The sequence below is a fragment of the Ostrea edulis genome, chromosome 4 (genome assembly GCF_947568905.1).
Source record: "Ostrea edulis chromosome 4, xbOstEdul1.1, whole genome shotgun sequence".
NCBI classification, from domain to species: Eukaryota; Metazoa; Mollusca; class Bivalvia; order Ostreida; family Ostreidae; genus Ostrea; species Ostrea edulis.
Window position 1 is genome coordinate 16,561,026 of NC_079167.1, and position 72,089 is coordinate 16,633,114.

At 35.7% G+C, this 72,089-nt stretch overlaps 3 protein-coding genes and 1 long non-coding RNA gene across 8 annotated transcripts; 2 read left to right on the top strand and 2 right to left on the bottom strand.

Annotated features, from left to right (window-relative positions):
- Positions 1-2,398: 2,398 nt before the first annotated feature.
- Positions 2,399-5,783, top strand: LOC125668729 (scavenger receptor class F member 1-like). Of its 4 annotated transcripts, XM_048903105.2 has the most exons (5): positions 2,399-2,608; positions 2,714-2,778; positions 3,463-3,591; positions 4,369-4,405; positions 4,775-5,783. In XM_048903105.2, exons 3-5 carry the CDS (start codon positions 3,574-3,576, stop codon positions 5,587-5,589), a joined length of 870 nt encoding a protein of 289 aa, XP_048759062.2. In that variant the 5' UTR covers positions 2,399-2,608; positions 2,714-2,778; positions 3,463-3,573; the 3' UTR covers positions 5,590-5,783. The 4 variants fall into 4 exon arrangements, with proteins under 4 accessions (XP_048759062.2, XP_048759060.2, XP_056018064.1 ...); XM_048903103.2 differs by lacking the exon at positions 4,369-4,405 and having other exon boundaries at positions 2,402-2,608; XM_056162090.1 differs by having other exon boundaries at positions 2,412-2,608; positions 4,369-5,152.
- A 3,814-nt stretch (positions 5,784-9,597) lies between these two features.
- On the bottom strand, positions 9,598-46,687 carry LOC125668733 (uncharacterized). Its single transcript, XM_056162091.1, has 10 exons — positions 46,551-46,687; positions 35,053-35,275; positions 32,923-33,030; positions 31,084-31,192; positions 29,129-29,247; positions 28,726-28,782; positions 23,400-23,740; positions 17,701-17,891; positions 11,169-11,331; positions 9,598-10,936 (listed from the first exon to the last, which is right to left on the bottom strand). Exons 1-8 carry the CDS (start codon positions 46,611-46,613, stop codon positions 17,847-17,849), a joined length of 1,065 nt encoding a protein of 354 aa, XP_056018066.1. The 5' UTR covers positions 46,614-46,687; the 3' UTR covers positions 9,598-10,936; positions 11,169-11,331; positions 17,701-17,846.
- Positions 10,296-17,709, bottom strand: LOC125668877 (uncharacterized). The gene is made up of 3 exons (XM_048903312.2): positions 17,701-17,709; positions 11,169-11,331; positions 10,296-10,936 (listed from the first exon to the last, which is right to left on the bottom strand). The coding sequence occupies exons 1-3, from the start codon at positions 17,707-17,709 to the stop codon at positions 10,296-10,298; spliced, it is 813 nt and encodes a 270-aa protein (XP_048759269.2).
- Positions 46,688-60,726: 14,039 nt separating the features above from the next.
- LOC125668742 (uncharacterized) lies at positions 60,727-64,000 on the top strand. 2 transcript variants are annotated; one of them, XR_007367747.2, is made up of 4 exons: positions 60,727-60,867; positions 60,944-61,104; positions 61,909-62,015; positions 62,513-64,000. It is a non-coding gene; the product is annotated as an uncharacterized LOC125668742 (long non-coding RNA). The 2 variants fall into 2 exon arrangements; XR_007367745.2 differs by lacking the exon at positions 60,944-61,104 and having other exon boundaries at positions 60,738-60,867.
- Positions 64,001-72,089: the final 8,089 nt, after the last annotated feature.

A 72,089-nucleotide genomic window follows, 5' to 3' on the forward strand; every position in this document is an offset into this window, starting at 1 on the left:
CTGTCTGACCGATTATCCGGCCGTTCTTAACACACTGATTTTGACTACAGACTGCGGGTGTGACCGGTCGACAGGGAATGCTTACTCCTCCTAGGCATCTGACCCCACCTTTGGTATATCCAGGGATCCGTGTTTGCTCACCTCTCTATTATGTATTGCTTATAGGAGTTATGAGATTGATCACTATTCGTTATCTTTCCCTTTTTATACATAGACAATTCAGCGATCTTCAAATAATATACTAGATATTTAAGAATACTGTATAAACTTAATCATGATGTACATATGAACTAGCTAGACAAGCCATTAAATGTACATAGCTAATTCAATTATATAAAAGGAAAGGGTGAGGGCTTAATGTATATCTACTATTACTGTTTATGCGTTCAATGTATGTATGCTAAAGCAATACAAGCTGTAACTGACGGTATTTTTTCAACTATTTAATTATGCATCAATTAACTCTTATCGGTATAACTGATCTGAAGAAAAATTTAGCGAAATAACCAAGGGGATATTTTGAGAGCATACCTACAATGAGTGTTTCGTATAAACCGCCATTGTGTCGTATATACACGGACATGGGAACGATGATTGCCGAACATAATCGGGTTGCTGAGACCGACGTCATATACAAAGTTGGAAACTGACGTGAGTAACTACACGTTTCGTTTGTTTAAAATATTACATCGTTTCATGAATGATAAGAAGTACTATAAGTGTAAAAAAAAAAAAAAAAAAAAAAGTAAAAACATGCAAATGTACAACTCAAATGAAATGTTGATAGTGAATTTTCTATGGAATTGGCATGTTAAAAATCTGACAACTGCTCAGAGCCTCTCTTTCGCTTTTTTCCGAACTGGTGACCTCCGAGGTCAATGCACATCGGAGATTACGAGCAGGAATTACTGAAAGGATGACAATGATTCATGAAGCGACATTTTCTGCTGATTTAACATATTTATTGCTTCAGATTCACTCTGATTCTATTAAGTTGCATGCATTTAATCACAAATATGTTAAATATTTGTTTTTTTTATTTTTCAATATATTTATCGTCAGTTACAGCTTGTATTGCTTTAATTACAAATAGTTTTGATGCATTGTAATAATTAGTCTCTTGCATCGTCACGTGGTATCTTTAGCAATGCAGGAATTATTATGATTATTGACTCGCGTAGCATCAGGTCCGTCTTGCGGATTCACCGCTTCACTACCACCCTAGCTCATACGCCACTAAATATAGTTTGACTGGCAGTGTATGTTTGGGAGAAGAAAATCATTGCCGTGGACTTACAATTCTTAATAATGTCAATGGCACGCACACATTGTTTGTGATGTATTCAAATTTTATCCAAACAGAAATGTTGAAAGACTTATGAAGTCTATCGAAATAATGATATTTTTAATCGCGCATGAATATAAGGAGGGGTGGTTAGAACTTCGGTTAGATGAATAAGGACTTCAATGTATTGCATTTAACTTTACGTGAAAATAAATGATATGGCGATTCTTGAAAAAATATTCTAGCAGAATTCTGACGAAAATATATCTGAGTGAATTAACGAGTTCTATATTTGCTATGTTTAAATAAATAAACAACGAATGTTACATATGCACGTGGTACATTTTTGCGGGAATACTTAATGTAAACAGAACGAAGGAAGAGGCGATTAAGATATTTGAAGACTTCAAGAGAATAATTTGTATCGATACCTGCTACAAATTTTGTCCGAACTGTTACTGTTTTGGCTTTTGATATTTCGTATGTATCGATAAGTGATCATCTCATGCAGATGTGTTGGGTACCATGGATAGTGACCTTTGATCTTAAACTTATGTTCACCCAACATTTGAATCTTTTATGGGTAAATTACTCAAGCCGATGTATTTGTGACGTACGTTGAAATTCCATAGATATTTAGTTAAGCACAACACTCATGCATGTACATTTTGTTTTACCATGCTTTTAAGATTCACAAATAAAGCTTATAAGACGGTGCTGTATATATACAGCTGAAGGCTAACCCTCTGTAATTGTCTTTGCTTTCCTTTGTCATATGTGTCTGTGATTTGGGACTTTGTTCATCCTAATGCTCCTCTTTGGGCCTAAATTAGTTAGATATATCCCACACCCCTTGTTTGAAATCGTTGACGAGTCGACTCTGAAGCCCTTGAGGCCATTGATTTTAATTTTCTTCCCATCAAACAATATGACAAAGTTTTCCTGCTTTGCATTAGGATACACGGTGGTACTAATTCAGTTCTTGTTATCGTTACATATATGAAGTACTTATCCAACCTTCCATATTATTAAATCAAGCCAAACCAGTGTCATGATGGAATGCTATCTTGTAAATTGTACTTTAAACGCAATGTGTATGTACTTATGTGTAAGTGTAATAATCATGTCTGTTGCTCTCATTTGGAATAAAGAATCAATCTAACATAAAAAAAAAAATACACAAGGAAGTCACAGGAGAGGATATATATATGAAACAACTGTGACATGTACAGTGCATGAGAAAAAAATGAGACTTTACGGGATTCGTTGTTTTGTGATTTTTGAGTTATCGAGCCTCTTACAAGCAAAAGATACATGTGGCAGGTAAGTTAAAGTTATATACGGATAAATCTTTAATTATGATAATTATAAGATATATTAGTTTTGATTCCAATCAAAAGTTGACAGGTAAATTGATTACTTTCGCAGCATATCAGACGAAATACAATGCTGTGAAGGATACATGCTAAACATCTCTACTGGAAATTGTACAAGTAAGTTTACGTCCATATACATGTACGCTTCAATATGCATGTACCTGTAAGCCACGTCCAATAACCAGCATGGTGTTCCTTTGATACACCAGTAACCCACTTTTATGACAATCCGTTTTATTATTTATTTAAAAAGACATGAAAGGTGAAGATAACGAACAGTGATCAATCTCATAACTCCTATAAGGAATACAAAACAAAGAGTTTGGCAAATACGGATCCCTGGATATACCAGATGTGGGATCAGTTGCCTGGGAGGAGTAAGCATCCCCTGTCGACCGGTTACACATGCACCGTGACCCCTATGTCTTGATCAGGTAAACTGAGTAATCCTTTGTCAAAATCAGTGTGCCAAGAACGGCCTAACGAACGACATACACTTTGAGTGATATCTCTTAAGCGTAGAGAAATGTCTTTATCGATGTAAAATAGACATCTTTCAACGTTAAACAATCATCTCTTACAGACGTCTCTAGAATCTTCCTTCACATAGAAAGATATATCGTGAATTTTATTCAATATTCATTGCAAAAACTGATCAGAGGGGGAAGCAATCCATGTACAAGAACGGTCTATTGGAGAACCTCTGTGAATACTTGCAGTCTTTGAACGGTCTTGTTTTATAATTATTATTTAAAATCGTCCCATTATTATTGATACAAGCGTAATAATTCATACATTCAGAATGCAGACCTGGACTCTTTGGTACAAATTGTTCACAGATCTGTGAATATCCAACATTTGGCAAGGAATGCAGTGGCAACTGTTCCGGCTGTCCACGTGAACTGTGCCATCATGAGGCTGGATGTCGAGGTAAACTTTTACTTGCTATTGAAGTTAATTCACACCTGATGCCGAACGTTTGGCGATGGAACTGTCACTACCTGTTTTAACGACTTAGGTCTGTCGGGACTGGGATCGCAATCAAAGAAAATATATACAATTAGTCCTAATATTTTTGGAACTGATAAGAATATATATCACCAATGTATCCTACTTTTTTCATTCGTGGCAAGTGTCCTTAATCGGTGTAAACCATGTTTCTACATACTTTTACATTGACAGACTCAAAGAAACGTATTGGAATTCATTTAGGTAATTCAAATATCTAAAACGTAGTATTTCTATATAGACATGTTTAAGTCTTAAAACGTTTGTGCATTATGTAGCTATGTGTGCCTTATGTATATTAGGCTGATATACTAGTATTAATATCAATATATACCTTATTATTTTCACGGTGAAGAGGACGATCAAACATCTGAATAGGTCAGGTGAACACACTCATTTGTCATTGATCTTTTTGATAACGTTAGCCTGATTAAAACCACCTCTTCTCCTTACACTCGTCAGAAAAGTGTAAGGAGAAAAGGGAGGGGTGCGATTTTAAAAAGACTGTCATATCGTACGAACAGCTGATATTCATTATTCATTGCACAAACTTATCAGAGGGGAAGCAATCCATGTACAAGAACAGTCTATTGGAAAACCTCTGTGAATACTTGCAGTCTTTGGACGGTCTTGTTTTATAATTGTTATTCAAAATCGTCCCATTATTATTGATACAAGCGTAATAATTCATACATTCAGAATGTAGACCTGGGCACAAAGAATCTGAATAAGTCAGGTGAGCACACTCCTTTGTCATTTATCTTTTTGATAACGTTAGCCGGATTAAAACCACCCTCCTCCTTACACTAGTCAGAAAAGTATAAGGAGAAGAGGGGTGGGTGCTGGTTTTAATAAGACTGTCATAACTTACGAAGAGATGTTTGATATTTTAGCCATTCATTGCGTGTCTTACGATTGGGTAATTTCAGGTTAAGTCTTGAAATTTATATCATTTTTTGGCGGTTAATGTTCATTTAAGCATTAATAACAGTTTCCGTGCAGGGATTCCTCTATGAACTGTAGTCATTTGTGAACAGGATTCATTGTTTTTTAAATGAACCCTACAGAATGACGAAATTAACGTACATGTTAATACTTCTTCAAGGGTCAGTTCTGGGACCAGGACTTTATGCAATGTTTGCAAAACCGATTGGTGAAATCTGCCGCAGACATCATATCATGTATCATTGCTATGCTGACGATACCCAGGCATACTTAGTTTTTAAACCTACAGATACATGGAATGCTATCACATCGCGGCTACATGAATGCTTAGCAGATATAAAGTCTTGGATGAACGTCAACCTGCTGAAATTAAACGAAGAAAAAACTGAATTTATAGTGTTTACTTTGAAACATTCAAACGTTTCACCATCTTTTCAACTGTCTTTTGGAAATACCATTGTTTCCAACTCGGACTGTGTTCGAAACCTTGGTGCTTTCTTCGACAGTGTACTTTCTTTTAAAAATCATATTAGTTACATCTCTCGTTCTTGTTATTATCATCTACGGAATATTGCACGGATTCGTTCTTTCATCAATGATGACGCCTGCAAGACACTTGTATGTTCTCTTGTGTTATCACGCTTAGACTATGAAAATGCACTATTTAAAGGGCTACCCCAAACAGATCTGAGCAGGCTACAGAGAATCCAAAACTCAGCAGATCGACTTGTTGCCCGGGTCAGGAAGCATGACCATATATCACCGGTGCTTGTGTCCTTGCACTGGCTTCCAGTTAATTCCCGTGTTGAATACAAGAATTTACTACACATACAAGGCACTAAACGGATTGGCACCGGCCTATATCAGCGACCTCATCACTGTGTACGAACCAAAACGATCTCTGCGTTCATGCAATTCACGATTGCTAGAAAAACCCCGCGTTCGTACAAAGACCTATGGAGATCGAAGGTTTGATGTAACAGCTGCCACACTATAGAACAGTTTACCGATAGACATCCGTTCGTGTGGCACTGTCAAAAGTTTTAAGACAAACCTCAAAACATATCTTTTTAGGAAATCTCATAACCATATTTTGTAATATATTCTTTTTCAAAGTAAAGGCTGGTTTGTCGCATGAACTCGTAATGTTCAAATTGTTTAATTTTATTTACACGTTATATTTTATGCTCTGATTAATCTTATCATGTTTTACATTTTACATTGTTAAAGCGCTTAGAGTAATTACAATTATATAATGTGCTATATAAATGCCGCACATTATTATTATTATGTAAGGTCGTTTATGCTTCTGGTTGTACGTGTACCTTTGGAGGAAAGTCCATTGGTCGGACGAGAGTCGCTTTTTGCTACATGAGAAGTGAAGATAACGAAGGATAATCAATTCCATAAAGAATACAAAAGAGTAGTACAAACACGGACCCTTGAAAACACCACAAACGAAACCAGGTGCCTAAGAGAGGTAAGCACCCCTGTTGACATCACAGATGGACGAATGCGTGAATGGCGGCAACATAACACTGTATATATGCTGAACGAAATATTGTAGAGATCATTCCGTTTGATGGTGGATCAGATATGGTGTTCCTACGAGCGTAAGCTGGATCTTCTCGAAGTTACGAACAACTTTAATGCACAAAATTACCAAAGAGACATTCTGGTTGCAACAGCTGTGCCTCATTTTGACAATCATCCCCTTCGACCAAAGCCATTGTTAATGAATGACAATGTCGGACCACATCATGCTCGTGATGTGCGGTACTTTTTACGCTTCGTTCCTTTCTCCATCACCCGTGGGTCCATTCATTTCTACTCGCTTGTTCTCGAAGTCAGATCATGACAGACTAATGAAAAATCATATTTCCCTTTTATGTCAATACTTGTATTTCATATTGATGTAGTTAATGAATTATGACCCTAAATTACATGTTATCTATACATACTGGCGCTCAAAACAAGCTCTGAGCAGGTGCCCCTTTTTGCTTTGCTTTTCTTTCCTTTGGGCTAATCCACACCCCCTCACACCACCACAGTACCAAACATGGGAATTTAGACACTGTGCACAATCAAGAACCCTGTCTGCCCTTCTTAAAATCTTCCTTTCATATGGGGCCACCCACCTTCCCTCTCAGTTACAGACCTTTTGCTGGACCATGCATGTTTTCACAGGAATTTTTTCAGCAACTGACCACGTGTCTTAGTTTCGTATTTGCACCCATCTATATGCTAGGAATCATGGTGACACCTACTTGTTGTGTATCAACATTTTTATTCAGCATTCAGCTACATTTGACATGTATCCTAAAATTATTGTATACATTTTACACATGTAATATCACTTCAAATATGGGGTATTTCCATTTTTAAAAAAAGTTGACCGGGCCTTTAGTGCGAAACTGTACCCGGCTACCTTATCTTTTGCACATAGTGATTATGTCTCTCAACTGATTCGATACAGGAACATGTTTCGTGTATGGTCAGTTTCTTCACTAAACTTCTCAACAGCAACCAAGTTACCACATCGAATTGCTTCGGTAAATTCAAAAGTTTGCTCTGCAGTAGAAGCAATAATTTGTACATCATATACAATTATATCAGAAAGACCGCTATATTTCAAACATTTTAATTAGTTGTTTGATGTACTGAAGTTCAGCATAATTTTGTTGATAAAGAATATAAATTTTGATAACGTCAACAAAACAGAATCCACGAAACAGGAAGTATATGATTCGAACAAAATTGGATCATATAGGATATAAACAATTGCCAGTACCATAAATTTCACGGAACAAAATCCCAATATAACACGATAGAGAAAGGTTTTTCTTTCAAGGCCGTGCAGAAATGAAAATGTATGATACACTTCCGAACCATTCTACAGGAATTGCATGGCGTGACTGAAAAAACATATAGGTCAGATGTCAATCTATCCATTTCCTTGCAAAACCAACCCTAAAAAGATATACACAACCAGGAAGATAAAAAAAGAAATACCAATAAAGCGTGTAACAACATTGTCTTTGTAAGGCTCATTATTACAACTGTATTTTAAACGAACTCGGCATTAATTCCACTTTTGGTAATCGTACTTATACTCCAACTGCCCTTTTAAAAGACGAAATTCTTCAAAACCATGCTTCAGTTTTAGACACATTTACATGTAATATCCCAGTCAATGGGTCGAATGTATATGAGTTACCGTACCTACACTGCATTCCTAAACTACATAAAAACCCTTACAAAGATTAATGGATCCAGTAAGTGTTCTACCAAGCCCCTTGCTCCTCACGAAAATATTAACAGTTGTGATGGAGAAACTTCAAACTTACTGTGCGACTACATATGCCAGAAGTGGTGTTAATCAAATAAGGATTCTAAAAAAAACTTTAAAGAACTTTTAGTAAATTTGAAATCGCAAAACTTTTCCCAAATCAAAAACATCCAAGCTTTTCAACACTTTACACGACCATTCCTTACGCTAAAATGAAGACTAGACTTTTTGACATCGTATACAGTTGCTTCTTCAACAAAAATGGAAAACGGAAATATTCATATCTAGTGACCAGTCATCAAAAAAATTACTTTGTTAAACACCACTCTGATTCCATGCACAAGTACTCTGAAGTTGAAGTAAAAAATATGCTTCCTCATTGACAATATCTTTGTAGTCTTTGATGATCAGGTCTTCCAACAGTCTGTTGGAATTCCCATGGGCACGAATTGTGCTCCTTTGTTAGCTGACCTGTTTCTATATTCATATGGAGGAAAATTTATTCATAAACTTCTACTTGAGAAGAAAAATCTCTTGCTGTGGCCTTCAATATATCGACGACGTATTATCTATTAACAATAATAACTATCCATATATCTATTCGATATATCCCTGTGAGCTCGAAATAAAAGACACCACATAGTCGTCCACTTCTGCTTCATACTTAGATATTTTAGTGAAAGTAGACATTAACGGCAAACTGACAACTTAACTGTATGACAAACGGGATGATTTCAGCTTCCCCATCGTCAACTTCCCATATTTATGTAGCAATATTCCATTATCACCTGCATATGGTATGTATATCTCTCAACTGATTCGATACGCAAGAGCTTGTTCTGTGTATAGTCAGTTTTTAAATCGAGGTAAGCTACTGACAAACAAGTTGATGGTACAGGGGTTTCAACAGTCTCGATTGAAGTCAGGATGCTATCTGACGTGTTTCATACCGATTGTTAGGCCGTTCTTGGAACAACTGATTTTGAGTAGGGATAACTCAGTTTGCCTGATTGGGATATAGGGCTCACGGCGGGTGTGACCGGTCGACAGAGTATGCTTACTCCTCCTAGGCACCTGGTTCCACCTCTCGTGTGTCCAGAGGTCCGTGTTTGCCCAACTATCTATTTTGTATTGCTTATAGGAGTTATAATAATAATAATAATAAATTATGTTATTTAGACAGGATAGCACAATTAGTACAAATGACTAGTTTACATTGTGGTCCTGTATAAAACATATTCACAGACAGATAAATGAGAGAATATAAAAATAGATAACATAATATAAAATATATACATAAAATATACACACGATATATGAGATTGATCACTGTTCGTTATCTTCACCTTTCATACCAGAGAAAGAAATACCAAACCAGAAAGATATAGCATAGAAATAAATACCAAAACCAAAAGGATATACCAGAGAAAGAAATACCAAAATCAAAAGCATTTGATTTCGTTTTGTTTAAAGCCGCTTTGGCGATATTTCAGCCATATTTCGGCTTATAAAGCTGCATGGAGCATCTGTTTGGGGAATTGGATTCTCTGTCGCGGCCCTTTATGAGCCTAATCTTTTTCGAACATCACATATACATTTTACCCAAAAGAAGAAGGATCTTCCATAGAAAGAAATACCATATCAGAAAAAAAGAAATACTGTTAAATACCCTTAGCAATGACCAACAAACCAAAATAATCTACATCATATATATTTTAGTTCTTGCATTCACTCATACATCACACAAATCAAAATACTTATTCAAGACAAAACATTATTTAATGTTTTAAATCACGCCTACTGAAAACTAATAATAATTATGCGATAAATTATATTTACATTACAATAAGAGATTCATGCATGAAAGAAAATTAAGAGATACTCTGATCAAAGGAAGGAACACATAATAACTCAACATGTTTATATCTTATCTACCATGGAAATAACAATAGTAGCTGATATCGATATGAAGTAGTAGTCCCGTGGGGTTTCGGGATAGAAAAAGTTCTCAGTACCCATTGCTTGTCGTAAGAAGCTACTAAATGGGATGGTGCTTCGGATGAGACCGAGAAATCTAAGGTCCCGTGTCACAGCAGGTGTGGCACTATGAAGAAGGTCAAAGGTCATAAGCGTCGACTATAGGCCTAAATTTTACAGTCCTTCACTGGCCATGGTGACGTCTCCAAATAAATGAAAAATTTTCAAGCTGGACGTTAAACAATATGCAACCAACCCCAATCAACCATTTTTGCATCTAAAATGAGAGGTAAACAAGCATGGATTGCCAATTTGCTGATACTTGAGGCCTCGACCCCTGTACCAACATTAGGTATTCACTTTTACGTCCTTTTATCATATGACCTTCGAATAAAACACACGGGTTGCGAAAATCTCAAGATTTCTTGTTTAATTGGCCCAAGATTGACAATTTGTATGGCACATTCTCTTGTGCAGGACATAATGTTGCTCCCATTACCACAATTCTATCTGGCTGTTGTGGTAAAATCACGGGAACATCTCGAAAATATTCTTTAACTATGTCCCGAATCTTGTCATTGTTCGCATATCCTCCAATAAGACAAACACTTCGAACTCCTATCATGCGGTCATTGGTACATGTAGCTGAGAGGAATATATTAGTAATCTGGAAAATACCTTCCAAGATATTTTTTATGATTTCCGAATCGATAGAAAGGGTCTTTGTTTTCGGAGATATCACGATTCCAGAAGATGATTGCTGTGGTCGATAATGAGCAGTAGTCATCAGCTTCTGCGGTAATTCAATTTGTATACTTTTGGTTTCATCCGTGTTTTTCTTCAGTTTTTCTAAGCTAGCTAACAACTCACTATGAAGTTTTCTGTAGTCCCTCTTCACGTCATTTAATGTCAGAAATTTGAATTGGTGTGGAAACAAGGCGAAGACCCTCTTCTCTGGATTTTTATCATCCCACATCAGAAGATGTTCAAATACATTTTTAGTAATAGTTCTCGATCCTTCAGCATATATCTCGAGAATATCACACTGAATGGCAGCTATAAAAGAAAGATTTATATAATGGGTCCGTGTTTGCCCTATTCTTAATTTTGTATTCTTTATAGGAGATAACATATTGACCACTCTTCGTTAACTTCACATTTTCTTTTGATATATATGATTTGATGCGTTGTTTTTTTTAAAATCTGATTTTAGTTAGATAGCAATATAATTCCCGGGATTTTTATGATATTATAGATTTTATAAAAAAAAATATATATGCATTCTTACCATGCCCAATTTTCAGAATCATGAACTTCTCATTGTTTCCAAATGTAAAGCTTGTTGGAGAAGCCTCAGTATAATAAGCTGTTGGCGATTGTTCAATCTTCATATACTGCAGCACGCAGTCAGACTCCATAACAAACCTGACCTGGTCTTCTTCTATACCAGTCTGAAATTGTAAATATAATATTCAGATATTTGAAAAACATCTGCCTATTATATTCGATCATACATTTGCGAATATTATAAAGTATCTATGATGGAAAAATATCTCTACAAGCAAAATATCTGAACATGCATGCATGCACATATACATTTTACATTACATACTTAATAGATATTTTATTGAAAGTAGATATTAACGGCAAACTAACAACTCAACTTTAAGACAAACGGGATGATTTCTGCTTCTCCATCGTCAACTTTCCATATTATATAGCAACATTCCATTATCAACTGCATATTGTGTTTATATCTCTCAACTGATTCGATACGCAAGAGCTTGTTCTGCGTATAGTCAATTTTTAAATAGAGGCAAGCTACTGATAAACAAGTTGCAACAGTCTCGTTTAAAGTCAGCATTTTGCAAATTCTATGGTCGTTATAGCGATCTAGTTTGCCAATACAACCTATCATTAGGTCAAATGCTGTCTGACGTGTTTCATAACGATTGTTAGGCCGTTCTTGGCACACTCATTTTGACTACGGATAACTCCGTTTACCTGACCAAGATATAGGGCTCACGGTGGGTGTGACTGATCGACAGGGAATGCTTACTCCTCCTAGGCACCCGATCCCACCTCTGGTGTGTCCAGGGTTCCGTGTTTGCTCAACTCTCTATTTTGTATTCCTTATAGGGGTTATGAGATTGATCACTGTTCGTTATCTTCACCTTTCATAAGTCTGCTCAGGCCATGTAGTGAAGCATAATGTAGACAGAAATATATCATCTAAAAGGTGATCAAGTGCTGATATGCAGTGTAGAAAAATCACACAAAAAATCAAACCTTCATCTACGTTTCTTTTCCCCAATGTTAATGGAAAATGGATCACAAATAATAAATTTTGAGCCGTAACCATTGGATAAAAAGATCTATTGAATTCAATACTAAGTATTCAACAATGACTCTCATCAGATGGACTGGGGTTTCTTTGGTGACATCAACGAAACATAATTTCGTGTTCATCGTGTGGGGATCCGGATTAGAATAGATCCTCAGTAACCCCTTGCTTGTCGTAAGAGGCGACTAAATGGAGCGGTCCTTCGGATAAGACCACAAAAACCGAGGTCCCGTGTCACATCCAGCAGGTGTGGTACGATAAAGATAAAGATTCCTCCCTGCTAAATGGCCATAAGCGTCGAACATAGGCCTAAGTTTTGCAGTCCTTCACCGGCAGTGGTGACGTCTCCATATGAGTGAAATATTCTTGAGAGGGACGTTAAACAATATTCAATCAATTATTCAAGAAGTAAAGATTTACTTCATTAAAGTACACAAAGTTCAAAACAAAACTTCACAACTCAGTAGCGTGAATAACTCTTCACAATCTGACACTTTAAGGCATCTGCGACGCATGATAGAGATTTCTGTTATCAATCGCCATTAACCACCAACTATTGGTAGTTCAAGTTTATGTCCAATATTTAACGGTCGTTTGCGCATCCCGACTACAGCCCGACTGAAGCCAAGTTCATATTATATGCATTCGATTGAAGAGAAGGATTTAAAGGCCTATTCAAACAATATTATGGGTAAAGACATTTCTTGTGGTACGTTTCACTTTTTTGCTCAACTGAGCCAATGTCTCAAGTGAGCTTTTCTGATCGAAATTTGTCCATTTTATGTTGTAGTTGTCGTAATCTTTTCACAATTTCATCTTCTCCAGAACCATTTCATATCAATTTCAGGCAAATTTGGTACATATTATGCTTGGGTAAAGGGGTTCCAAGTTTGTTCTAATAAAAGACTACCTCTCTTTCCAAGGGGGTATAATCAAGAAAAAAGCAAATAATGTGGGGTTATCTAAAAATGGTCCATATTCAGAAATGGGTAAAAAATAAATAGATATTGTGATGGAATGGGCCCTGCTTCGTGCATTACAGGGGATGCTTACTCCTCCTAGGCACCTGATCCCACCTCTGGTGTGTCCAGGGGTCCGTGTTTGCCCAACTATCCATTTGTAATGCTTGTAGGAGTTATGAGATTGATCATTGTTCGTTATCTTCACATTTCATTTGCTACGTTCAAGATCCATAATAGGCCAACAAAGCCCGAATTCAAACTTGACAAAAAGTTCGTGTATAAAATTTCGATTCAAGAGCCGCAAGGATCGATAGTAAAAAAAACCTTGTCAGATCCCTGAAATTGGTAAGTTCAAAGTCCATAACTTTAAACATAGTTGAACAAAACTCTAATCTGGGTATAAGTTGATGTATACTGTGGAATCGTTTTAATTCGCGGGGACCAATGTTCGTGGGTAAGCAAACTTTTGCTGTTTCGTGGGGACGTAATTTCGTGGGTAAGCGATACGATATCACTAAGAGAGATAACTCTATTTGGTTTACAAAATGTTCGACGACACGTAAATTCGTGGGTAAGAGTGACCCACGGAATCCACGAGCATCAATCCCCCACGGACAATGATGATTCCACAGTATATTTTCAATTCAATAGCTTCAGGGAAAGTACCAAAAAAATCAGGAAAAGCAGTTCCATGGATGGATGGATGCACACACAGAGATCAGCACTGTAGATAGGCGGGGCCTTATAATCTTACAGTGAAAGTTTCCTAACATGGTGAAGATCCATGTTTGTCCAAATCATGGCCCCCAAAAGTAGGGTGGGGCCACAATAGGGGATTGAAGTTTTACATGGGGATATGAAAGAAAACAATATTCTCAAGAACAGCAGAGCAGTGATTAGTCATACTCCAAATGCATCCCCAGGTAGTGTAGATTCAAGTTTGATCAATGCAACCGGAGATAGGGTGGGGTCACATCTGGCGAAGAAACATTGATATGGGATTATATAGGGGAAAACTCTTAAAGATCTTCTTTTCCCCAGAGCAACAAGGCCATCATTAGTCATATCAATGAGCAATCATCATTTATGGTGGGACCACACTAAGGGATCAAAGTTTTACATTGGAATATACAGTAAAAAGTCATCAATGTTTTCTCCTCATTAACAACTAGACCATGATTAATGATTGTAATAGGCTAACGTCTTAGGGTAGTGTACATTTATTTTTTCAAATCATGGTCCCGGGGGAGCGTATGGATGGGCCTCAATAGGTAATTAAAGGTACATAAGAATATCTATGAAAAAATCTTTTAACTTCTTATTTTCAGGGCCAGGATTAGTCACATCATTATGCAATTATTCCCTCAGGAATGGCAAATTCAAGTTATTCAAATCAATTGAGACACAATACGGATTTGAAGTTTTATATGGAAAAATATGGTGAATTTGAATATCGTCTTCTCAGGAACCACACGCTTATGAGTAGCATGCAATCATCTTCAAGTTTGTTTGAATCATGGTCCATTATGCATAAAAAATATCTTTAAAAATCTCATCAAGAAACCACTGGACATGATTAGTCATATTGGTATCAAGTATTCCAATGCAGTGCACATCGAGCGAAAATAGGAATTTAAAAGTTTTACAAGAATATATGTACGAAATTTCAAAAACTATTTTCAAGAGTAGCAGGGCCACATTAAACCATATTGTATATGCAGACATCCCGAGGTGGTGTGGATTCAACCTTTTTTCTTCAAGTTGTGGACTTTGGGATCAGGGTGGGGCTAAACTCGGGGATCAAATTTTACATAGCATGAATGTAGGGGGATATAGAATTAATCTTTGCCAGAACATCATGTTAGCATTATAGATACTGAAACATCCCTATATTGCGTGAATTCAAATTTAGTTAGGTCATGAACCCATGGGGCTAGATTTAGCGCGGGGGGGGGGGGGGTCACGGGGATAAAGAGTGTAAAAATGTTTTTAAAATCTTTGGAAGAACAGCAGAACCAAAGTGACAAATGGGGGAGTGGCTCATGGACCTATTGTTGCATCTTGATTTGCGTTCTTTTCGATAATTTTTCGATCATGTAGAGACGTCACCAGTTTGAGGTGGACTACTACAAATTTTGACGTACGCATGGGGGGCTTATGACTATAGCAGTGAAGATTCTTTATCGTGCCCATGCCTGCCTTTACACAGGACCGCCGGTTTAAGGTGTAATACGAAAGATCCACGACTCTCATTTGAAAGGCCGAATGCTTGGCGAAGGAGCAGTTGCTACCTATGCTAGCGTCTTAGATTTGACACATGATACGAGCGGGACTTCTGGTAACGAAATAAACGCCCTAACCACTGGACCACCGCTATAATGGACCATTCATGTAGTCAAAATCGCCAAGCACGTTGAATCTAGGTCTGCTGATTAGCCTGATGATGCTGAATCATTTCAATTTGCTTGTGTGGAAGCTGAGTATTTCAACTGAATTTGATAAAGTCAATTTACCAGAATGGGATCACATGTTCTCTTCAATACTTGTGCAAAAGTGACCACAACAGAAACAAGAAATCTGTTTTGCAATTATATCAAACGAATACAAAGGTTTTTTTCTGGGGGTGGTAACTCGGGTCTCCACTTTAGAGTGGTACCTCTGCAATTGGAACATCTCTCCTAAATATCCCAGCTTACAGCATCCCTGATGCGCCTTCCCGTATTTTGCTGGTCAGCAATGAAGAATTTTTATTCTTTGAAAAATCTTTGAAAAATCATCAAAACATTTCAAAGTGACTTTTACAAGTTCTCACTTTATTGCACCCTTAATTACGCCTGGTTATTTAAACATCAAAGGTTCCAGTCAAAAATGGTAATGTTTTTCGTCATAAAAAAAAATTAAAACGTGTGATATTATCTTTTATGTTCTTTACATCTTTTAAAATATGTTCTTTCTGATATGAAATCTGAATCCCCACTTTCAATTTACAATCAAATAATTGATAAAAAACCCACAAAACAACTAGTTCTAATTGTAACGGGGACCGTTACAAATGTTCCCCAAACCTCCCCCAATTAAAAAGTGATGTCCTTGTGAATCTATAGCAAAAAATCATTTTATTTTAGCCTTTAATTACATGTAGTACGTTCAATATGGTCATTTCAGTACCAAGAAATGAAAGAAAGCGTTGCACGTGCATACATGCGCACGCGTGTATGATTCCGAATTTTTGTTGATGTCGTTCAACAGGCATTTGTATCATATACCCACAGTATGAATTTCATAACGTTTCCACCAAATATAAGGAAGTTATAGCGATTTTAAAATCGTCCAATCAGAAATCAGCACATGTGCATGCACGTGCTGAGCAGTAATTCTAACCACAGCAATTTGTAAGGAGTACCAAGATACATCTAAACCCCTAATATGAATAGAATTTGATGAAAAACAAAAACGTTATCGTCCTTTAAAAATTGAACATTTAAAAAACGTTGCACGCGCATGCACGTGTGCGTTGGCATTTTTTGTTACACCAACATATAGATACACATATTGTCTACGTATGCTGTGAATATCATCTCATTCGCTTCATAAATAAGATAGTTACAAACGTTTTAGCATTATCCAATCAAAATGAAGCGAACGTGCATGCGCGTGCAAATTGGTAATTTTGACCATGTAAATCAGTTAAGGGTCTCAATATCTACCTATGATATGAATTTCAAGCCATTTCTATGAACAACAAAAAAGTTAGACTGATTCCAAAGTTAGCGTACAAATTTTGTAATGCGCGTGCACGCGCATGCGTGCGCGTGCTGGCAAAATAACTATTATTTTTCATATGTACAAATGATATACTATCATCCTATTTAGGTTTTATATCGCTTCCTTCAATATTCTGATTTTCCATTTTTTGTACCAAAATTGCAATGCACGTGCGCGCGCGTGCATGCACGTGCAAACAAAATGACTATCACTATGCACATCTACAAACGCTATACTATCATCCTGGAAAGTTTCATATCGATCCCTTTTGTAGTTTCTGAGAACACTACCGGACAAAAAAGTACCGGAAAAAAAGAATAATAATAATAATAATAAGAAACAGAGTAAAAACAATATGTTCCCAAACTTTGTTTGGGGAACATAATTATAGCCATTTCACACATAAACAAGAGTGTTTCAAGAAACAAATGACACCTACAATCATGGTATATGTATCTTTTTACAAAATCAAGTTCTAGACTGTAAGAGACAGACAGACATACCGACGGACACAGGAAAAGAAAAGGTTATTCCGTTACTATTCTCCAAAGGCAATGTGTATTAGATCAGGTAAAGTCATTCATTTCTTCTTTTGAATATCAAAAACCCCATTCACTTCCAGAAGCAAAGTTGACTTTACAGAATGAATACAATAATATGTTAAGTTCGTATTTAAAAAATTATGAAATGAAGAGAAAAAAAAAGAAGGAAAAAAAAAAAAAAACCAGGGGCAGGGATGCGTGACTTACCTTCATCATTTCGGCAAAAACATATTTTCTCATGGTTTCAAGGTGTGCTTTCATTTTGTCATATCTTTTGACAACCAAAACGAAATTCATTTCGGTTAAGTGTGGATTTGCATGGGTTTGCCCAATTAATTCGATGACTGCTTTAATCAAGCCAGCACAAACTTTGCAAAGCGTGGCGAAAATGTCTCCATCTGGGGAATAAACATGTGTTGTGTTAACATAACATTAAGGTAAAATTAAGTGATGACAAATACAATTTTGCTTGAAAATAGATTCTACAGTGATTGATTCTAAAAGTATGACACGTAGAAATGCATGCAATCCATCTTTTAGTGTGATAATACTTTTGATTAAATTTTTGGTAAGTTTAGAAGTGAAGTTATTTAATTATCATTACGCTCAGTACTTCACATATATCCATGTCTATTTTATCATGGTAGAGCGAATAATTGCGTGTAATATCACTTCTAAATGCAGAACGTTTTAGCAAAGTCACTATCTATTGCAATGCCTTAAGTTAGCTTCATAGTTGTCGAGTAGTGACAAGCAACTGAAAACCGGCCTTGGGAAATGAGCTTAGTCACTCATCTAAATCAGTTTCAGCATCTGAAGCATGTCAGACAGAATGAAATTAATCACTGTTCGTTATATTAACTATTCCATGTCTTTATACAGGTACCATGCAAATATTTTGCGTACAAATAATCTAGCTTGCTGTGTACCACTAAATCATAGCTTAAATAGACCTTCATTATGTTTAGAGACAATTACAAGATTGTAAGTATCAATGTCATAGTAAAAACAAAGTTTCGCAAAGCAATTTATTTGTTTTCCAGAATTATTCCTGCGCGTTCTCTTCGAACATTTTCGCTAACTTTTATTAAATATTCTTCAACTCAAGGAACCTTGTATTTATTTGCTCTCTGGGGTGTATCAGATTCACACGGTTAAAAAACCTTTGATTTAAAGCGCAACTTTTTCTGTGCACGGATCTAATCACCCAAAGGATATACATAGTACAACTACCGTACGTATTGTTCTAGATCTACACAGTACAACTACCGTATTATTTTAGATGTACATAGTACAACTACCGTACGTATTGTTTTAGATTTACACAGTACAACTACCGTATGTATTGTTTTAGATCTACATGGTACAACTACCGTATTGTTTTAGATCTACATAGTACAACTACCGTACGTATTGTTTTAGATTTACACAGTACAACTACCGTACGTATTGTTCTAGATCTACACAGTACAACTACCGTATTGTTTTAGATGTACATAGTACAACTACCGTACGTATTGTTTTAGATTTACACAGTACAACTACCGTATGTATTGTTTTAGATCTACATGGTACAACTACCGTATTGTTTTAGATCTACATAGTACAACTACCGTACGTATTGTTTTAGATTTACACAGTACAACTACCGTACGTATTGTTTTAGATGTACATAGTACAACTACCGTATTGTTTTAGATCTACATAGTACAACTACTGTACATATTGTTTTAGATCTACATAGTACAACTACCGTATTGTTTTAGATCTACACAGTACAACTACCGTATTGTTTTAGATTTACATAGTACAACTACTGTACGTATTGTTTTAGATCTACATAGTACAACTACCGTATTGTTTTAGATCTACATAGTACAACTACCGTATTGTTTTAGATCTACATAGTACAACTACCGTACGTATTGTTTTAGATTTACACAGTACAACTACCGTACGTATTGTTCTAGATCTACACAGTACAACTACCGTATTGTTTTAGATGTACATAGTACAACTACCGTACGTATTGTTTTAGATTTACACAGTACAACTACCGTATGTATTGTTTTAGATCTACATGGTACAACTACCGTATTGTTTTAGATCTACATAGTACAACTACCGTACGTATTGTTTTAGATTTACACAGTACAACTACCGTACGTATTGTTTTAGATGTACATAGTACAACTACCGTATTGTTTTAGATCTACATAGTACAACTACTGTACATATTGTTTTAGATCTACATAGTACAACTACCGTATTGTTTTAGATCTACACAGTACAACTACCGTATTGTTTTAGATTTACATAGTACAACTACTGTACGTATTGTTTTAGATCTACATAGTACAACTACCGTATTGTTTTAGATCTACATAGTACAACTACCGTATTGTTTTAGATCTACATAGTACAACTACCGTATTGTTTTAGATCTACATGGTACAACTACTGTATGTATTGTTTTAGATGTACATAGTACAACTACCGTATTGTTTTAGATCTACATAGTACAACTACCGTACGTATTGTTTTAGATCTACATAGTACAACTACCGTATTGTTTTAGATCTACATAGTACAACTACTGTGCGTATTGTTTTAGATCTACATAGTTCAACTACCGTATTGTTTTAGATCTACACAGTACAACTACCATATTGTTTTAGATCTACACAGTACAACTACCGTATTGTTTTAGATCTACATAGTACAATTACTGTACGTATTGTTTTAGATCTACACAGTACAACTACCGTATTGTTTTAGATCTACACAGTACAACTACCGTATTGTTTTAGATCTACACAGTACAACTACCGTATTGTTTTAGATCTACATAGTACAACTACTGTACGTATTGTTTTAGATCTACACATTACAACTACCGTATTGTTTCACAGTACAACTACCGTATTGTTTTAGATCTACATAGTACAACTACTGTACGTATTGTTTTAGATCTACATAGTACAACTACCGTACGTATTGTTTTAGATCTACACATTACAACTACCGTATTGTTTTAGATCTACACAGTACTTCTACCGTATTGTTTTAGATGTACATAGTACAACTACTGTGCATATTGTTTTAGATCTACATAGTACAACTACCGTACGTATTATTTTAGATCTACATAGTACAACTACCGTATTGTTTTAGATCTACATAGTACAACTACCGTACGTATTGTTTTAGATCTACACAGTACAACTACCGTATTGTTTTAGATCTACACAGTACAACTACCGTATTGTTTTAGATCTACATAGTACAACTACTGTACGTATTGTTTTAGATCTACACAGTACAACTACCGTATTGTTTTAGATCTACATAGTACAACTACCGTATTGTTCTAGATCTACACAGTACAACTACCGTATGTATTGTTTTAGATCTACATAGTACAACTACCGTACATATTGTTTTAGATTTACACAGTACAACTACCGTATTGTTTTAGATCTACAGAGTACAACTGCCGTATTGTTTTAGATCTACATAGTACAACTACCGTATTGTTTTAGATCTACAGAGTACAACTGCCGTATTGTTTTAGATCTACACAGTACAACTACCGTATTGTTTTAGATCTACATAGTACAACTACCGTACGTATTGTTTTAGATCTACACAGTACAACTACCGTATTGTTTTAGATCTACACAGTACAACTACCGTACGTATTGTTATAGATGTACATAGTACAACTACCGTATGTATTGTTTTAGATCTACATAGTACAACTACCGTATTGTTTTAGATCTACAGAGTACAACTGCCGTATTGTTTTAGATGTACACAGTACAACTACCGTATTGTTTTAGATGTACATAGTACAACTACCGTACGTATTGTTTTAGATCTACGTAGTACAACTACCGTATTGTTCTAGATCTACACAGTACAACTACCGTACGTATTGTTTTAGATCTACACATTACAACTACCGTATTGTTTTAGATCTACACAGTACAACTACCATATTGTTTTAGATCTACACAGTACAACTACCGTATTGTTTTAGATCTACATAGTACAACTACCGTATTGTTTTAGATCTACATAGTACAACTACTGTACGTATTGTTTTAGATCTACACAGTACAACTACCGTATTGTTTTAGATCTACACAGTACAACTACCGTATTGTTTTAGATCTACACAGTACAACTACCGTATTGTTTTAGATCTACATAGTACAACTACTGTACGTATTGTTTTAGATCTACACATTACAACTACCGTATTGTTTCACAGTACAACTACCGTATTGTTTTAGATCTACACAGTACAACTACCATATTGTTTTAGATCTACATAGTACAACTACCGTATGTATTGTTTTAGATCTACATAGTACAACTACCGTACGTATTGTTTTAGATCTACGTAGTACAACTACCGTATTGTTCTAGATCTACACAGTACAACTACCGTACGTATTGTTTTAGATCTACACATTACAACTACCGTATTGTTTTAGATCTACACAGTACAACTACCATATTGTTTTAGATCTACACAGTACAACTACCGTATTGTTTTAGATCTACATAGTACAACTACTGTACGTATTGTTTTAGATCTACACAGTACAACTACCGTATTGTTTTAGATCTACACAGTACAACTACCGTATTGTTTTAGATCTACACAGTACAACTACCGTATTGTTTTAGATCTACATAGTACAACTACTGTACGTATTGTTTTAGATCTACACATTACAACTACCGTATTGTTTCACAGTACAACTACCGTATTGTTTTAGATCTACATAGTACAACTACTGTACGTATTGTTTTAGATCTACATAGTACAACTACCGTACGTATTGTTTTAGATCTACACATTACAACTACCGTATTGTTTTAGATCTACACAGTACTTCTACCGTATTGTTTTAGATGTACATAGTACAACTACTGTGCATATTGTTTTAGATCTACATAGTACAACTACCGTATTGTTTTAGATCTACATAGTACAACTACCGTACGTATTGTTTTAGATCTACACAGTACAACTACCGTATTGTTTTAGATCTACACAGTACAACTACCGTATTGTTTTAGATCTACATAGTACAACTACTGTACGTATTGTTTTAGATCTACACAGTACAACTACCGTATTGTTTTAGATCTACATAGTACAACTACCGTATTGTTCTAGATCTACACAGTACAACTACCGTATTGTTTTAGATGTACACAGTACAACTACCGTATTGTTTTAGATGTACATAGTACAACTACCGTACGTATTGTTTTAGATCTACGTAGTACAACTACCGTATTGTTTTAGATCTACATAGTACAACTACCGTATTGTTTTAGATCTACATAGTACAACTACTGTGCGTATTGTTTTAGATCTACATAGTACAACTACCGTATTGTTTTAGATCTACATAGTACAACTACCGTATTGTTTTAGATCTACATAGTACAACTACCGTATTGTTTTAGATGTACATAGTACAACTACTGTACGTATTGTTTTAGATCTACATAGTACAACTACCGTATTGTTTTAGATCTACATAGTACACCTACTGTGCGTATTGTTTTAGATCTACATAGTACAACTACCGTATTGTTTTAGATCTACATAGTACAACTACTGTACGTATTGTTTTAGATCTACATAGTACAACTACCGTACGTATCTACATGTACAAAGTACAACTACTGTACGTATTGTTTTCAGCTTTTAACTTCTCTCAGTTTTATGACTTTTGCTGCCCATCAACAGCTTTTTGTTTACTACTGGTATCAAATAAGAAAATCCCCTGACTCTTTTCACTGAAGCAGTTTGCACAAACCATGATGTAAAAAAAAAGAAGACAAAATTTCATGAAAATATTCATTAAAATCTCACCCACCTGATCAAAGACGAATGACAAGTCAGCAGCATAAGAAACATATTCTGGTGGGTTTTCATGATCTTTTAAAAATTCATCTTGAGCATCATATCCTATTTTAGTTTCATCATCCCTGCTGTTATACCACACTGCAGACAGAATCTTCATGTTGTCTGAAGAACCTGCTGGAACTACTGTCCCCATTTCATCTTTTGTTGAGTAACCGTATCCAGTGTAGTGGCGGCCTATTTCAATTGCTGCAGTAAATTTTCTGTATACTCGTGCTTCACTTTCCCCGGTTTCCTTCAAAACGGTTGGCATACTTTGGTTTTCAAGAATACTTTTTTCATCAATCAATCGATCTAGAAAAAAAACCCGTTATGGTGATGATTTAGATAACTCTAGTTTAAACAAAACATCAATACTGACAGGTTTGTTTTCCTCACTCGTTGTTGCACTTCTGCAAATGACCCTATCAGGATACAGTCGTAATCAAAGTACATAATGCACAATTCAAATACAAATTCTGTATATCAAAGTATTTCCGCTGTTTCCTTTTTGGATTTTAAGAAAATTGAGTTATCTTACTTTTGCACATTTAACAATGGGTCAAGGAATTCATATATTCACTATATGTAAAGATTCTGCTTCTTCATTCATTTAATCACATGGGGATCCGGGTTAGAATATGTCCTCAGTACCCCTTGCTTGTCGTAAGACGGTAAGAGGCGACTAAATGGGGCGGTCCTTCGGATGATACCGCAAAATCCGAGCCCCATTGCACAGAAGGTGGGACACGATAAATATCCTTCCCTGCTCAAATACCATAAGCGCTGAACAGGCCTAAAACAGACCTTCACTGACAATGGTGACGTCTTCATGAGTGAGGAATTTTCGAGCGAGGCGTTAAACAACATTCACCTAACCAACCAGATACTCAGGCTTGTGTTGGGAGTATGCCTTGACCTTCAAACCCTCTAATAGCAATGAACTCGTCCATACAGTGCCTAGCGTGCGATGCTCGTTTACATGTATAAAAGAAAACAAGAGGTGATCAGGTCTTCCAACAGTCTGTTGGAATTCCCATCGGCACGAAAACAAGAGGCCTACATGCCTTATCGGTCACCTCAGTATTAAACTTTATACATGTACTTTTAATGAATATTCAAATATACTGTGCGACTATACATATGACAGAAGTGGTTCAAATTAAATGTGGATTCGTTATCTTCGCCTTTCATTAATTTTCCTCTTTTCAATACTAATATTCAACAAAAGTACATGTATAAGTTTTAAGAAGGCCTATTTTTTAAAACAAATGTTCTCGAAAGTGCCTATAGTGATGAAAAGCTTTACATAATATAATATACGAAAGGTGAAGATAACGAACAGTTATCAATTTCACAATTTCATAACACCCATAAGCAATACAAAAGAGATAGTTGGGCAAATACGGACCCCTTGACACACCAGAGGTGGGATCAGGTGACTAAGAGGAGTAAGCATTCCCTGTCGACCGGTCACACCCGTAGTGAGCCCTATATCTTGATCTGGTAAACGTATCCGTAGTCAAAATCAGTGTGTCAAGAACGGTCTAACAATCGGTATGAAACACGTCAAACAGCATTTGACCCAATAATAGGTTTTATTATATAGCTAATAAATAGTCTATTATAAAATCTACGTAAAATCTAGAGAATGTTAGCGTTCAATATCCTGAGAATTTATTGAACGCTAATTTTGCATTGCGTAAATTGTGTGCGCCCGAAGCATTCCGAGTATGAGCGTTCAATATTGACCTTACCGTAACGACGTAAACAAGCCAAAATGGCAGACGATGGTCCTCCGAATCTGACAGAGCCGGTATTTGATATTCATATTATTTACTTAAACAAAATGTTTTACTGTACATAAATTTTGATGTCCCCATTCACAAAATCAGTTTGCTTCATGCATCAATGACGGGTTTGATATTGAACAGTTACGAAATGCATGCTGATACTGCACACTTTCACCTTAGATGCCAACATTGATTAATGCTCGTCTATTTTGGAGTATTTTGAGTGAAAAGGGATATAATTTAACTAAATACTTTAGCTATATAATAAAAGGGTTATTAAAGTTAAATTGGTGAATATTGGCACGAGTTGGCTTTCAAAATGCACTCGCAAGCTCGTGCAATTTCACAGCCAACTCGTGCCAATATAAGTTCAATAACCCTATAGTATTGGCAACTAGATCGTTATATCGACCATAGAATTTGCGAAATCCTGACTTTAAACGAGACTGTTGAAACCCCTGTACCATCACCTTGTTTGTTAGTAGCTTGCCTCGATTTAAAACTAGCTCTGCGTATCGAATCCGTTGAGAGATATAAACACCATATGCAGGTAATAATGGAATATTGTAACATAAATTTGAGAAGTTGACGATGGAGAAGCTGAATCAAAATCATCCCGTTTGTCATACAGTTGAGTTGTCAGTTTGCCGTTAATATCTACTTTCAATAAAATATCTAAGAATTAAGCAGAAATGAGCGACTCTGTGGTGTCTTTTATTTCGAGTTCACAGAGATACATATATATCGAATCGACATAATTATGACAGCATGAATGAAAGTTATTATTGTTAATAGATAAAACGTCGTCGATATATCTAAATGTCGATTTGAAGGCCACAGCAAGAGATTTTTCTTCTCACGTAGAAGTTTTTGAATAAATTCTGCTTCATAGGAATATAAAAACAGCTAACAAAATAGCACAATTCGTGCTCATTGGAATTTCAACAGACTGTTGGAAGACTTGATCACCAAAGATCACGAAGATATTGTCAATGAGGAACTCTAGCATATTTTTTATTTCAACTTCAGAGTACTTGTGCAAGGAATCAGAGTAGTGTTTAAGAAAATAATTCTTTGGATGACTATTCACTAGATCGACTAGACTCTGACTATTTCCGTTTTCCATTTTAAGAAGCAACTGTCTATGATGTCAAAAAGTCTAGTCTTTAATCTATCGTGAGGAATAGTCGTGTAAAGTGTTGAAAGGTCATACGTTTTGATATTGTTGATTTGAGAAAAGTTTTCCGATATCAAGTTTACTAAAAGTTCTTTAGATATTTTTAAAATCCACATTTGGTTTACACCACTTCTGGCATATGTAGTCGCACATATGTAACATTAACACTATATGACTAATTTATGACTAATATGACCCATCCTAGAGTCAATACCTTTGGGTTGCGAAATTCACAATTTTGGTACATCCTTTTCTGCTTTTCCTAAATATGCATTTATGTATACACGTATTTCCCATATCAGTAAACCTCAAGAAGTATTTCACATTATAAGGAAAATAGAATCCATAGGCGTAGCTTGGGTTCGAATATTACCGAGGCAGGGGGTCTGGGGGCGCAGCCCCCCAGAAGCTATCGACATTTTAACAACGTAAAAGGTGGTTTTTTTTTTTTTTACCGAGGCAGCTGCCTCGGTTGCCTCAATGGAAGCTACGCCACTGGAATCACTATTATAATTTGGTCCCACCTTGGAACCAAACCCTTATCCCCTAGGATAATGAAACTTACAATTTTGGTAGAGGCCTTTCTGCTCTACATTACTATGCATTTAGTTTTTCATAAAGGTATGCGGTTGTAAAGAAGAAATCTTTTGAAAATTCGTTAATGTTTGCCTCCCCCAAGGTTGCAGGAATCCTAAAATTTAAAATGTCCCTCTTGTCGTAATGATGCTTCATACCAAATTTGAGAAGAATTGGAATGATACCGGTAGACATCAAGAAGAAGTTAAAAATGTTCTATTGTTCACACATTCAATAATTGACCATTTTGGCCCTACCCTGATACCAAATCCCCTACCCCTGGGATCATCAAATTTACAGATTCGGTAAAGGACTGCCTGCTCTTTCTATATATCGATTTAGTTTTAATTTAGTATTAATAGCACTAAAGAAGACGTTATTTTATGTATACCAAGTTTGGCCCCGCCCTGGGGTCAGAAACTCTACCCCAGGGATCAAGATTGATTGATTGTATCTTGTTTAACATCCCTCTCGAGAATTTTTCACTCATATGGAGACGTCACCACTGCCGGTGAAGGGCTGTAAAATTAAGTATATGCTTGGCGCTTACGGCCTTTGAGCAGGGACAGTTCTTTATCGTGCCACACTTGTTGTGACACGGGGCCTCAATATTGCAGTCTCATCCGAAGGACCACCCCATTTAGTCGCCTCTTACGACAAGCAAGGGCTACTGAGAACCTATTCTAACCCAGATCCCCACGGGAATAAGAAATTTACAATTTTGGTAGAGATCTTCCTACTCTACACCACTATGCATTTAGTTTTGTGACACGAGCGGCTGTAGAGAAAAAGATTTTTGAAAATTGGTAAAATTTTCCACAGATTTACCCAGAGTGTGAGGAGTCCTCAAATTTACTAGGTATGTCCCCCTTGTCCCAATGATGCTTTATATCAAATTTTAAAAGAATTGGAATGTTAGTTATTAAGAAGTTAAAACTGTTCAATTGTTAACGGACGGCATCCAATTGCAATAGGGTGTAATAAAAACTCACGGAATATATATTTTCCTACCATTTTGTAGAATGAACATATCTGTTGATATGATGCTCATAATTTGAATCAAAATCCCATTTAAAACAAGAGATACTGTGAGCAATGCTCACTAAGAATACCACCCGCTTACCCCAATCACCCAAAGGGTGTTGTTAAAAAGTATAAATTACCTCTTTCCTCAGTGTAAAAAAAGAAAGGGCATGGCAAAACCTTGGGTAGTAGCTTCTCTAGGAGTGCGCTTGATCTTTGACCTTTTGACCCCAAAATCGATAGGGAACATCGTCCCATGGGTAGTCCATGTATGATATGGTGACAGTAGGTGGAAAGGATAACGCTTAGAGCCCGGAACCATTGCATTTAGAGACGGACGGACGTAACAACCCGATTCCAGTATACCCCCACAACTTTGTTGCGGGGGTATACTTAAGCATTATATTGTTAAAAGAACGTTTTCTGGAACATATACATTATTTACAACAAAACGAGCATGTGAAGAGGCCCATACTAAAGTTCTATGCAGTGCGTGATGGTCTGGGAAGTAGAACAGAGTTCAAGTCCCAAACAGTACGAAAATATCATTACAGTTTATAAATGTCTGCTTTTATGTTCGTCTGTTAAGTTGAAGATGCTATCATCTCTTCCTGTGACAATAATAAAAAAAAAATTAAACCCGTTGATCAGAATCCAATTGTTTAGTTTGATTAATTTTCAGATTTTTTCATGATACATCATAATCTGCATGTTTGTACATAATTTCTTACCATGAACTTCTTCCTCGTGTGGTAAAGGAGACATTTCTATGGAAGTCGCATCTCTATCTAAAATGATTAAATGAATGCACGCATATAAGTAAGTTTTACTTTGTTATTACATATAGAATTTCACATCGTTTTGCTTGCATAATATTAGAATTATCTTAAAATGTTGGAGGTAGGTGGGACTTGTTATATCTAATGACAAAAAAAAAAAAAAAAAAAAAAGAATAGCCACGTTGGGAGGCAAAAACTATCAAATATGGTTAAAAATTTAGACAGCATGCATGACCCTATCTGACACCGGAACATTAAACAGGGATAGCTCTGTCTTAGAAAAGTCTTACTTTTACAAAGGGACCATATAATGATAAAAATAAAGTAAGCATGACTCAGGAGTCAGGGCACTCACTGGTCCCATTCCTTGCTGAAATTCTTTTCACCCACAGCAGTACACCAATCGCTGCAAGTATGAAGCCCACCACGCCGAGGGCTATGCTAATTATCATTACGACACTGTCCGCTGATTTACTGCAAAAATAAGACTATACAATATATTGAGATCATACGCGGGGTTTCTGCCATTTTTTCTAAAATCTTCTTGATATGAAGAGTTCTTGTATGGTTTGCGAAATAGGTTAACTTTTTATATTGTAGTGATATTAAAATCGTGGTTGTACTGCTATAGTGCAAGAGTACCGGGTGCGATCTCCAGTTGATCCAAATAAATCTAAAACAGACCTGGTAATGCTTTAACTTTACTGCCTGTTTTCCATACCAATCGGAGCCATCTGTCGACAACACAGAATGAACTACCATTGTTATGCGGGCGACTCTCAAACTAAACTTGTAATACGACCAATGAAAGGATGGAATGATTATTTTTCAAGATTAGAAGCTTGTATAACAGGTATTAGTTCATGGATGGCTACAAACTTGTTGAAACTGAACCATGACAAAAAGGAACTGATCATCTTTTCTTCAAAACATAATGCAGCAAAAATTCCATTGCACCACCTTAAAGTTAGAGAAAACAACATATCTGCTGCATTGGGTGTCAAAACTCTTGGTGTGAGAACCATGTGTCATCTATTGTGAAAGCATATGCTACTTCCATATTAGCAATATTGGTCGAATTCGCCATTTCATAACTACTGAAGCGTGTAAGACTCTTGTCAATGCACTCGTTACATCAAAACTCCTCCGTGGAGATCCGGGTTAGAATAGGTCCTCAGTACCCTTTGTTTCTGGTAAGAGGCGACTAAATGGGGCGGTCCTTCGGATGGGACCGCAAAAACTGAGGTCCCGTGTCGCAGCAGGTGTGGCACGATAAAGATCCTTCCCTGCTCAATGGCCACAAGCGCCGAGCACAGTCCTAAATTTTGCAGCCCTTCACTGGCAGTGGTGACGTCTCCATATGAGTGCAATATTCTCGAGAGGGACGTAAAACAATATTCAATCAATCAATCATTAAAACGCTCTTCTATTGGACCGCTTACAGAAGGAACAGAAAACCGTAGGCAGACTTGTGTCGAGGACAACGACACGGGATGATATTTCCCCAGTCTTAGCGCAGCTGCTTGGGCTTTCAGTGCAGTATCGTCCACTACCTTTTGCGCGCTGACGGAATGCATTCCCAAATATCTACAAGAACTCATTGACGTGTATACCCCATCTCCACCACTAAGATCACCGAGACTAACTGTACCAAAAATGTGTACAGTCTTTTGGAGAGCGCACTTTTAGTTGGGCTGCAGCCAGTTTGTGGAATGACCTTCCGCAACATGTTAAAGCTGCCAAAAACATTAATTAACGTTTTCAAAAGTGTTAAAAACCCACTTTTTAAAAAAAAATTCTTTTTCTGATTTTATGCTTCTTGTTTTTGTTTCAAGTTTTTGTCAATGACTGTTTTAATGCAAATTTCTAAATTTTCTTAATGTTTTATTTCGTTGAATTCTAATACCTTGCATAGTACTCGACATACAAATTGTACCCCCCCCCCCCAAAAAAAATAAACCCACCAAAACAACCACCAACTTTAGCTATTGATCTTAATTATAGTGTTTTATTTTGGTAATTTTGCAGATATAACATCTTATGCCATACTGTCATTTAATTTCATTTTATTGTGTTTTATTCCTCTTCTTACCCTTGTAATGTGCGTTAGAGTAATTTGTTTTATATAAGGCGCTATATAAATTTTATTATGATTACCATTATTATTATCATATAATATACCCAAAGTTTTTCACATAGAAATATTGATGGAAGTGAATTATACAATGTCACGAAAAATTACCTATTATTGAGGAAAATCGAGTGTTATCTCAACTAAGCAATTCAGTGGAATATGATACATGTATTTACCTCTGCTGCGGTGTAACCGTGGTATTTCGAACGCTAGTCGTAGTGGCCTCTATTTTCGGTATAGTCAATGTGCTTGGATTCCTTTCTATCAAATCGTAGCAGCTTTGATCTAGGATTTACAAAAAAACAAGTATAGATGGCTTTTGACGAATTATTATCATTTTCATGTTTTGAAATAAGTAATGAGGTTGTACATGTGCCTCTAAATTGAATTGTTAAAAGCAGTGTTGTTTTCATGTTTGTTTTAAGTCCTTTTGGAAAATTTCCATTCATGTTATCAGCTTAAGGTGAAGTGGCACAATATGTGACCGATGCACGGCACTTACGACTGTAGCAGTGATGTTGTTTGTCGTGCCAACGCTGGCCATGACACGGAACCTCCGTTTTTACGGTCATTATCAGAAATACACGTGACTGTCACTTGACTCTTGGAGAAGGAACAGGGCTCTCTACTTATGGTAAACCAAACTCCCCGTTGAGGCCCCATTACCAATCGTAACTACTCGGCTATTTCCGTAACCGCAAATGAACTTTACGTTTGACGTTATGTTTCTTCGTCATTCTACAGTGACGTCACACAGTATACGCGGCCTAAGAAATCGCTATTCCATTAGCAATCGGAATTCCTCGAATGTCTCGCGCACTCGACATAGATCTCGGCAAACTTCCACCAGAGTTCGTTTGCTCACAAACCAAACTCTTCCACTTAGGCATTATGGGATAGCGATTTCTTAGGCCGCGTATACTGTGACGTCACTGTAGAATGACGAAAAAACATAACGTCAAACGTAACCAACTTTCAAAACAAGAACGTAAACATCAAATTCATTACTTTACACAATAATTTGAACAGAGTATCCCTACTTTTTAATGATCTTTTGATCATTTTATGTTTAAAATAAAATCCATACTTTTATATTAATGCTTTTAATATTAATATCTTCAGACTTTTAACTGCGAACTACTTCTTTAGTGTAATTTGTCTGCGTGATAATCGCGGACTCACAATATACAAATCTGTATATTGTGGTGCGTCACATAGGAGAGGTCTATTCGTAGGCACTGTGACGTAATGAGGCCTCGACGGGGAGTTTGAGATCTCGGATGTAATGCAAACTTCCACTCGTCCACTTAGGCATTATGGGATAGCGATTTCTTAGGCCGCGTATACTGTGACGTCACTGTAGAATGACGAAAAAACATAACGTCAAACGTAAACAACTTTCAAAACAAGAAGTAAACATCAAGTTCATTACTTTACACAATAATTTGAACAGTCTCCCTACTTTTTAAAGATCTTTTGATCATTTTATGTTTAAAATAAAATCCATACTTTTATATTAATGCTCCTAATATCAATATCTTCAAACTTTTAACTGCGAACTACTTCTTTAGTGTTATTTGCCTGTGTGATAATCGCGGACTCACAATATACAAATCTGTATATTGTGCTGCGTCACATAGGAGAGGTCTATTCGTAGGTGACGTAATGATGCCTCGACGGGGAGTTTGAGCTTTGACGTACGTAACGTAGTGCAGTAGGCTGTGACGTCATAATTGACAATGCATTAAATTCACTCATGGATGCCATCGTATTACATCCGAAATCTATGTCTAGTGCGCGAGACATTCGAGGAGTTCCGATTGATTCCATTAGCCTAGAACTGGAAGAGTTTGGTTTGTGAGCAATCGAACTCTGGTGGAAGTTTGATGGTAATCGTCTTAGGAAATTGATCCAGGCCTCGCAATTACAAAGCGAGCGCCCAAAGCACTACGTTACTATAATACGGAGAAAGAGAGGGAAAATTAATGCTGCGTGAATAGTTCATGTCATATTACATCTATATGCATTCGTCGATGGATATCTAAATGGACAAGCTGTGCACGATGCATGGGGATGTCCTTGTATCCTAGCGCCTTCAATGTTGTACTCTGCACAGTAATATCCTATAAAGAATAAACAATACATGTAATTCACATAGAATCATGACTACCAAAATAGAAAGATACATTTTGGAAAGGTGATTAACGAGACCCATAGGGCACAGTGCACAGGTGAGTAAACTTGCTCATACACTGAAGCGACAGATAAGTTTAGAACAATTTCAGTGGCCACTGCATGCTGTTGGACATTTACTGTATATACACTACTTTGTCTTCAAATGCTTGCAATCTCAGATCAGTATGTATTTTGTTGCTGTTGGGAAGCCTCTCGAAAATTTCTACCGGTAATTTTTGTATCTAAACTGCAAGACCATGTTTGGACATGCATGTGTAGCTGTTGTTTTAAAAATATTATTTTCTCCAGCTCTAAACCTTTTGTTGATCTTCAAAGAAATTCTCTGTGTTGTGGCCAAACTCATTTGTCAGTGAAGAGAGAGAGAGAGAGAGAGAGAGAGAGAGAGAGAGAGTAAACAGAAAATAATCAACACTGCATGAGAATTCATGGAAAATTGTTATATTCCTTTACTCAGACGATTTTGAAAACTCTGGTTTTTGATATGTGAACACCTAGTGTGGTCCATGGATTGAATTCATATTATATAAGGATGATTACATGATATATGTTAAACAGTGACCATTTGGTTCTCGTTTCCCAATGATCAAGATTTGAACAAACATGCACTGTATGATACAGAAAGGTATGGCAAGCCCTTTTACTATTTATTCGGAAAATAAGACATCTCTTTGAATAAGAGAGATATCTTTTTACACTAAAGTAGTATCGCTATTGGTTGTAGAGATATCTCGGTAAGTTAGAGATATATCTTTTTACGCTAGGGAGATATCTCTTTAATCAAGAGATATCTCTTTAACTAAAAACGATATCTCTTTAAACAAAAGAGATATATCTTTCTCTTTGAGAAATATCTCTTAAAGCTAGAGAGATATCTTTCAAAAAGAAAGAGATATTTCTCTAATGTAAAGAGATATCTCTCTATCAATGTAAAAAGAGATATCTCTTTAAGTTAGAGATATATCTCTTTAAATTAAACATATTTTTCTCCCGATGATCATAATGACATCTTCCTGTTGCATTGCCATTAATATGATGAAATCCTATTTTTTCACCAATCACCTCGCACGGGATTGCAGCCATCATGGTAAGATTTGCTTTGGCGGCCTTCCGATTTAAGGATAATTCCTTAAGTATTCAAACTAATAAAATAATATTGGAAAGAAATATCTCTTTCTCTTTGAGAAATATCTCCTTTTCGACGATTAAAGAGATATCTCTTATACTTTGAAAGATATCTCTGTAGGAATTCTGAGATATCTCTTTAAGTGAAGGAGATATCTCTCAAAGTAAAAGAGACATATCTCAGAGTAAAGAGATGTTTCTTTTAGTGAGATATCTCACAAAGTGAAAGATATCTCTCTCTAATTGAAAGATATCTCTTAAAGTATAAGATATATCTTTCTAAGTGAAAGAGATTTCTCTCTAAGTGAAAGAGACATCTTTCAAAGTGAAAGAGATATATCTCTAAATGTAAGAGATATCTCTAAAAGTAGAAGAGATATCTCTCTAAGTGAAAGAGATATCTCATAAAATTAAGAGATATCTCTCATTTTAAAGAGATATCTCTTTAATCTAATTTATCTTTTGAATAGATAGTAAAATGGCTTTCCATAGAAAGGGAATATTTCTGTGATGTTATTTTTGTTATTCTGAATGTTGCTCTCGAGCTATTCGAGGATTTTTTCACTCATCAAGAGGCGTCACCTGCTCTAGTTTTGACCTACACATAGCTATATAGCACTCAAGGCCGTAGCAGTGAGGATTATCTAGATCGTGCCAACGCCAATCGTGATCCACGTTTTGGGAGTTTATCCGAAATACCCATGACTTTCATTTCTAATATCGTGCGCTTTGTGAAGGAACAACGACTACCTAATTTAGTTTGGAAAGTTTTATAAAAAAAAAAAAAAAGTACTCCGACAACAAATTAATCAAAGATTAAAACTCACCAAGAATGTTTGTAAATGGTGCGCACACTTCAATGGTTGCGTTGATGTATGTATTTATTAGACAGTGGTACACAAACTTTTCTTGCGATACACAACTTTGCACTACAGTTGCACATTTCTTGTTGGCTGATGCTGTTTCCCAAGCGGACTTTGACCTCGGACAGCTAGGCACATTTTTCAAAGTACGAAGAGATGTCGGGCAATATGTGGCTAACGTCACGCTCTAAAACAAGGGATAGCAAACAAAATAATCAATTAAAAGTACTCGTAGATTTCCTTCATTCGTTAAAATCACACGTGCATTTGTTCTTTTTCATTCCAATATATTTGTAAGATCAGAGTCTGCGTGTAACAATGAGTTGTCGTCAGCATAGTTGTACAACATACATTCATTGACAAATCTAAAAATATCATTTAATATACAGTATGTTAAAAAGAACAGGACCTAAACAGAACCTTGTGGTACACCCTTACATATATATTTCCATGTGTTGATATCACATTGCTTTCTCTCTTATAAATAACTTTCTAAAGTGATAGAGTTGATTCTGAAAGACCATCATGGCATACATTTTTATGAACAACAAGTTATGTTGTAAGCAATCAAAACGCCTTTAAAAGATCGATAAACACTACTGCAATATATTTATTGTTGCCAATGGCTTTTTTTTAAAATCCTCAATAATTTTCATTTCGACTGTATTACGCCCATAATCCGACCTAAAAGCTAATAGATAAGGGTGAAAATATTTTCAAAGAATTCTACAAGCTGTTTATACGAGGGTTGTACGATACATGTATGTAATGTGTATTGTACTACAGCGCAATAACGCGATTTCGTGGATGATGATACTCCTGAATATCTCTATTCAATACCTTTCCAACGGTATATACACGAGCCTTCAGCTCCACATAGTTTTAAACTTATAGTAATTTCAATAGAGCCAGTCGTTGACCACTGTTGTAAAAATGGTTGGGAATTGAAGAAATTAAAGCTTCTATAAAAGTTCGCATAAAACTCGGTCATTCGGCAATGCAGATTTTTACTGAATTGGGGGAAGTTTATGGGTCTGATAAGGTATCTTATGAGGCAGTTCGTAGGTGAAGAAAGAAATTTCTGACTGACACAGAGTCCGTCAAAGATGTAGCAAAATCTGGCCGACCTGTGACTGCAACAGGCAAAGCAAATGTCTCAAAAGTCAGGGAAATAATTGAAAGTGATGGCAGATACACGATTCGTGATATTGCCAAAGCTGTTGGCATATCGCTATCGCTGGTGCATTTCATTTTGAAAGTACGAAAGATTTCTGCCAGATGGATACCGCAAATATTGACAGATGACCAAAAACGGGTACGAGTACAAACCGCTAAGCAATTGCTCAAAATGTTTGCCAAATTCAATCAAAGACAATTTACATATTCTTCTCATGTGATGGTATAGCCGTACAAATTCCGGTGCCGAAGGGCAAAGTGTTACAGGTTGGTATTACCGAGATGTTATACTAAAAAAGCTCAAGAAATATCATCATAAACGACGCCCTGTGTCAGGATTTAGGCATATTCGTCTATTCATGATAATGCTCCATCACATACATCTGAGCTTGTGAAGCAATTTTTGAAGTCGGAGAAGGTCTTGCCACACCCACCATACTCTCCAGATCTAGCCCCATGCGACTTTTTCCTTTTTTCAAAACTTAAAAAGTTCTTATCTGGTCGTCGTTACAAGACCCGTGTGCATTACTTATGTGTATGTACTGTATTTTGCAAGCATTGAATGTGTTGTATGTATACGATGCTCTTTGTGTATTTCATTCTATCAGTATGCAATTAGCAAATAATTTCTTCGCGTTTATTTCATGTTATTTACATGATATAGCCGCTTTCATTTTGTCGTCTTTTCGCCTCGAAATAACGAAAAGACGACAAATTTTAAAAAGGGCACAGACCAGACAATGTGATAATTCTGAAAACACAACGTTTGAATTTAAGCGCGCCATTTTGCATCTGTATCAATCTCGATCACTTGAAAGTTTTTCATAACATAATGATGTTTGCACATAACATAATGATGTAACCACACAACATAATGATGTTTGCACATAACATAATGATGTAACCACATAACATAAAGATGTATCGACAAAACGTGAAGAAGTATCGACATAACGTAATTATGTAACCACATAACATAATGATATAACCACATAACATAAAGATGTACAGTGTATCGACATAACGTAATTATGTAACCACATGACGTAATGATATAACCACATAACGTAATGAAGTATGGGCATAACGTAATGATGTAACCACATAACATAAAGATGTATCGACATAACGTAAGGCTGATTTACACTATAAGGCAGAAACGGCGTTCCATAGGTCTACCTAAATCAGCGTACCGTGTGTTACACCCCAAATAGCTGCCCATCCAAAATCGTCGCCGGCGACGATTTGGGCATAACCTCACATCCCAAATTGAGGTTATTACCGCAAAACTATTACATATTGAGCTAATACCGCAAAGGTTCTCTGGACCTTATAAGCAAGGCATTTTAATCTTCTACTTCGTCTTTTACTTGTTCTGTTGTATAGTTTTTAAAAAAAAAAGATTTATTATGATCACAGTATTTGTTATTGTTGTTTTGGATGTTAGTGGTGTTGTAATTACATGTATTGAAAGAGTTGTATTTGTTGTTGATGGTGGTGTCATTGTTGTCTATATAATTGTTTTCGTCAACTCCTCCACAGAGAGAGAGAGAGAGAGAGAGAGAGAGAGAGAGAGAGAGAGAGAGAGAGATGTCCGGCAATGAATCATTTTGCCTTTTGTTGTAGGGTCATTCTGCTGATCATGGGATTGTTAGGTCTTGTGCACCGCAGATGTGTTAGTGACCTCAGATTATACTAGATTACGGCTGTTATCCACCGTTTGGACACTCGTGAAAACCCCCAGAAACGCCCATCCCTCCTCTTTATTTTTCAAACTAAATCGGTTTACATACACCAGAATGACATTCAAAAATAGTTCGCTATGACAGCTCTTGGCGCTTTGAATTCGTGATCAAGAGATTTCATGTTACGGGAAGCACATGCCAGGAACACATGTAACCAACATATCGGTTCGCAAATACCAGAGATATTGCAGAGTTGCTGAAAATTGTACACAGCTTGCGGCGCTTTAAACTCTCATTCCAGAATTTTCATTTTGGGGAGGCATTTCAAAGGGTCACTTGTTATCTACATACAAAATTTCAGCTCAATAGCTTGAATAGGTCGACAAACACCACAGATATGCGTGCGGACAGACAAACAAACAGACCAAGTGAAACCACCCTTCCCGTATATAAAAGGGGGCACAATGAAATATCTTGCGCAATCTATCCTAAAAATGTCAATAAAATATTGGCGGGCGACGATTTAGGACGGGTGACGATTTGGGGTGTACTATAGTATATCCCAAATCGTCCCGAAATCGTCGCCGGCGACGATTTGGGATGGGGCGACGTTTTAGGGTCTAACACCGTGATGCATTTCAGAAATGGATTCAGAAATGTTCATTTCACTATTTGAGTCAAATGCATTTGAGATATCGTACAATACATATTACATATCGAACAACCCTCGTATACAGCTCTCTCAAAAGTCTTTGAAATTGCTGGTAAAATGGTCAATAGTTCCGTAATGCTGACTGGTTTCCTTGCAAAACGGTACCACATGTGCTTATTTTTTAATATACATTGCTCAAATTTAAAGATGTGTAATGAGCAGAGCGATTGGTTTTGCTGTGGATAGAATTGGTTGTTACCATCTTTACCTGTTGCTTTTTATGAAATTTCAATTTCATTTATTTGCTATTCAACTAAGTCAACTTGAAATTCCATTTTTATGCTTCAGCTTCAGTACAAACGACTGTTTACATCGTTTATATGATTTACAAAATCGTAGAATCGACTTTTGATATCGTAGAAACGACTTTTGAAATCGTTTTTAACGATTTTTTTCTAGTGAGATGGCACGAATACGCCGTCGTATTTTTCTATTCCTTCTACGGTAGAATATAATACAACGTAAAACTCCTTTTTGATACTTCATCTTAGCCTTAGGGGTCATGGTGTAAACAGAATTAAATATACAAAACTAGAACTGTCCTTCCGGGAATAATACCCCGCGGGACACACTATATAATGGATAAAAACAAACTTCCTCAGATCAGACCAGGAGTGTAATCAAATGGTCATCTAGCGTATTTTTTAAATTGAAAATGTTGCTTTAAAAAATCAATGAATCAATCAAATATTAAAATATTTCCGGTGATGCACTATACCAATAAATAGGATTTTCAGAGAATTTGATACTTTATTATCATTCCTCTTAATTTGGTACATGGTTTAAAAATTGGTAGAGTATACCCCCCCCCCCTTTTAATTTGTTTAGAAATATTCTCCAGACAAAGAGACCCCCTCTTAAACAAAATATAAATTAACATACCTTTCTAATACTTTAAATATTCTAATTTAAAATAAGAAATGCATAACTACAGTCTAAGAACAGTGTATTTACAACATTCAAATAAAATCTCTTCGTGAATTTTTAAGATATACTCTTTTTAATTTAAAAAAGTCCATAAATAGAAAAAAAAACAACAACCTGTAAATTGAAGAAAAATTGTCCAATCAATATGAAAATACCATATCCATGCACTAGTTTCTTAGAAGGTGTACGGAAAAATCACACAGACGGACATACCCCCACACTTCGTTTGCGGTGGGTATAATAAGGTTTTATATCAATTTGACACAATTTACCTTTCTTGTTTTAAGAAGCGAACTTTCAAAATATTCAATAAGTATCTTGAATATCGGTATATCTGCGTAGAGTTGCCAACCAAATTTGCAGACACTGTTTCTAATTCAATCCGTGGTATTTCTCACCTAAAGGAAATCATATTGGTGGCTGGGTATGCTTACTGGTAATCATCCACTAATGTAAACAAGATAGATTTTAATCTGTAAACAACTATATTTTCACCATATGATAAAGAGTGCGTTGCACCGAAGTGGGAATTTTCCCTAATCGGAGCAGCTCCGTGCCAGCACTCGTGACGTAGAACTGACCTTCATTCATATTTATACTCATTGCGTATTTGCCATTTAAATACCTGAAGGATTCCCCAGTACTAAGGGCAAACCTAATACATTTTATGTGTCAATACATTATACATGTAGTCTAAAAATAAATTTTGAAATTTAAATTGTCTTCTTTTTCTCTGAGTATCAGATACAATGTATGCGGCTACATGTTACGAGTGTATCAATATTTAATAGTCTATACTACTACAGTCCAAACACTCTTATACTCGTATGTATTATTTTCTACAACCAACAGTTGGCAACTGTACATGACTTTGACCATGCACAAAACAAAATATGGGATTTTTGATACACATTAATAAAGTTCAACATTATTCGAAGTATATACACCTGTAAAAATTGATTCAACATAGCAATTTGCTACTGGAATACATATAAACTCAAACTGTTTAACTGTTATTTACCTTGTTTGGCCTTATTTTTTTTTCTTCCAAAGCTTTGCATAGTTCACAACGGTTTTTCTTAAAAGGCACCATGCCTTTGTCAACAACTTTAATTTAAAAAAACACAAGTTCTCGTTAGCAGCCTTGACTATTAAAACACAGGTATTGCATGCTGTATTCGGCGTGTTTGTTGAGAGTCCTATTCACAAACTAAACAGTGTCCAGGTTGGAAGCTTATTTCAAACTCGACACATGGTAATAAACATAGATTTGACATGAAACATTTATAAAAACTAGAAGCGTGTTTCAATTAACAAAAAAACTCTGGATGGAAAACGTAATATGAAAAAATAAATTTACTAAAAAATGCCCTCGTGAAACAAAATTTCAAAGCGACAGTTTTTTAGAGGAAAACTCGAAGAACATGTTCATGCTAAATTTATTTTGTTACACGGAGGCAGTTTTTCTGAAATTCGGGGACACCCCTTCATTTTAACACTAAAAATCATATAAATCGCTTATTGCTTGATTTAAACTCGAAATATTTTGGCTAATTTTGTCAATACACGTCTTTTAAACTTATTTTCAAAAATTATTGAATCAAGACATACGTTCCAATTGGTTTTATCATATATTTGAATAACTTAAATTGTTCGATCTTTCATGCAACACCTTTAGGGAAATTAACACGAGACGTGCAACACCTTTTTTAACCCCATAACCTGAACCAATATGCCATGGTTCTCTTAATTTTTCTAGAGGCTCCTAACCGCTATAATTTTGCAATTTTGTTTTCTGGATATTCACATAATTGTCTCTCTATGGCTGACTGAATCGGATCGAATTGCAAGATAGATAAACAAAACAATCTGATATTGAATCAATATGATGTTATCATCACTAGAGATCTCATCGGTCACTTAACTCAGAACTTGAACCAGAATGTATATTTTGTGACTGCTCAGAAACAAACATTATCTTCGCCTTGCTGAAATTCAACTCATAAAAAACTCGCTACTCTCTCTCTCTCCAAGGTATCTATGTGGAGTATGACATAACTTTTTGAAATATTAAAAGCAATAGAATTTCACAATTTTTGTACGAGACCAACCTCTTCAATATGACTTACATTGTTACATGGTCCGTCGGATGGGCCTCATTTTCCGTATAAACGGGATTACAACCGCTGGCTGTTGTTCAATAAAAAGAATAAGCTTAGCCTAAAAACTTGGAAACCCGACTCTTATTCAACTTCAAAACTATGGTTGAAATACTGCCGCCTCGGCCCAAAATCCCAAAACAAAGACTTTTCAATTTATTATTCAAATATCGCCACCCTGAAGCCCTAGCCCTACACCCAGGAACCATCAATTTTACCAATTAAATGGAGGATGCTGAATAGAACCATGCATCCTATGTAGATGTGACGATAGGGACCACAAATTACATAATGTAGTTGTGGCTTTCATGCTCAGCATAGCTACTAATCCAATTATTATGTGAATGTATTATGTGAATGTATTATGTGAATTGTAAGGAATAGAGTAGAGTTTTGAGGTTTGTAAATTTTGTTAAAGGTTTCAGCCCTGTCCCTATATCTTTTAAGGTCAGGAACCACCAAATTGTCATATTGGGTTCCACTAACCCCAGTTTTTGAGATGAAGTAAAAGAAATTTCCAAAAGTTTACGACGACAGACGGACAGGGAAGCTTAAACATATGTTGTTCTCCAATAGAGAGGCCTTAAACATATGTTGTTCTCCAATAGAGAGGTCTTAAACATATGTTGTTCTCCAACAGAGAGGTCTTTTCTTTAAAATAAAGCTGATAAGGAAACATGTACTAACTAGGAATTTTCCATATTTTTAAAAATCAATTTAAGGATCATCTTTAAAGATACGGTACATAACAGTCAACCGTATCTATATGTGCTTCAACTAAGGAACAGTGTTGTGAACATGAAAGGTAAAGATAACGAACAGTGATCAATCTCATAACTCCTATAAGCAATACAAAATAGTGAGTTGGGCAAACACGGACCCCTGGATATACCAGAGGTGGGATCAGGTGCCTAGGAGTAAATTATGATAGTAAATTAAACTTACCAACATACCAAATATCAAAGGCCTATATCAAAAGACAAAAGTTATGGTCAAAACCAAAAAATGCCCCAAAATTCTATCAATTGACCTTACTATAAAAGGTCAAGGTCATCAAAATGGTACGCGACACACTGTCTTATCATGGTATACCCACATACCAAATGCCTATTTCAAAAGACAAAAAAGTTATGACCCGGACAAACTTTGTATGAGAAGCGGAAGAAGAAGAAATATTCACACCAAAACAATATGTCCCCCTTCTGGGAAGGGAAGACATAATGATTACATCTTATATTTGAACCACTGGGGATTCACAGTCAAACGAGATAACAATTTTATCAACCAGGCCACGGTATTCCAAATTCTTTAGATATCCTTCAATTTCATCTGATGCGCGAGAGTTTTGTTTTGAGTGAGGAAGTTTAGTTTATTTGTTGTTTACAGCCATTTGAGTTTTTTTTTTTACTTATGCAGAGACGTAACATGCTTCAGGTGAAGTGCAACAAATCTTTACCTTACGCCGTTTATACTTGTAGCAATGGAGCTTGTTTATCGTGCTAACGCCTGTCGTATCACGGGATCTCCGTTTTAAAGATCTCATTCTAAAGCCCGCATGCGGATGGTTTGGGTTCGAATCCCGACCGCGACAGACCTAAGTCGTTAAAACAGGTAGTGACAGTTCCATCGCCAAACGCTCCGCATCAGGTGAATGTCACGGGTCTTAAAAACGGATGACCCGTGTCACAATGCTCAATGACCGTAAGCGCCGAACATACATGTAGGCCTAAATTTGAAGCCATTCATGGTATTGGTGACGTTTCCATATGAGTGAAAAATTCTCGAGAGGGACGTTACACAATATTCAATCAATCAATCTCATCCTAAAGAACCGTAACTTTAACTTCTAATGCCTGACACTAAGTGAAAGAACAGCCACTACCTATATTAAAGGGGAAGGCAACCCAAAACATTTTTACATTATAAATGATAGGATTAATCATATGATAAAAATTTGTCATACTATTCTGTTGATAAACGGCCTAGATAAGCTTCAGTACTAATTTGAAAACATTAAAAATTGAAGTTCCCGCTATCTATCGAAGCTACCATGATGTGGAACTCTTTTGTATTCAAGACCACAAAAATCAATCATTTTGACATCACACCGTCAGTTCCGGTTTTGATGAGCTTCTAAGATCATCAAAGATGTGCAAGTGGTAGATTTTTCGAATAAATAGGTTGATGCCTTCCTGTCAAGCAGTTAATTACACTAATGCGAAGGGGAGATGTGAAAAAAGGTTTTTTTCTCTCGAAATTCCTGTCCTAACCAAGTCATCTGAAAGGAAAAGAATATGTAACTGTGGATCCATCATTTGCGTAATGACAAGTTTAGGTTCGAGACATGTGTATGAAGAGACTTGAACAGTCTGCCTGGTCTGCGACTCGACAAAACGTCTTCTTTTCTTAATTTCTTCTTGCGAAAGAACGGGCTCAAATCTATACGGTTCCAAATTTAATTACAACTTTTCGTGACGTGTCCTGTTTACAGTGCTGCTGATGAAATAAACCCGAACCGACAGTGTGACATCATAAATTAGACTTCAATGGCCGCTCTCTAAGCGGCGCTTGATTTAAAATATAGGATAGATTAATATTGATTTAATCGTTAAGCAAGGATTTTTGTTGGTAAAGACTGTCATGTACGATATCAGTGAGTAATATATATATATATATATATATATAAAGCACGGAAATAGCAATGAACTCTTAAATGAACATAACTGTCCTAAGTGAAGAAATATTTAATATCAAGCACAGAAAATTTCACTTTATTTGGATACCCACTTCCGCCCCTACCCGGGGTTGAACTCACGACCTGCGAAACCAAATCTCCTAGCAGCATGTAACCAGCGCACTAGACCGCTCGACCATCTAGGCAAGTTGCGGAACCAAATCTCCTAGCCGCATGTAACCAGCGCACTAGACCGCTCGACCATCTAGGCAATCTCCTAGCAGCATGATTTGGTTCCGCAGGTCGTGAGTTCAACCCCGGGTAGGGGCGGAAGTGGGTATCCAAATAAAGTGAAATTTTCTGTGCTTTATATATATATATATATATATAAAGCACTAAAATGACCAACGACACGAACAACGAGATTGTCAAATTTTCGGGACGGCCCGTCCCTTCTTCAGGACAAACGAAAAGAATTACATAATGTGGTAAATATCAACAGAGCATAATAACAAAAACTACATATAAATACATCCAGCACTACAACTACACTAATCTACAAACGTATTTACAACACAGACTACATGTTTTTGGTCTTTAGGCTTGCCAATCAATGTTAAAAGTAGAGCGAATTAGGACATGCCTCATTCGTCCAAAGAGCTGATCCAAAATGTCCGAAAAGAAAAACAATAAACTTAATTAATCTCAAGTGGAACGAGTTAACCCAATTACGTTGACAAATAGCAAAGCTAACTCGTACCCAGAGAGATTCTATTTTAACCATGCATAATTCATAAAAGATAATAATAAGTAACAAATACAAAAAAATAAATAAATAAATGAAAATAAGCTAAGTAAACAGAGTAAGAAATGAACAAAGTTTGAGAGAAAGATAATGTAAACAACAAGTTTGAATAAGTTAACAAAATGGACCAACTCCAAACAAAAACAAAGAATAAGCAGCCTAGGAAATTGAATCAACATCAGACATTCCCGTGCTGATCATGTCTAGGGTAGACGTGCAAAAAACATAGAATCACGGAAACTGATAAATGGGTTTTACATGTAAGCAATCGGTTATGAAGTTCAAAGTAATTAAAAGGGATGGGCTGATTGTAAACAGACTTGAAAAGAAAAACAAATATGTTCAAAAATGGTCATAGTACCACTGTTAGGGACATGATCAGACGAGTAGGTCTAGATGAAGCTTAAAATCTAGTAAGGGTTTAGCCCGTATTCATCCTGGTGAAGTCAGTAGGTTTACCCTTACGTTTCCGGTACAGTGCATAGACGTAGCTTGGGTTCGAATATTACCGAGGCAGGGGGTCTGACTATCGACATTTTAACAACGTAAAAGGTGGTGTTTTTTTTTTTTTTTTACCAAGGCAGCTGCCTCGGTTGCCTCAATGGATGCTACGCCACTGCAGTGAGGATGTATGGGGGGGATCAAAGAGATGTAACATGGAAAGGAAAGAATGATAGAAGAAATGGATAGGATTAAGACTTATGAAAAGAAGATCAGAGAGAGAGAGAGAGAGAGAGAGAGAGAGATGTTGGCTGCAGGAGAGAGAAAGAGACCAACTGTGGGTGTAAGCATGGATCAGGCGAGGCTTAGGAGTTGTGAAATGAGAATGATGAAAGTGAAAGTAAGATAAACAATATAGTGAAACTAACTTTATATTATTATCTTCACGTCACTCCTCAGCTACCGGTGAAGCAGCACAAATGACGATCAACCTTATACGATCACATCCAATTTTAATACCAGACCCTTACGGTGTCTTCCCACGTAGCTAGAATTCAGAAATTTCTATAGGTTAACAATTTTGGTGGGAAGGGTGTACAGGTGGAGAGCAAAGGAAATCAATCATCTAAGGAACAGACATTACCCAATGTGTTCAACGTAAGAGGTATAATACAGAGCCGGATCCTGTATGCATGAAAAAAATAAAGACAAACAACAAAACCAAACCATAACAACAGCAAAAATTCTTTCAAACTATATTCATGGACGTCTTTATTTACTTATGATGTTAAGATTTTCAATTTCAAACAAAGTTTGGTAAAAAAAAAAAAAAAAAAAAAAGAAGAAAGAAATACCCGTACATTGCACACATAAACACAAATACCTTGAAAATACCTCTTCTATTATCTATGAAGAAGAGAAGAAATAATATCCAGACATTCACCATTGTACTCAATACCACAATGCAGGACAAACCATTTAAATGTCACATTCATTAATTACAAAACTTCTCATTCCACTGCTCTGAATACAAATAAGATTACTAATCAAAATCAACTTGATCATCCAATCATTGCGATTCATTTGATTAACCTTTTGAATGACATAAATTGAATACAATTACATTTCATATTCTTATTGTTCAGATCCAATACTTTTGAAAACAATGTCTTCTTTTTAAGAGACATTTAAATGGTTATTTGAATGAAAATGTTAAAATGGATATTTTAGTTTTTCCAGACAATACATTAGATACTAGTATATTAGTTTTTCCAGACAGTACATTAGATATTTTAGTTTTTCCAGACAGTACATTAGATATATTAGTTTTTCCAGACAGTACATTAGATATTTTAGTTTTTCCAGACAGTACATTAGATATTTTAGTTTTTCCAGACAGTACATTAGATATATTGGTTTTTCCAGACAGTACATTAGATATTTACATGTATAAGCCTCCTATCATGCAGTAGCGATATTGATAAAAAAAAAAATATTGAAATAATATTTTGTTTTCAATATTGTCTCATATGTGTACTAGCTTACATCATTTTTAAAAATCATGAAATTCAAGCCAACCTATTCAGAGAAAACTACAACACATTTTCTCAGAAAGTTGTACTTTGTGTAAAATGAAAAAAGAAAAACAACACCTGTCTTTTTTTAAAAAATGTAGTTTAAAAATCAATTCGATTTTACATTTAAAAACATTATTAAGGAGCAGTTTCTATGTAAGCAATGTTTTTTGGACTTTCATTTCTATACACAAAGCTTCTATACAACATCTAAAATATAGATATACAAAACTTTTCCAATCTATTTCCCAACAAGTGGTTTTTTTTTTTTTTTATTTTCATTGACCCTTGGTACACTAACATGTATTCAGCCAGCAGCATTATGTTTACTTTGAAATATTGGAAGATTATATCTTTAGAGACGAGAGCAAGGGGCCACATGGGATCTTCCTGGAGCACCAATATCCCAATCTAATTAAAATCAGACTTCTTAGATCCGCGCCGTATACTCTGCGTGAGAAGTATTGTAGCGATTGTGAGCGTATCTTAGAATCTGATTTTAATTAGATTGACCAATATCCGCTCAGTAATTACCAAGTTATGACATTCGAACATTCCATACACTACATGTCTCCGGGTATTTGCATATTATTTTTCAAACTGTGGTTATAATATGACAGTTGGAAAGATTCTGCATTCCCACAGCTCTAGCCCACGGCATCATAATTCAGTGTAAGAATTAGTTCCTTATTTAGATTGCATCTACTTATATCGGCGTAAGTGGTGTACATGTAGATGCATCCAATTTATGTACATGTAAATGATTTCATGACCTGTAGATATTCATATGAAACTTTGTCTCAGGATATAAGATATAACACACAATACACACATGCATTAATCATATAAGCAAAATTCAGTTTGTTACTTTCGTTTTACATTTACATTGTGTAAAGCCTTCTCTATAACTTTTTTTTAGTAAAAATTAATTGTAAACCACATGTATCTTATCATAGTGTTGGTTTAGCATAGTAAATATACTCAAACTTCACATGTCTTACGAAAATATTATAATGTGTAATTATTCAAGATTTTAGGGGGGGAGGGGTACTTGTTGTAGAGCTTATAGCTTCTAAAATAATACGTCAACATATGATTTTCTTACTCAAATCCTTATTTTAAGATAATAATCCGTAAATTAAAAAGAATTTATTCAAGATTTAGTCCATAAAAAATGGGGGAAAAGACCAATATTGACATCAAATGGTATTTTCAACAATATTTCTTTTGACATGTTTAGGCTCACAAAGTGTACATTATAAAAATATTTATTCCAATTTATTAAAATGAAGGATTACATATCATGAAATAAAGGGTGTATAGTCTATGTTGTTTATTACAGCTCATTTGTTTGGAAAAATTATTATTATCAAGAAAAATAAAGGAGGAGTACATTTTCATTCATTTTGATTACTGTAAACGTATTATAGTTGGCGTGTACGATATTTGGCGGAAATCGTTTTTTCAACAAGTTAGCGTAGATCTGATTTAGCGTATTCCTGAATTACTTTAAACATCTAGATTTACGGATGGCATTTAGCGATGTACTTGATTTAGCGGAAGCTGCGTTCCGCCAAAGGCGCTAAATAGAATACACAGCCAAATGTAATACATTTACAGTATATGTTGATGAGGTGCTTACTTTTGAGAAGCAGTAAAAATGAAAATAGCATGTCAACATATATATTTTTGAATGCCTATCTATTACTGGAATAAATATCTATCTTATCAAGGCAATTTTTATGCCCCCTTCAAAGAAGAAGGGCATATTGGTTTGCACCTGTCGGTCGGTTGGTTGGTCGGTCGGTCGGTAGACCACATGTTGTCCGCTCAATATCTTGAGAACCATTCACTTGAGCGTAATGATATTTCATATGTGTGTTGGTTATGAAAAGAAAAGGACCCCTATTCTTTTTCAGGTCAAAAGGTTAAAGGTCAAGGGTCAATCTACTCTGGACATAGGAATATACTGTCTGCTCAATATCTTGAGAAACCTTTGCTTGACATACATCAGACTTGGTTACACTGGTACATCTTAAGGAGTAGATGACCCCTATTGATTTTGAGGTCACGTGGTCAACGGTCAAGGGTCAAACTGGACATAGGAATATATTGACCACTCAATGTCTCAAGAATCCTTTGCTTGACAGACATCAAACTTGATACACTGACATATCTTTAAAAGAAGATGACACCTATTGATTTTGAGGTCAAGGGTCAAACTGGACATAGGAATATACTGTCCGCTCAATATCTTGAAAACCCTTTGCTTGATAGACATCAAATTTGTTACACTGGTACATTTTCAGGAGAAGACGACTCCTATTGATTTTCAGATCACATGGTCAAAGGTCAAGGGTCAAACTGGACATTGGAATATACTGTCTGCTCAATATCTTGAGAACCCTTTGTTTGACAGACATTAAACTTGGTATATTATCAGGAGAAGATGACACCTATTGATTTTGAGGTCACGTGGTCAAAGGTCAAGGGTCAAACTGGACATTGGAATATACTGTCCGCTCAATATCTTGAGAACCCTTTGCTTGACAAACATCAAACTTGGTACACTGGTACATCTTCAGGAGAAGATGACTACTAATGATTGTTCAAAAGTCAAGGGTCAAACTGGACATAGGAATATACTGTCTGTTCAAAATCTGAGAACCCTTTGCTTGACAGACATCAAACTTGGTACACTGGTACATCTTCAGGAGTTGATGACCCCTATTGATTTTAGGTCATGTGGTCAATCCACTCTTGACATAGGAAGATATTGTCTGCTCAGTATTTTGAATTGATGATACTACTCTCAATTAAATGATGTGTGTGTATAACCCTTTTCAATTTTGCACCATGGGGGGCATATGTGTTTTACAAACATCTCTTGTTTCATGATTGAGTCCATTTAAGGCCGAGTATAGATCTACCTTAAATCTTCAAAGTCCTATCGTGAACCCACTCTGACTCTAGGGTCATGGCTTTAAATTGAAATATGAACTAGGATGATTGCAGATCAACCCGACCGGGCCCTTATTCTTATCAAGATGTAGAACTGGGTATATCTATTATTGCTCTAAGGAAGATTTTTAAAGAATTATTTAAAACTTTGATCCCTATTGCCGCACCCCACTATCTCCACGGGTGGTGGTGGGGGTGGTGGTGGGGGGGGGAGGGTGTGATGTGAACTTTAGGATGTTTACAAATCAATTTTAGAAAGGGTATCCTTGTTGTTATTTGGAAAAAAAATTAGGCCATGGGAAACAGTAGTTTGAACATGTATGAAATTAATTTTGGCGTTCTGGGACGTCAATTCATTTGTAAATTAATTCCATAAACATCAATGAATTTATTTTTCATGCACAGAGAGCAAGAAAGTAACTGATTAAAATTGCCTTTGTTTTTAACATCAGATTCAACGCTCGTGACTTGTCTCCCTGTACTGATGACGTCAGTTACACCCACTTTGGCCTTTCAAACTTCTGTCGCATTTAAGGATATAAAAAATATTTCTACGTACTATTTTCCAAAGGATCCGAAATTTCGACGAATATGGGCACAGAATCTTCGGCGAGATGGTTTAAAGTCGCAAATAAGTCTCATTTATGTTAAATTTCACCGACCATTAATTATAAGAATTTTCCTACACAAACCTTTTTAAATCCCTATTGTGGCCTCACCTTGGCTCCAGGGCTAATGGTGGAAACAAATCTACAAGTCTCGTATATCTACACTACTTGAGGATGCTTGTATATTAATTTTCCTATCAAAAAACGTAGAACGCTTATTGTCGACCCGGCTTGGTGACTTGGGTTATGGTTTGAACAACCCTAAATCTACACTACAAGTGAATGCTTGCATATTGATTTGATAAATTATACCCTTTTAATTAGCCATCTTATTCATTATACATCACGATCTTAGACTACACAAGCTGCCAAAAACATTAACATTTTTCTTTTTTTAAACTGTTAAAAATCCACGTTTTAAAAATTGCTCTCACTGATCTTTAAGATTCTTACACAGTACACGTTTTTTTTTTTCAATGACCGTTTTAATGCAAATTTCTAAATCTATTTAATGTTTTATTTTGTTGATTTCTAATGCTTTGCATAGTGCTCGACACCCCCCCCCCCCCAAACTTTAGCTATTGATCTTAATTACAGTGTTTTATTTTGGTAATTTTACTAATATCATAAGATCTTACTCCATACTGTTAATTAAGTTCATTTAATTGTGTTTTATAGTTTGATTGCTCTTCTTACTCTTGTAAAGCGCCTTAGAGTAATCTGTTTTATATAAGGCGCTATATAAATGTTATTATTATTATCATATATAAGATAGCATCAAATCGGCCGCTAAAGTTTTAATTTTCAAAGAAACACGGAAATTGTAATATGAAATATTTTATCTAAAATTAGAAACAAATTAAGAAACAATTCAATCTGAATATCCACTTAAAAAACCCATTACATGTACGGGCGTATTATCATTTACATAAGAGCACTTAAGAGTTTTATATATATATATATATATATATATATATATATATATATATATATATACATGTATATATATATATATATATATATATATATATATATATATATATGTGTGTGTGTGTGTGTATGTGTGTGTGTGTGTGTGTGTGTGAAATAACCATATTTTAGGTTTCAATATCGGCTATACCCGGTTATAATTGCTGCAGAACATAAACTAATAATTCTACAATCAGCAGGTGCGCCTCAAAAATCTTAAAGAAGTGCTATATTATCTATAATATATGCCTGGATGATGTAAAACACCGAAACATTATTTATTCCCAAATTAGAATGCAGCATGTGTATTTGAAAATTCTATTGGTTTTACATAGATTTCATTAATTAAACACAGTTTAACACTGGACATTCCGGGCTGTGTCCCCTGGGCCCAATCAGGGCAAACTGAACATTACGTCCAGAAAAAATTGGACAGATATGCGCTTTGAGATTTGGACAATGTATAGAGATCGGTTACTGTCGTATTTAGAGCAGGCTTCATGGTAGTCACAACAGAAGGAGAGCGTTAGATTAACATGTTCAATTAAAACAGTTTTTTGCACGGCTTTCCTTTGCATGCAGTTGCCTTGGTGACTAATTAATTCCACGGTGTCATAATTTCGCGGATTGTCATATTTACATGAAATTAGCTTATATACTTTAAATTCGCTGGTATGAAATTACACAGATTTCATGTGACCACGGATTTAGCGGAAATAATTAACGTGTGTAAAAATGTATGTTTACAGTAAGGCAAAAATCAATGTCTGATTGTGCGAGCATGTAATACGTTTTGAATAAAAATGTGAAGATAACGAACAGTGATCAATCTTATAACGCCTATAAAGAATACAATATTAAGAGTAGGGCAAACACGGACCCCTGGACACACCAGAGTAGGGATCCGGTGCCTAGGAGGAGTAAGTATCCCATGTCGACCGGTCATACCCGTCGTGAGCCCTTATCAATAAGTTCCGGGTTTCGTGGATTCAGCTTCATTAGATAATTTTCGATTTAAGCGACTAGTATTTGTAAACTGCTAGTAACGCCACAGATGATAACCATAACATAATTGAATGAATCAGGTATTTTATCGAGGTCAATTTTACAGTTGTCTCGGTGTTCGCGTCCCAATGCAACAACCATCTTGATTTTCCTAAATCTGTATTCACTGAAGGGTGTCACTTCCAATTCATGGTCGTTTTTATCATAATGAACAGCGTTATTCTTGTCATGCTCTGCATTTGAAAGATTTATGTCTCTTCTTAGTAATTTTGACTGTTTTACATAGAGTGGTTCCCTTGACATCTTTAATTGTTATATCTGAAATGGCAATGAAAGCAATTAACTGGTATTTTGTTCTAATATAAAATAAATGACGGCATATATGATTTAGCAAAAATATAATACATGTGTAAGAATTAGAGATCGACTTCGCAATAAAGCATTAAAATCAAAAAATGACTCCGACTGGTCTGCTTATAGAAAAGTTCGGAATTCGGTTAACAATATGAAAAAACACGCGGTAACAAATTATTATGACAATATAGAAACCTACTTAGACGATTCTAGTAAAGACAATAATAAGTTATATTGGAAGCTGATGAAAGATTCGTTTAATATTAAATCATCGAATGAAATACCTCCAATACAAATTAATGATAACAACGGCGATAACAAGTTAGTATATTCTGATTCTGATAAAATAGAAGCATTGAATGCATATTTTTCATCAATTACCAATATTGATGACACCAATGAAACACTACCAAACATGTATTGCTTATGTAATGGTTCCTTAAATAGCATTATTATTGAAGAACAAGAAGTATCGGATATTATTACAATACTCCCAGTTAATAAAGCTGTTGGCCCAGATAGCATTAGCCATAAAATGTTGAAATCAACAAAAACTACCATTATCAAACCACTTACTATGCTATTCAACAGATCATTGTCAGAAAATATTTTCCCATCTTTTTGGAAAATTGCTCACGTCCTTCCTCTTTTTAAGAAGGAAGACCCGTCAATAGTATCTAATTATAGACCTGTCTCGCTATTATCATGCGTTAGTAAAATTTTGGAGAGAATTATTTTCAAACATGTATATAATTATTTTCATAGTAATGATCTATTTTATCGATATCAAGCTGGATTTTTACCAGGTCATTCTACAGTTTATCAATTATTAGAAACTTATCATAGTATCGTTCAAAGTATTGATGAAGGGAAATCATGTTGTATGATATTTTGTGACCTGTCAAAAGCATTTGATAGAGTATGGCATAATGGTCTTATTTTCAAATTACAAACTTATGGTATATCTGGTAGTCTTTTACATTGGTTCAGAAGCTACTTATGTCACAGATCACAAAAAGTAATGTATAAGGACCTTTTATCGTCACAACTTGATATATTTGCTGGTGTACCCCAAGGTTCTGTTTTAGGACCTTTACTATTTTTGATTTATGTTAATGATGTTGCTGTAAATATGCTATCAATGTGTAGATTATTTGCTGATGACAACTCACTCCAGCAGTCCTCATATAATATGCTAGAAATTGAATACAAGCTTAATTATGATTTACATATACTAGAAAAATGGTCAAATAAGTGGCTACTCAAATTCAATCCATCCAAGACTAAAGCTGTTTATTTTTCGAAAAAAGATAACTCTATTTTATCGAAATTATTTTTCCAAGGTGATATATTGGAGTGTGTTCCAGTCCATCGTCATCTAGGCTTATTATTGTCACATAACCTCAGTTGGTCTTTATACATTGATTCCATAGTTGATAAATCTTTTAAAAAATTAGGGCTTTTAAAAAGGCTTAAGTTCAAAATTGGCAGAAAACATCTGTCAAAATTGTATATAGCTTTTATTAGACCTACTCTTGAATATGCTTCAATTGTTTGGGATGGCTGTTCTGTTCACGATACTGATAAGCTTGAAAAAGTACAATTACGTGCAGCTAGAATTGTTACTGGTCTTCCTATTTTTGCATCTAGAGAATCCCTTTATTCAGAAACAGGCTGGCTAACTTTAAAAAGTAGACGTTATATTGCAAAAATGACTACCATGTTTAAAATTTGCAATGGTAGCGCCCCTGATTATTTAAATGAAATTATTCCACATAAACATGAAAATATATCCCTTTATAATACTAGAAACAATGATAAGTTTTACATTCCAAAATACAGATTAGAGTTATTCAAAAAATCATTTGTACCTGACTCTGTAAAACAGTGGAATGTATTAAGTGTAGAAACCAGAGAAGCCATCTCAATCAATTCATTCCGCAAAAATATAATAACAGACATTACAATACCACCATCATATTACTCTTTTGGAAAACGATATACCAACATTATTCATACAAAGCTAAGATACAACTGTATACTTAATTATGATCTTTATAAATTAAATATTACAAATTCGCCGTTTTGTACATGTGGACATACTAATGAAGATATATATCATTTCTTTTTTGCTTGTAAAAATTACTCCAGGGCTAGAAATGATCTTTTTAATCGCCTTTTCATGCTTGACTTGGTTAATATTGATACAAAATTGTTATTATGCGGTGATGTCAATTTACCTCTGCAAACTAATATAACTATTTTTTCAGTTGTTCATAAATTTATAGAAGAAACTTGTAGATTTGTTTAATCATTGTACATTATACCTGTTAATTATTACCTTGCATGACATATTGTAATATTTTAGGAGAGGGACTTTTAAGTTGTCAGAACTTGTTCCCAATCCTTTTGATTTCATCAGTAAAATATGTTCAAAACAAACTTGGCTTTAATTCCACATTTGGAAATCCAGTTTATATTCCAAGTTCCCTTTTCAAAGATGAAATTCTTCAAAATCATGTTTCAGTTTTAAACACATTTGAAATATCAATCAAAATATTAATTAAATTTTGTTTAACGTCCCTCTCGAGAATATTTCACTCATATGGAGACGTCACTACTGCCGGTGAAGGGCTGTAAATTTAGGCCTATGCTCGGCGCTTATGACCATTGAGCAGGTTGGGATCTCTATCGTGCCACACCTGCTGTGACACGGGACCTCGGTTTTTGCGGTCTCATCCGAAGGACCGCCCCATTTAGTCGCCTCCTACGACAAACAAGGGGTACTGAGGACCTATTCTAACCCGGATCCCCACGGGATTCAATCAAAAGAACGAATGAATATGAATTACCGTACATATACTGGATTACAAAACTACGCAAAAACCCTTACAGAGATTCATTGAAAGATCCAGTAAATGTTCTACCAAGTCCCGATCTTTACTCCTCACGAAGTAATATTAATTGCTGTGACGGAGAGACTCCAGACTATCGTGCCACAACATATGCGAGAAAAAGTGAAGATTACGAACAGTGATCAATCTCATAATACAAAATTAAGAGTAGGGCAAACACAGATCTCTGGACATACCAGAGATGGGATCAGGTGCCTAGGTGGAGTAAGCATCCCCTGTCGACCGGTCATACCCGAAGTGGTATAAATCAAATGTGGATTGTCAAGAATTCCAAAAAATTAAAATCACAAAACTTTTCCCAAATCAACAGCATAAAAAAGAACGACTTTTCAACCTTTTACATGTCCAGTAAACAGCTGTTACTTCAATGAAAATGGAACATGGAAATATTCAGATCTAGTGCTAAGTAATCCAAAAATTACTTGGGTAAAAACCACTCTGATTTTACGAACAAGATATAAAAAAGATGCTACAGTTCCTCATTGACAATATTTACGTAAGCTTTGGTGATCAGGCCTTCCAAACCTCAAAATAAAACAGATATCAGCGGCAAAACAACTCTATGACAAGAGATGACTTTTGTTTCCCCATTATCAACTTTCCATATTTGTATAACAATATTCCATTATTACTTGCATATGGTGTTTGTGTCTCTTAACTGATTCTGGAGAGGATGCTCTGCGTATGATCAATTTTTAAATCTTGGCAAGCTACTGACAAATAAGTTGATGTTACAGGGGTGTAAACCGTTTTGTTTCAAGTCAACATTTCGCAAATTCTATGGGCATTATAAATGGAACCTGTCATTAGATCGAATGCTTTCTGGTGTGTTTTAAATCGATTATTAGTCCGTTCTCTAGATATAATTGTTTTTACCAGGGATGCTTACTCCTCCTAGGCACGTCTTGCATGTCCAGCGGTCTGTGTTCGTTCTACTGTTACTTTCGTATTCTTTATAGGATTTATGAAATTGATCACTGTTGGCTATCTTCCCTTTTTCATATCAATCCATGCATTCGTTTTTTGCATCAGGTGTCCTTACGTGTAATACATGCAACATCATATCAATACATGATTATTAGATGACAAGCTAAATGAAATAATATTACCGAGCGAAGCTCGGACGGGCCGAAGGCCCGTCCGCGAAGCAAGGCTCTAAAGGTAACACGTATGTAAAAGAAAAAAGTCAAAATCAGCAAAAGAAAAAGAGATAATCTCTATATACGTTCACTGAAATTTTCGTGATCCATATGGGCGCCGCCATTTATTTTTTCATTACCTGCTTCAACAGTTATTCGTGTTTTATTTTGAATGCCAATAATAGAAAACTCTGACGTGCAATTCGTAATTTAAACACTCAGTTTTTTCAAAGTGAATAGTATAATTATCATTGTAACAGGTTTTAGCAAATAAATACATATAAAACCATAATACGACTAAATAGATGAACGAGTTTATGAGTTTCTTTGAATAAGAATATACGATAAAATTACGGTTACTTTTTTACCATTTTGAATTCATTGGTTAATTTTATTTAGTTTTAACGGCCTTTTTCATTGCATACGCATTGTATTATTGTTGTTTATAATTGTTTGCTTTGAAAACGAGAAAAAAGTCGAGGCTAAATGTGACGTCACGATGCTCTGTTTACGTCGCCTTGCGTTTTATTTCCCATGTTCAATGAATAGGCGGATCCCATAAAACTGTTGTCCCCATATAAACCCCTTTAATACTGAGATGTTACTGGGTGTTTAGCGCAAGGAAAATTTCATTCAAAATATATATTTTTAAATGAATCATAATCTACCGTACTTAACGGAATTATGATTACCACTTGCGACTCTCCAATGACAATTACATTCTTCGCTCGGTCCAACGGTCACACCGTATACATATTAAGTAGTAAAACTTGACATGCTTATTTCAATGAGGATGGGGGAAATTAGAGAGTGATCAAGAAAGGATTTATTTCCTATAGATCAATTTGTAGTCAATGTTTCAACTTAGTAATACCGAGCGAAGCTCGGACGGGCCGAAGGCCCGTCCGCGAAGCAAGGCTCTAAAGGTAACACGTATGTAAAAGAAAAAAGTCAAAATCAGCAAAAGAAAAAGAGATAATCTCTATATACGTTCACTGAAATTTTCGTGATCCATATGGGCGCCGCCATTTATTTTTTCATTACCTGCTTCAACAGTTATTCGTGTTTTATTTTGAATGCCAATAATAGAAAACTCTGACGTGCAATTCGTAATTTAAACACTCAGTTTTTTCAAAGTGAATAGTATAATTATCATTGTAACAGGTTTTAGCAAATAAATACATATAAAACCATAATACGACTAAATAGATGAACGAGTTTATGAGTTTCTTTGAATAAGAATATACGATAAAATTACGGTTACTTTTTTACCATTTTGAATTCATTGGTTAATTTTATTTAGTTTTAACGGCCTTTTTCATTGCATACGCATTGTATTATTGTTGTTTATAATTGTTTGCTTTGAAAACGAGAAAAAAGTCGAGGCTAAATGTGACGTCACGATGCTCTGTTTACGTCGCCTTGCGTTTTATTTCCCATGTTCAATGAATAGGCGGATCCCATAAAACTGTTGTCCCCATATAAACCCCTTTAATACTGAGATGTTACTGGGTGTTTAGCGCAAGGAAAATTTCATTCAAAATATATATTTTTAAATGAATCATAATCTACCGTACTTAACGGAATTATGATTACCACTTGCGACTCTCCAATGACAATTACATTCTTCGCTCGGTCCAACGGTCACACCGTATACATATTAAGTAGTAAAACTTGACATGCTTATTTCAATGAGGATGGGGGAAATTAGAGAGTGATCAAGAAAGGATTTATTTCCTATAGATCAATTTGTAGTCAATGTTTCAACTTAGTAATACCGAGCGAAGCTCGGACGGGCCGAAGGCCCGTCCGCGAAGCAAGGCTCTAAAGGTAACACGTATGTAAAAGAAAAAAGTCAAAATCAGCAAAAGAAAAAGAGATAATCTCTATATACGTTCACTGAAATTTTCGTGATCCATATGGGCGCCGCCATTTATTTTTTCATTACCTGCTTCAACAGTTATTCGTGTTTTATTTTGAATGCCAATAATAGAAAACTCTGACGTGCAATTCGTAATTTAAACACTCAGTTTTTTCAAAGTGAATAGTATAATTATCATTGTAACAGGTTTTAGCAAATAAATACATATAAAACCATAATACGACTAAATAGATGAACGAGTTTATGAGTTTCTTTGAATAAGAATATACGATAAAATTACGGTTACTTTTTTACCATTTTGAATTCATTGGTTAATTTTATTTAGTTTTAACGGCCTTTTTCATTGCATACGCATTGTATTATTGTTGTTTATAATTGTTTGCTTTGAAAACGAGAAAAAAGTCGAGGCTAAATGTGACGTCACGATGCTCTGTTTACGTCGCCTTGCGTTTTATTTCCCGTGTTCAATGAATAGGCGGATCCCATAAAACTGTTGTCCCCATATAAACCCCTTTAATACTGAGATGTTACTGGGTGTTTAGCGCAAGGAAAATTTCATTCAAAATATATATTTTTAAATGAATCATAATCTACCGTACTTAACGGAATTATGATTACCACTTGCGACTCTCCAATGACAATTACATTCTTCGCTCGGTCCAACGGTCACACCGTATACATATTAAGTAGTAAAACTTGACATGCTTATTTCAATGAGGATGGGGGAAATTAGAGAGTGATCAAGAAAGGATTTATTTCCTATAGATCAATTTGTAGTCAATGTTTCAACTTAGTAATACCGAGCGAAGCTCGGACGGGCCGAAGGCCCGTCCGCGAAGCAAGGCTCTAAAGGTAACACGTATGTAAAAGAAAAAAGTCAAAATCAGCAAAAGAAAAAGAGATAATCTCTATATACGTTCACTGAAATTTTCGTGATCCATATGGGCGCCGCCATTTATTTTTTCATTACCTGCTTCAACAGTTATTCGTGTTTTATTTTGAATGCCAATACTAGAAGACTCTAACGTGCAATTCGTAATTTAAACACTCATTTTGTTCAAAGTGAATAGTATAATTATCATTGTAACATGTTTTAGCAAATAAATACATATAAAACTGTAATACGACTAAATAGATGAACGAGTTCATGAGTTTCTTTGAATAAGAGTATACGATAAAATTACGGTTACTTTTTTTACCATTTTGAATTTATTGGTTAATTTTGTTTAGTTTTAACAGCCTTTTTCATTGCATACGGAATGTATTATTGTTGTTTGTAATTATTTGCTTTGAAAAAGAGAAAAAAGTCGAGGCTAAATGTGACGTCACAATGCACAGTTTACGTCGCCTTGCGTTTTATTTCCCGCGTTCAATGAATAGGCGGATCATGTAAAACTGTTGTCCCCATATAAACTCCTTTAATATTGAGATGTTACTGGGTGTTTAGGGCAAGGAAATTTCATTCAAAATATATATTTTTAAATGAATCATAATCTACCGTACTTAACGGAATTATGATTACCACTCGGGACACGGAGTTACGTACATGCTTCGCTCGGTCCAACGGTCACACCGTATACATATTATTGATTTTAAATAATATATTATGAAGTCACATCTGTTAAACAAACAATCTAATCATGGCACTTCCTTCTTTGAATGAACCGCCCCAAAATAGCATTTATAAAGTTTATAAATGTGGTCAATAAGGAAGAGACACTCAATATTAACACAGTTGGCTAGTTTGCACGGCTTTAGACCTAGAGACTGTGTTCTAGAAGTAAAAACTTCAGGTAAGTTAGTTATACATGTACTTATATTCTATTTTTAGTATGTTCATCGTTTGAATTATCATGCATTTTACTTCAGATATGTAAGGAATGCAAAATGTTTGTCTATCATCGCAATTTCATGGAAAACAAAAATACGGGAACATAGTAAGTGTAGAAGAGAATTTCACATATGCACCGGAAGTCAGCGCCTTCAACATAGGAGAGCGCACTGGTGGGATATAATTAGGTTATCGAAAGGTATCCCTTTGTCCTTTTATTGTATTTAATTCCAGTCGAAGAGTTGAGCCACCTGAACTTTGAAAAATTTCAAACAATTCAGTTTCACTCATTATCTCAGTCAAACATGCATTTTGAATTGAAATTTGGGATATAGAATTTATAGATATATCATGAGAATGCGTAGGTTGAGTACTTATATCGTTTTGGTCGGATAACTTTTGGCAGAGTTACGGGCGGGGGCATTCGTCCTCCTCCGACACATCAAGGCTTAAAGGGACACGGACTGTCATTTTGTCACCAAAAATTGAATTCAATGAAAATTGTCCCCATCTTATATATTTCAGTAATGACAACAGTATTTAATGATTTCAAAGACTTTTTACTCTCAAACAATACACATGAAGATGTAATTTTGGTGATTAGAGATTTATTGGTTTACAAGCCTAGGAGTCTTCCTTATATATCTTCACACTACAAGTGGTTATCCAACGTAGCTTATTAGGTTTCTCTTCTTTTTGTACAAAATAAATGTTTCTATTAGTCATTAATATACAGATACAGATAGTTTATAGTAAAAATAATGGGCCCTTGGTGCATAAACATCATAATCATTGCGATTAAGTACAATATGTTTGATCGACAACTAAAGGTACCAAAGGACAATATTCCCATGCCATTGAAATATTTTTGGGGAAAAAAATAGTTGTCATCACTTTCACAGCTAATGCCCCTTAAATAGTCTATAGAAAATACAATTAAATCTTCACTTATTTACCACAACGGACATTTTGGGTAATTAATCTTAATATTTTAATTTTGCAGATTTATACTCGGTTGACATAGAATGATCAACTCACAGACTTCTAAATGTCTAATATTTGTGAAATGTAACAGCTCTAAGGAGATGGAGACTTGCATTTGTATGATCGGTAAGTATTCACATGCATCAGAAAAATGGTTTTTGGACCAAAATGTAATTTCTCTTTCCAAGAAACTCCATACATAGAATTTTAATAGGATAGAGATCACCCTTGTTGGTTAGCGGGGGCGGATGGGTTGCAAAAGTGAAATAAATTGGAAAATGGCAGAAAGGATATTTTTTGAAGTTTGATTAATCTTCATTTCAACCTTAGTTCATGGTCTCACAAATTGAATTTCATGATATAATGATTTTCCCTTTAAAGTTTGGTTAGAGTCCCATTCAAGTTTATTCCTAAGATTTCTTTCCAAGGAAATTGGGGTATTTTTGGAATAAGAATAACTTCTCGGCCATCAAGCAACACCATGGATTTGTAGTTATTTCAATGTGCCCAGTCAAAACATTTTCATCAAGAGGGTGGTTGGGGTTTTAGTCCCAATATGGACAGCTCCAATTGTTTTCAAACATTGTATATGCATCAATATCTTTTATTTAATTAATTTTCAGATAATTCAATCAACGATAAAGAATATGGTATTTTAACTGCTTTACTTTGCATCAGTTTGATGTTACTATTGAAGGAAGTTTGGACCATAATAACAAAACTCGACGAGAAATTTGAAATATTGAAAACCGTTAGGAGAAACGTCTCCAAGAAACAGGAGACATCCCATAAAACTGTGAAAAATAAAATTCATTTTTCTCAGCCTACTTCTGCAGAAATTCAATATAATGCAACAGAAAAACGACTCATTTTCCACTTTTGTGCTGAACCCGATAAAGATAGAGACGCAAAATTGGCTGCAGCGAGTAAACATAGAGTCGGCTGCGAGAAGTCAACTGCAGCGAGTGAAGTCAGCTCCGAGAAGTCGACTGCAGCGAGTGAAGCCGGCTGCGAAAAGTCGGCGGATTATGAGTTGGCCAGTCCATTGTTTTGTCAAGAAATACAAAACGAAGCAGGAGAAAGTGCTCGTAGGAAATGAAAATATTCTCCTGTGAACATACAACTCAAAACCTGAATGCGCGCGCAACACAGGGCGCTAACGTTGCTGAATTTGTCACAAATGACTGTGAGATAAACCATTGCCATGTTGCTTTGACTATTCAAAACATATTCTCAACCTATTCAAAAACTCATTTCAATACCTCTGTATTCAACTGTTTGTAGAATGTTTCACCTCCACATAATACAATGGCAACTACTTCACCTGTCATTAACCGCTCTATCAAGAAACTTATCGTAAACTCCCAAAAATTCTTTTAAAATGTGTCTGTACAAAATGTGTTCTTTTAAGCTATTCCTTTTATGTATATTCATTGTCATCTGTTATCATGTGTAGTAATTATTTAGCAATATTCCATTACCACCTGTGTGTGGTATTTGTGTCTCTCGGCGAGTTCGGTGCGCGAGAGCATGTTCTGCGTATGGTCGACTTTTGAATTGAGGCGGGCTACTGATTAATGTGTTGCTATTGCGGGGATTTCAGCGGTCTCGTTTGTGGTCGATGATTCAGCAATCTCGTTTGGAGTCGGCATTTCGCGGATTCTGTGGTCGTTACAGAGGCAGGCTGTCGTTTGGTGCTCTCTGGGGTGTTATTTTTGCTTGCTGGTATTGGCTGCAGGTTGCTCCGATTGTCTGGTCGGGATGTTGGGCTACAGCGTGTGTAGCTGGTCGTCGGGGGATGCTTGCTCCTCCTTGGCACCCGATCCCGCCTCTGGTGTGTCCAGGGGTCCTTGTTTTTCCTGCTCTTGGTTTTGTATTCTTTGTCAGATTTGTGAGATTGATCGCTGTTCGTTGTCTTCGCTTTTCATTGCAGGAAGGCCTTGTGAGAAGACTGGTGCCCTACACTAAACAAGTTACTTTCTATAAACAAAGTGTTACTATTATTACTGTTAAGCTTTGATTCATGTTATTAGTAGCGAGAGTATGTTCCATTCCATTTGACTGTTCTTATTATTTACATTTTAATAATTAAAATAAATGACGCTTTCCTAGTTCAGTGTCGAGTAATATTTGTAGGAGGGTAAGAAAATGTTTCCTCTGACACGGAACTCAGTTTATAATGTATTCATAAATCAATGTAGAAGAAATACACGTAGTATAATAGACATTCACTTAAAAAGATTAATAAACGCACTTGACACAAAACATCGTACATACTAAATTTCGTTCGATGCAGAATAAAATAAAACGATGTAAAATACTTAAACTGTGTGCTGTTATTGCACCTCCTCATCAATATTGGAGGGGGGGGGGTTACTGGAATCCAATTGTCGATCCCTGCTGTAGGTCGCATAATTTCACATATTGACTAGCCATGGAATGCCGGGTCCAAAAGTCAAAGGACTTCATTTTGATACAGGTATACGGTCTAGGGAGATTTCACATGGACTCGCCATACTTCAGAGACTCGCCGTAAGCATGATCCCTATTTTTGTCCTCATGCTGCACAATCTCACCGCGACTCTGTTTTTGCTGAATAAGGATCAATTCAGGTATTGCTTGGTTTTTTGGTGTTTTTTTTTATGTATACGCCACACTCAACAATTTTTCAGTTATATGGTAACGCCCAGTTTTTATTGGTGGAAGAGAGAACCCAGATACAATGTACCTGGGAAGAGACCACCGACCATCCGAAAGTAGAAATTCAGGTATTCAATGTATAATTCAGGTATTCAATGTATAACGAAAAGAGAACAATTTTGAATGATTTAAATAAAGATAAATGTTTAGTGTTAAATAATGATGAAAGTGAAATATACAAAATTCACATGACTGGTAAATAATTGATAGCCGATATTTTAGCACTTGAAACATTTTGGAAGAGTTATTCGTCTTCCATGAAATAAGAAAAATCTAATTTTCTAAAATATCTGCGGTATCCCGTTTAGGTAGATAACTGAAGCTTGAAAGTCAAATGTTATTTATATCTGAATATTGAAAAACAACTGTTATCTTTCTAAAAATATTGTGATGCAGTTAAATCAAACATAAATGTATTGACACAAAAAAAGGTTCATATCCGAAGTACAATAGGTCCTCAGTACCCCTTGCTTTTCGTAACAGGTGACTAAAGTGGGCGGTCCTTCGGATGAGACCGCAAAAACCGAGTCCCCGCGTTACAGCAGGCGTGACACGATAAAGATCCCTCCCTGCTCAAAGGCCGTAAGAGCCGAGCATAGGCCGAAAATTTGCTGCCCCTCCCCTCACAAGCAATGGTGACGTCTCCAAATGAGTGAAATATCCTCGAGGGAGACGTTAAAACAATATAAAATCAATCAATCGATTAATGTAAGCGAAAGTATATAATTACCGTAAGTGACGGTGTTCATGACTATCAAAACAAACAAAGAAATGAGCCGAAAAGTGGTCGCGAAAAATTATCAAGTATTCAGGGCCGTAAATTAACCTTCAATTTGGAGGAGGCAGGAAATTAGGCGGGGGTCTGGGGGCCGCCCAGGCCCCCAGACGCTGAGCACATTTTGTGCACACTGAACACGTTTCGTGCAAAATCCTTGATTCCAGGGCCTTCTAAGATGTTACTTGACTAACTCATTCTAAAAGAAAGATTTGGAATGCTTTTTAAGGGAGGTATCATGTTCTTAGTTATTGGAAACAACATAAATTCTAATGAACTTTAAATTTTAATTTTTTTTGGCTCAAAAGTTGGAGGAGGCAGCTGCCTCCTCCGCCTCCATGTAATTTACGGCCCTGGTATTGAGTTGTACGCGTCGACGAGCATTATTTCTATGGTGGATCAATGGCATAAATATGGAGAGTAATCGTGTTCAAAAATCCAAGCATGTAAACTTGTTAATCGAAACATGCAACCGTGTTAATTTCTCGTTTTCAACTATGTATGTTTGTCACCCTTGGGGTGTACGTTATGTTTCTCAGAAATGTATACCTCAGTGTTGTACTCTTCATTTGTGTAATCGTTTGATTTTTACATTTCTCTTTATAAAAATGTATCATTGTTTCCTAAGTTATACGCGGTTATCCCTACAGTATTTCCGTTTGTAGACTTAGTATTTACATAGTTGTACCTTACAACATCGCATCTTACACGTTACAAGTCAACAAATGTCAAGTTTACATGTTTGTTGAATTTCGATATGACCATATATGGAAAGGCAACAGAAGTCCACAATTATTACCGAGAACCGAAAGAATTTTCCATCTTTAGGATTAAGCTATTGCGCATGCGCCAAAATTGAGAACACATGTGCATCTCGAATTTATAAAAAGACTGATCGACATGTATCATAGTCTCAACGGTATGCATTACACACAGAAAATAATCTATAAGGTTACGAAGAATGAATTTACACCAATGCAACGCCTAATGATAAGCATATAATTTCTTGATGTGCATGTGCACAGACATGTAACGTTTGTGTATGGATAAAACCATCCATAATGCTAATACAAATATTTAGCTCCAGTTAAGATAGCTCATTACACTACAATTATATTTCATGGCTCGTTAAAACATCTCTTATGAAGTGTGATTTCACCATCGATAGAGTGAAACAAGCTCTGAACTATTTGATATGATTTTTTTGTGATTTTTCCCGGAATTATGAAAAAAATAATGTTTTCCTTGCAAATAAAGGATTCTAGAGTTCAAATTTCGCTGTGATTTGGTGCATGACATGAATATCTAATAAAACAACGCCTAAGAGATTCAGATATAAACGTTCTAAATTTTTAGAAAATATATATATATGAAACGTTATTTGTTAATATACAATTATGGACTGTTTATAGCAGGGAGACATTGAAAATTATTCCATCTTAGTAGGGGTATCACCCGAGGGCGCCTATGCGTATGTGTATGTAATATTAAAAGTGCAGAGGTCGTGTGGTTCTGCACTTCAGAGGGCCAGTCAAAAGAAAGGGCTGAAAGAATGCTGTGGTAGAAACAGTTTTTCCCACAATCAATGAGGGACATCCCATCTCTGTTAAAGTGTTCCTCTTTATAAATTTTGTGGGAGATGAAGTCTCAAAGAGTTGTTTGAGTGGATAATCACATTTGATATCCTTGATTTCGTACATCTTATACTCAGGCATGTTAAACCAGAAAGGGGACATTTTTAATTTTTTACAAAATTGATTTTCCGTTATTTTTACGGGCAAAGTTATTTTCACATACAAACTAAAATTGAAGGACTAATCCCCCTCCCCTCTATTAGGCTGTTAATTTGGAATAGACAACATATTTTATGGGGGTTTTTTTTTGGGGGGGGGGGGTCCCCCTTTTTGTTTTTGGCTAGATTGTCAAGAATTTTAGACGACTTCTCTTCTGCCCCCCCCCTACCCCCACCCCTTTTTCAGAAAAGTCACGCTATGTCCCCAATACTCTTTGTCATTCTTTGTGCAACAAAATAAAGTTCAGTTAAATTTTTGACAACTTTCTTACACATTGTTACATATTATATTGAAAAAAATATATACGTATTTTGATTTATTTTAAATAGCCCTAGATATGAAGAAGAAGAAAAAAAAGCCTACCAAACTAACGTGTAATTTCAGTCCAGTTGTGCCTCGTAAAATTCGTAATGTAATTAGATATATAAGGTATTTTAGATCTAATAGATATGACTTTATTATGCAGGCCCGTACCCAGACTTTTTCAATGGGGGGTGCATAAAGTTACGGCTAGCGGTTTGAGGGCTATTTTAATTTCTAACGTCCCCTACACAATGCAATTTATCATCGTATTTTCTCTCTCCATCTTTATACATGTATTATTAAACAATCAGAAATCAAACAATAATAATAAAAACCAAACCAAACAAACACAAGTTATTCTTTATTGGCGCAGCACATCAACATGTATAATGGTTATATTGCCCATGCGTAAAACTGTTACAGTAGTTAAAAAAAATGCTTATGTTTGAGATACCACATGGATTATAAATTACACAATCAGAAATCAAACAATAGTAAAAAAGCATAAATAAGTTATTGAGATATTTCTATTTATAATTTATCACAGCTTTATATTTATAAAGATAAAGAGAGAGAGAGAGAGAGAGAGAGAGAGAGAGAGAGAGAGAGAGAGAGAGAGAGAGAGAGAGAGAGAGAGAGAGAGAGTTATTGAGCTATTTATAATTTATCACGGTTTTACATTTATAAAGAGTGAGAGAGAGAGAGAGAGAGAGAGAGAGAGAGAGAGAATGAGATATTTCTATTTATAATTTAACCCGTTTTTATATTTATAAAGAGAGAGAGAGAGAGAGAGAGAGAGAGAGAGAGAGAGAGAGAGAGAGAGAGAGGAGAGAGAGAGAGAGAGAGAGAGAGAGAGAGAGATGTGTAAAACTAGCAATAATATAGATGAAATAATATGGCATGGCAATAGTGTTGCATACGTATGACAATAATTACTCATTTAGTCAATGATTGAGAGTAAGGGAGAGAGAGAAAGGGGGGATAGACTAGCTATGTGTCAGCTTCTGTTTGGGATACCATCGTTACACAAACACTACGTCCACAGAAACCCTAAAGAGAGAGAGAAGGGGAGGGGGGTAGACTTCGTGTCAACTTCTGTTTGGGATACCACCATTACTCAAACACTACAGCTACAGAAACCCTACAGACGGCCCATATTGAGGGGTATCTTGATCATTCTTCATTTGGTTGTACATGCATTGTACACAGATCTACTTGGATTTATTCATTCTCTCGAAACATGGATATTTTTTCCTACTACACCCACGACACCGCGAACTCCCAGGACACCAGGAAGTGCCCGGAAACGCCGGGTAATATTATATTTAGGAAATTATTTATATACGATATATAACAATTTAATTAGAAGTTTTAAAAAGCAAAGGTTTAAAAATGGGCTAAACCTGTCATTTGCAATACATAAATATGACCAAGTTTGAAGGTTTACGGGAAATAGAAATGCGGTATGCATGTAGGTAGAATTTTTTTTTTTTTTTTTGCACAAATCAAGACACTAAGCATAATTTGTAATAACCTGAGAAATGTCCTGTGTATATCATAAAAATATACAACAACCGATCTCTTGGTCAGGTAAAAACATTGACCATGGATAAGCTCCGCCCACATTCAGTGATCCGTGGAGCAACCGTACGGTGTTTTTTTTTTTTTGGTCTTTAAGGCCCCCAAACGGGTCCAGGGCGAAGCCCGGTGGGGGGTCCTGGGGGGGGGGGGGCGAAGCCCCCCGGAAGCAGAAGTGAAATAGAGAAAAATAAGGGTAAAAATGCTCTATCCTGGATGCAATTTTTGCTTTTTATTTACTTATTTAATACTCATAAATATGAAAGGGGAAACATACTAAAATTGGTCATCGCATAGGCAATATGTATTGAATTTATTTCGTGATATTCCCTACTGTGAAAGTAAAAGCTAGGGATTTTAGAAAATATTTGACTTTAATAGTGCTTGATGATTTACACAGCCGACTTTAATAGTGCTTAATGGTTTTCACAGGGGGGTGCGTTTGCACCCCCCGCACCCCCCCCCCCCCACCCCCACCCCCCCCCCCCCTCGGTACGGGCCTGTTATGATTAATTTTTCGAATTTTTAAAATATGTTAACATTTATTCCGGAAATATATCGTTTATTGGTGATGTTTCACCTAAGTACGTACAATCTCGCGAGAATACCGCTTGTGGACAAACACCACCAAATGTTTTCCCATAGACTTCCATACAAATTCCAATCACTGTCAATTATTTATTAAGCCAATTTTCAAAAAATCAGTCACCATTCAGCAAAGTTCATCATCTCCCCTTCAAAATTCCACCAAAAAATATATGGCTTGCCGTTGCGTTTTTCCTTCAAATTTTGGCCTGTTTACAACTAGTGTAGATCCGCACTGAATGAAATTGTCCATCCAAATATCACCTCTCCACTCAGATCTTCCCTTATAACTTCTGTATCTTTCTACATATTCTGTTATGTCACCTGTCATTTTTATCACTTATATTTCACTATTAAATTCCATCACAAAGATTTTCTGTTAATGACCAATCAGATCTCCTGTCAACTTTTCTTCTCCGCACAACTTTGGGTGTCCACAATGGCGGCGCCCTGTAGCTAGGCAATTCTGGTGTTTTTCCTTGTGTTCTGCCCGTGTAGCACCATTCGGAACTCCTAGATCTGATTTCTGGTCGTTTCGGCCTTTTTTCAGTTCGGTCCCAAGTTTTTTCGACCGTTAGTAGTTTCGGCCTAATGTCGTTTCGGCCCTAGTCGTTTCGGCCTCACTTTTGAATGCCTTTGTAGTACCAATAAATTAAGTCTTTTTTCTCATCTTAATATATCAAAATTGATATTTCTTTGTTTCGAAAACTGTTATATAAATATGTCTTTGGTGTCAACAAGGAAGTCCACACCATCAAAGAAAATGATATGTCATTTACAGATTACATTACACAGCATGATGCTGATTAAATTATAAACCGGTACCATATGATGCAGTTATTTTTAAGGCACAACTATTTTAATGACAAAGATCATATTCTCATCTGCAAGTTTTTTATCAACATGAAATATACCCCAAGACTTTGTTTCCGTTGATGTTTTCAATATTCTGGCAATTAACATATTTTCGTTTTCAGAAATACGGATTGACAGAGAAACTAACGCAATATCAACTTTCAAAAATCTAACGTTCATTTCAAATGTTAATTTATTTGGGGGCTTATGTTTTAACGTGAATATTATATAGATTAGATGGACTTAGTGTAAAAATAAAACGCATGACATATTGATAATCATATTCTCCTTTCTGCAATTACGTGTAACTAGCTATATGAAAATGTACAGAGAGACAGTTTTTGGAATTCTTTTTCAAAATTTTCAGCAAATAAATTTGTGAATTGCACACATTTACTGAAAATGGGGGATCATATTTCAATATCTATAGCTACCGCGCCGACCCAATATATTTCACATAGTTTGTTAGAAGTCAAACATCAAATATCCGCGACCCCCACTTGTTCTATCCAGCGAAAAACCTTTTGAATTTGCATGGAATATACAAGTTATACATAGATCATTGTACTATCCATACAGGCTTGTGGGAATTTTTTTCCTGTTTTTTTTTTTCCGGTTATTTTTCTACTCCCAACTATTTTTTCTTCTATTGTTTCATGATTATTTTCATTAGTATATGTATACATGTTTTTGAATCTCTTCTTTCTATATATTTATCTTGTTTACATTATATAACTACATAAAATATTGTTTAATTAAATCAAGCAGTCCTGATAAACAATTTTTTATTGAATGACGAAACATCATCAAACTGCAGATTGAACTTTTCAGAGCCTCCTGCTAACATTACTTATCTTTTTCAAAATATGAGAGGGGGCATGTTGCATGTTGACTTATCCAAAATTCAAAAGTAAACAATAACAACAAAAAATTGTGCTTTTGTCCGAACTTCAAAACCCTAAATCGTGTACATGGGTGGGTGGGGGGTAACTAAACCTGCATCCCCCCACCTGATGATTTGTGAAGTGGGTGCATGGGTCACTACATGGATTGAATTAATAACTTTCAAGCATAAATGTTATATTGTTCATTGTTCTCACATTCCATCACTGCTACTATCAACATAGGTGGGGGACCCAATATATCTTTAATATCGTCAAAAATAGTGGGAGGGAACTCTCCTCTCTCTCTCTCTCTCATCGTCGCAAACTACGGGCTATTATTTCATTCTATTTCACAAACGTTTGTGAAATAGAATGAAACAATAACCCGTGGTTTGCGATGATGGTTTCATATACGCTATCGATCATTAACATTTTTCTAATTTCTATATTGAATTTTTTTAAAATTTGGATGCATTAAAATAAGGAAGGCACAACTGAATCTAAAACATCCCGAGTGAGAGCGCGCGCGCGAGAGAGAGGTAGCATTAGATAAACTTTTACAGGTATCCCCATAGCTATACCTAACATAGTACTTTTTTGCCTTTGGAATAGTATATGTGTGTATTATCTTTTACACATTGTGAGGACGTCCTCACTTAATAGGTTTGGTCGGCGAGAGAGAGAGAGAGAGAGAGAGAGAGAGAGAGAGAGAGAGATCACATCGGTT

Coding starts and splice junctions, on each gene's coding strand:
- LOC125668877 (XM_048903312.2), bottom strand. Junction 10,937..11,168: donor GATTCTGAAAATTGGGCATG/GTAAGAATGCAT, acceptor TTTCTTTTATAG/CTGCCATTCAGTGTGATATT.
- LOC125668733 (XM_056162091.1), bottom strand. CDS start 46,613: ATGGTGAATGTCTGGATATTATTTCTTCTCTTCTTCATAGATAATAGA. Junction 29,248..31,083: donor ACGGTTACACCGCAGCAGAG/GTAAATACATGT, acceptor TTATTTTTGCAG/TAAATCAGCGGACAGTGTCG. Junction 17,892..23,399: donor TGTCATTCGTCTTTGATCAG/GTGGGTGAGATT, acceptor TTTATTCCCCAG/ATGGAGACATTTTCGCCACG.
- LOC125668729 (XM_048903103.2), top strand. CDS start 2,532: ATGAGACTTTACGGGATTCGTTGTTTTGTGATTTTTGAGTTATCGAGC. Junction 2,609..2,713: donor GCAAAAGATACATGTGGCAG/GTAAGTTAAAGT, acceptor TTACTTTCGCAG/CATATCAGACGAAATACAAT. Junction 2,779..3,462: donor CTCTACTGGAAATTGTACAA/GTAAGTTTACGT, acceptor TCATACATTCAG/AATGCAGACCTGGACTCTTT.